The sequence below is a fragment of the Loxodonta africana genome, chromosome 25 (assembly GCF_030014295.1).
Source record: "Loxodonta africana isolate mLoxAfr1 chromosome 25, mLoxAfr1.hap2, whole genome shotgun sequence".
Lineage (NCBI taxonomy): Eukaryota > Metazoa > Chordata > Mammalia > Proboscidea > Elephantidae > Loxodonta > Loxodonta africana.
In genome coordinates this window covers 7862439-7934527 of record NC_087366.1, presented here as the reverse complement: position 1 = coordinate 7934527, position 72089 = coordinate 7862439, and the positions used below count along the sequence as shown (strand labels likewise).

At 38.2% G+C, this 72089-nt stretch overlaps 1 protein-coding gene across 1 annotated transcript; it reads left to right on the top strand.

Moving 5' to 3' along the window:
* The first annotated feature begins 36841 nt into the window (after positions 1-36841).
* RGS13 (regulator of G protein signaling 13) lies at positions 36842-62129 on the top strand. The gene is made up of 4 exons (XM_023549176.2): positions 36842-38193; positions 42384-42445; positions 59904-60070; positions 61340-62129. Exons 1-4 carry the CDS (start codon positions 38108-38110, stop codon positions 61520-61522), a joined length of 498 nt encoding a protein of 165 aa, XP_023404944.2. The 5' UTR covers positions 36842-38107; the 3' UTR covers positions 61523-62129.
* The last annotated feature ends 9960 nt before the right edge of the window (positions 62130-72089 follow it).

Genomic DNA, 72089 nt, shown 5'->3' with positions numbered 1-72089 from the left:
CACAGGCCCAAGCTTTCCAAGATCTGGCCTGGGATGAGAAGACACAGTCCCTGCTCTTCTCAGAATAAAAGTTTCTTGCTGCTACTCAAACATTCCTCTCCTTTAGTACCAAGAATCTTTATTTAATCAGGGGGCAGAGGGCACAGGATTTCTACTGTTTCTTCCAAATCTATATTTTCTACCCTGACTTAAGCATTTGAACTTCTAAAGCCAATAATTTGATTTTGTTGTTGCTGTTGTTCTCTATGAGTGGTGTATCATCCTTCCCTCAAATAATGAAGGCTGCAGGCTTGCTGTCCAAATGTAAAGACATTTCAAAAGAAAAGAAGTGATTTGCCTACTTTATCTACAAAGAAGACACAAGCCTTGAAAGTAATAAAAGTTGGTTTTAAACATGGGTTAAAACATTAGTTTGAACCATATTGAAGCTAACATGAGTAAAGGTATTAGCTTGCTACCGTTTTTTTTAATCATTTACCATTTGCCTACACGAAGGCAATTTCATATGGTTTGGCTTGATATCTTCTATTTCTTCATCTAAGGTGTGCCTGACCCAGGCCATGGAATTTTCAATCGCATCATATGCATGTGAAAGCTGGACAATGAATAACAAAGGCTGAAGAAGAATTGATGCCTTTGAATTGTGGTGTTGGCAAAGAATATTGAATATACCATGGACTGCCAAAAGAACTAACAAATCTGTCTTGGAAGAAGTGTAACCAGAATACTCTTTAGAAGGAAGAATGGCGAGACTGTGTCTTACATACTTTGGACATGTCAGGAGGGATCAGTCCCTGGAGAAAGACATCATGCCTGGCAAAGTACAGGGTCAGTGGAAAAGAGGAACACCCTCAATGAGGCGGATTGACACAGTAGTTGCAACAATGGGCTCAAGCATAAGAACGATTGTAAGGATGGAGCAGGACTGGGCAGTGTTTCCTTCTGTTGTGCACAGAGTCACTATAAATCGGAACTGACTCAACAGCACCTAACAACAACAACAACTTAATATAGGTGTATAAATGTTATGAGTCAGTTCATCTAACCTAATGTATTTCTCCTTAACAAGGAAATCAAGGACCATTCTGAATCTATATTCCTCTGTAAAAAAAAAAAAAAGGAGGAATATAATTTCCTTCATAATGCCATCCTAAGATATTAGGGTTATAAACTCTCCATCATCAATGAGTTTTTGTAATGTAAAAGCCATTTGGATAGGTTGTGAGTACCTAGGAGGTGGTATAGTGCACTTTGCAGTGTAAGATTACAGGCACTGAAGCCAGATGGCCTGGGTTCTAACACACGATCCTCTACTTGCTAGTTGTATGACCTCTCTGGCCTCACTTTTCTTTTTCTTATCTAGAAAGTAGGAATACTAATAGCAGCTATCCCATAGGGTTATTATGAGAATTAAACGAGTTAATATCTGTAAGGCTCATAAAACAGCATTTGGCACATTCTGTTAATTGAGTATTAATTATTATTATATTAGATAAAGCATGCCTACCTGGACACCTGACATAGCAGTCTAAAAATAAATCAACTTCCTCTAAAAAGAAGACCCCCATTTTCTTGGAAACAGAGTGCAGTTTGACATAGAGTAGCTTCCCCAAATACTAGGCACACCTCAGAAGACTGGGGACCTGGAGGCGCACTGGTTAAGAGTTCGGCTGCTAACCAAAAGGTTGGTAGTTCGAATCCACCAGCCTTTTCTTGGAGACCCTATGGGGCAGTTTTACTCTGTCCTATAGGGCCGCTATGAGTCAAAACTGACTTGACGGCAATAGGTTTGGTAGGAAGAAGACTGGTCATGTTCTGCACAGCTGACATAGGGTGTGATATGACATTGGCAATTCCCAATACTAGCTTTCTGTTCTCACACAGAAAACCAGGATAGGTTTCTATACGATCTGTGTTACGTATTCTTCCAGCTCAGAAAAACTTTGTTGACATGTCCAAAGCTTAAGGAAACTACAACTCAGACTGACCTAAAATTACCCTGATAAATATTTAACTCCTCTTTGAAAAGTAAGAACTAGCGGGAGTATCATATTATTCACTCAAATGTTTTCATGTAAATGAATTGAGCATTTCAGGTGAAATGTCATAGTGTCTAATTTACTTGATTCATTTCTTCATCTCTCCATATGTATAGCTTCTGCTTTTTTTTTTTAAGGTTTTATACCTGTGGTTGCTAGGCTACAGAATTTAATATTTAATTCTTTAGTTCTGAAAGAACAATGTTAATCTCACCTTAGCAATTTATTTGTTAGATTTTTAGGAGCAGGAAACATGTGATTCACACTTTTTAAATAGATATTCCCCATAGCCACTAACTCATAGAAATCATGACCATCCTCACATTTGATTATGTTTTACAATCTTCATCTGAGGAAAAGCTAGTTGATTCCACAACAGAGCTGATTACCTAATATCCAGATAGCATCCACTATATTTTACGCTCAGGATATTGCTATTTGAGAAGGGATTATTTGCTGTGACAAATCTTAAATGGGAAATGAAGTAAAATTTAACTAGAAAAACATTTTTGGTACCAGAGTCGTATGTGCATTGTGAGAGGGAAACACAAACTTCCCTTTAGAGTGCTTTTAATTATTCAGTCTCTGACGTGCTTATAATATAATCCAACACAAATGCTGCCTGATTCTTCTTTGCCAGTGCTTATGCGTATTACAGCAGTACACTCTACTCTTCAGAGAAAAATCCTCTGCTTTCCAGACTTTGTGGATTCCATACTCAAAGCATTTTCACTCCCTATGAGAACTGAGTCACTGAAGTGGAGCCTCTGTTAAGTTAATGGAGGCAGTTTCTTGCATGTCTCTGAAAAAGATCTCTTCTTGGAACAAAGATTTAAGGGCCAAATCAGCTCAGTCTAAAAACCCCAGGCTCATGGACTGCTGGTCACTCATATGTGAAGTCTTTACTATCCCCTAAGAATAGTAAGGCACCAAGTCCCACATCATCTTTTCAGTATCATCCTGTTTAATTATTTCTTAGTTGGTTTCTCTAGCCCACTGTTTTCTGCCATATCAATATTCGCTCTGTGCTTATTTCTACCAAGGAGTCTTGGCTATTCTTGAAGACAGAGACCATGTCTTTATTCACCTTCAAATGTCTATGCCTGAAACTGCTAAACTCTGCCCATTTTCCTAAAGCCATCTCAAGACTACTCCTTCCCTACTATATTTCTGATATCTCAAGCAAGATGCAACCTTACTCCTTTATATATTCTACAGATTGTATCACTTTTACTACATTTAATATGGTCTCTTTTATTATATAATTATTTGATTTTCTTTCTTCTTCTTCGTTATACTATAAGCTTGTGAAAATAAGAGGTAAATCGTACTCATTTTGTGTTCCCCATTCTGTGCCTCAATATCTAATCTCACCCAGTATCATTCTCCAAGTTAGAAAGTACTCAATAATATCAGTTGAATCAAATAGTAATGGCTAAATTCAAATGGAACAATGAACAAACATGCCTTATCTGGTTTGGTTGTCTAATGAGCAAGAAATACATGTATTCAATGAAAATGACTTTTGTGTGAAATTTTTGAAGGGTATACATCCCTTTGCCAATGCCTCTTTGCCAATGTAGCTACAAGCCTCCTCATCTTTCATGTTTTCTGTCCCCTTCAACATATGGGGTGATTTTTATATCGCTCTACATCCTGATATACAAAGCAATGTGGTACAGCAGAAAGAGTGTATATTTTGCAGTCACGTAGGCCCAGTTCCAAATGACATAACTCAGCTGGAAGACCTCAAGCATGCTGCCTACCATAGGTGAGTTTCAGCTTCTCTCAAACGGTTATTGGGAGAATTATATGAAAAAATGTATTTAAGGCACTCTTTAAAATGCCTGAGATGTTGTTGTTGTGTACCATCAAGTCGATTCCAACTCACAGTGACCCTATATGACAGAGTAGAACTGCTCCACACGGCTTCCTAGGCTCCTCAGCAGAAAAGATTCGGTGAGCGAAAAAAGACCTGGTGATTTGCTCCCATATAGACTATAGCCTGGGACATTAAAAAGCCAAACCCCTTGCCATTGAGTGGATTCCAACTCATAGCAACCCTATAGGACAGGGTAGAACTGCCCCATAGAGTTTTCAAGGAGCAGCTGGTAGATTCAAACTACCGGCCCTTTGGTTAGCAGACAAATGCTTAACCACTGTGCCAGAGGGCCCCCCAAAATGTAATTCCAACTCAGTTAAACAAATATTTATCAAAAGTCTGCTGAGGCACATGCAATAATTTGTTCTGAGGACCCAGTGATGAACAAGACAGACACAGGTCCTAGTCTCGAAAAGCTTAGAGTTTAGTGAAGGAGACAGACAATTGAACATGCAAATGAATTACCTTGGAATGAACGCAGTAAGGCAGAAGAAAGTATCAAGGGTTTTTAGGGCCTAAATGAGGTGACCTGAAGAGATTTTTTTCGCTCTTCCAATATCTTCAAATTGCAGTGAAAACTTAGTACCTGAAAATTATGGTTATTATTAACAATAAAATCTATTTGATGGTTCAGTGCTAGAATCTACAAGTAGGGTCTCATGGAGAAACATGAATAAAATCTACACACAAATATCTATCCCTTAGATATACAGAAGAACCTTCAGATAAAAAAAAAGTTAATCCACATGTCTTATATTTGCATATTTTCCTCTTTTGGTAATAATTTAAAACTCCAGTGTGAAGAGACAGGGACTGATTAGTGGTTGCTGCAAAACAGATGCCCTTGTTATGCTTCTAAAGTCTGTTTTCTTTGTTTTCTAAAATAGCATGCTAATTTTAAAAGGCAAAATAATAAAAGACATACAGGGTTGTGAATGTAAAAGTTTCAAAGCTCACTAGGCCAATTGCTCATTATAAGTGGCCCCTGGGGAGCAATGAGAAACCGACACTCCACTTGTCAAACAGGAACCTGTGTGCTATTTTACACACTGCTTTGCCTACAGCAACCTTAGCAAACCTAGTATGTCGTGGGGGTGGAGGTGAAGGCAACAGGAGTTTAGGTAAATGAAGGATAATGGCTTCACTGTTTAACCTGAATGACAGCAGTGACAAAAGGGCCTTGAGTTCATTCCTAGGGGCAGTGCCCTTCTGTCTCTGCAAAGAGTTGGCAGAGTGCTACAGAATGGAGGGCACACTAAGTCTACAACCTCTTCCCCAGACTGGCATCTACTGTTATTGTTGTTGTGTGCCGTCGAGTTCATTCCAACTATGGCAAACCTATTGACAGAGTAGAACTTCCCCATAGGGTTTCCTAGGCTGTAATCTTTACAGGAGCACATTGCCAGGTCTTTTGTTCCATGGATCCACTGGCAGATTTGAATCCCTGACCCTGTGGTTAGCAGCCGAGAGCTTAACCATTTTGTTACCATTATTACATTCCCCTCAATTCTGCTTTGCTCCTCTCTGCTTAAATTCTAAAAATGCCTTGGGCAAGTATATCCTAAAAAAAGACTTTTTTCCCTTCCATTTCTAGTCAGCTGTAGCTGCATTTTCTTATGTTGTCTTTGCTTGACTATGTCTTCCAGATGGTTGTAAATATACCCAATTTACTTGGTAGCTCTCATTCATTCCCATTTTTCTTTCCTAGATTCTTTGTATGAGTGAATATACTCTCCACCTGAGAGATTTGACCTGAGGAGTAAATTAAGTCTTCTAGGTCACAAAATAGAAAAAAATAATCAAAATATAACAAATATAATTAATTTGTTCCTTTTCCTCAGCTTATTCACCCCTATAATTTCCACAGACAGTGTTATAAATTACCTCTGAGGTGTCAACACAGGACAAGCTATAATCAGGTTTATATTGACTGCATATAACAAAATACTAAATGTTGCAAGATAAATATCCTTGTAATTAGTACTTCAGTTCTTGCTCAGTCCTGAAGGATAAAACTGAAGAACCCCCAATAAATACACTGGGCTCTACTCAGAGATGAGATAAATAAAAAAAAAAATAGCTGCCAAAATTCCATTAGATTGAAGAAGCCCTAAAGTCTATGTAATTAAAAGCTATGTGATATTGAGGAAGTTGTTTAACTTCTCTGAGTCTCAATTTCATAACAACCCTATAGGACAGAGTAGAACCGCCCCATAGAGTTCCCAAGGAGCACCTGATAGATTTAAACTGCCGACTTTTTGGTTAGCAGCCATAGCTCTTAACCACTATACCACCAGGGTTTCCATCTAATTAAAAGCTATGTGATATTGAGGAAAGTATTTAACTTCTCTGAGTCTCAATTTCCTCCTTGGAAAAGTGAGGATTAATACCTACCTTTCAAGGTTGTTGGAAGGATTAGGTAAACTTCCTAGTTCGCTGTGCCCATTGCAGACTCTTTATAAATGTAGTTATTATTATTATTACTACTACTCTGATTAATAAACACTTCATAAAAACCTTGGTACGTCTATGGAAAAGGTACAAAACGTAATGGAACTCCTCAAATATTGCCCAGAATGAGCCTGACTGCTTAGAAGACATGTGTGATGTAAGGGAAAAGCCCTGAACTAATAGGCCTGGTCTCTAGGCATGGCTGTACACATTTAGCTGTGAGTCCTGGGCCATTTGCTACCCTTTTCTCTTTCAATTTTGTCATTTGAAAATGGAGTCGACCTAAATTACTTGTAATGGCCCTGAGAGCTCAGAGACTATCATTTTTATGAATCATCTGGATTACATAAAGCCCATCTGTAATATCTGAGAGATCTAATGTCTTGGGTCTGACCCTATACTTCACTTTGGTGAGGAAATACAACTAGATAACACACTGGAACTTTTTTTTGAGGGGGGGAGAAAAGAGGAGTGGTGTTATTGCATAGAATATATTTCCCTAGAGAACTGGCGATTAGAACACTTCAGCTACTAAACCACACCAAATCACCTCTTCCCAGGCAACTTCACTAGACCCCAAATTCACTTATTTCAGTTGAAAGGAGCAGGCTACTGTATGGATTGATAGTCTATCTCTTAGGGGCTCAGAGCACTTGATAGATATTATCACATTAAGACTGTTAGTTGCTGGAGAGTAGCTAGTATGAAAAATCATTCTACTGATAAGGAATCGAAACACTGGAAGTCAAGTGACTTTCCCTTGATCTAGCACCAAAATGTTCTGAGGATTATTTAAATACCTTTCCTTTAAACCCTGTTACATAGAAGAGAATTTTGCTCAGCCCAAATTAAAATGTCTTCTAATGTCTATCCCCTGACCTTTTTGTCTCCTTCCAACAGGAACCAGCTAAATAGCTTGTGGGACCCAGTGCAAAATGAAAATGAAAGGCCCTTTGTTAAAAAAAAAAAAAAAATTATTATTAAGAATTTTAAGACAATGACAGCAAAAAATTAAACCAAGCTAGGAGCCCTTCTAAGCACGGGTCCCTGTGCAATTGTACAGGTCACAGGCCCGTGAAGCTGGACCTGTCTTCCCATGTCTCTTCCTCTCGCGTTCTAAACACCTCTAAAGGTGTACACTCTGGTATCCTTATCAACCCTGAGACACTTTCTCTCCCCACAGCAACCGCCGGGGATTTTTTTTGCTCAGGGCTTGGCTCCACAGATTTATCTTGTGCTCCATTGACAATTGTTAGTCTTTCACTTCATCTCCTCAGAAACCAAGCTATCAGCTCTTTAATTTACTGAATAATTGTGCCATGTGTTACCTGGGAAGTCTTCTAATCCTCACATTCCCATTTCAAGGATGACCTCTGTAGTCCTGGTTTCATTTTTGTAGACTAATCCATCAGTAATTGGCCAGGGAAATTCCATAACGGTAGAGAGTGTGAATCATAGTATCTGTCAAGTAACCTTTCTTGCGGACCACCTAGGAACAGAGCTGGACTCTGGAGGAAGTATGCTCAGCTGAGTAGTTGTTTTTTGTTTCTGTTTTTCTTCCAGAAAGGCAGAGAAACATTTACTTTCTCATTATCTAGAACCAGTAAAAATCTGTAGACTAAGACCAGCTCCGCTAATTAGCAGAGGCCGCAGCCTGAATCAATAAACTGCAGCCTAAAAATAAAGCCACATGGTCCCTTTGGAACACTGCTTGACTGAAAACAGACCTAAATGGAATATTTCTTAATAACAGCTGTTTTGTAATACTTTTTTTGACCCCCTTTTTTTCAGGCATGTTTGATTCTCCGGTGTATTTCCAGGCATTGCCTTTAGCAATTTAAATCTGTTTCTAATCTACAGATAGTATTGACAGCACTGGGTTGGGACAGTATCGTTCATCCTACCCAACAACCCTGTGCCTTGTCATAAAGTAAAAATAAAATTTTAAGAAATACATTATCAAGTATATTACTGTTTATAGTGTTAGATATATACTAGTGTTTTGCGTTGCTGGAGTTGTTTGGAGAAGTTTGGTGTTTCCGTTTGCCATCAAATTCTAAAAAACTGTTTTATGTTATGTTCTTGAAGCATTGTGCACAAACTGAATTTCAAAAAATTTAAATCATAGTTAAGAATGCATGACAGGAGCTCACTACTTAAGGGGATCCTTATAGAAGTCCTTTGTAAAATGTATCATTATTTTCAAAATGAGTAATCATCCTGTTAATATTTTTCTGATAGTAGGCAGCATATATTGAGTTTCCTTAAAGAATCATATCCAGACTGCAACATTTGAGGTAGATAAATTAGATTTAGAAGCATAGTATTTCACTCATTCAACCCAATAGAGGCCACATCAATAACACTCAAGTGGAGAAACCAAGGTCTCAGTATGAAACTAATTGCAATGAATATATTACAGCAAGAACAGGGCAGAATGAATGTAGCCGCAGCATATGCGTCATATGTTTTTCTGGTAAAAGTGAAAGGGAGGAGGTAGATATATAGACATATATGCCTAAAAACTCCAGGCTGCTTCACGAAACGAAATGAGAATGTAAAAGATGGAAAACTCTTCCTGGTTTTCAACCTGGAGTAAATCAGAGAATGAAAGACTTTGTAGTTAAAATAAAAAGATCATGAAACTTGGGGGCTAGAAGACCTGGGTCTTAGCCTCAACTATATGGCTGCTGAAATCCTGGTGGGTGGCTGCTAACCAAAAGGTCGGCAATTCGAATCCATCAGGCACTCCTTGGAAATTCTACAGGGCAGTTCTACTCTGTCCTGTAGGGTTGCTGAGAGTCAGAAGCGACTCAACAGCAATGGGTTTGGTTTTTGTTTTTCATATTACAAGTAATGAGCCCTGGTGGTGCAGTGGTTAAAGCGCTAGGCTGCTAACCAAATGGCCGGAGGTTTGAACCCACTAGTCACTCCATGGGAGAAAGATGCAGCAGTCTGCGTCTTTAAAAATTAACAGTTTGGAAACCCTATGGGGCAGTTCTACTCTCTCCTATAAGGTCACTATGAGTCAGAATCGACTCGATGGCAACGGGTTTTTGGTTTGATATAATAAATGTGATTTGGGGCAATATACAAGATTTCAGTTTCTGTCAATAAAATTTCTTTAAGCTCTAAATTTTTGTGATAAAACCCACAACCAAACCCGTTACCATCAAGTCAGTCTGATTCATGGAGAACCCATGTGTTACAGATTAGAGCTGCTCCATATGGTTTTCTTGGCTATAATCTTCACAAAAGCAGATCGTCAGACCTTTCTTCTCAGGCAACGCTGGGTGGGTTCAAACCACCAACCTTTAGTAGTTAAGCACAAACTGTGCCACCCAAGGATCAGAGAAGTAGTCTTTGATACAAAGTCTTCAACTTCCTGCGTAGACTACCAAGATTTAAATATAAAAGCATCCCTTTTTTTTATATCTCCTTTATTTTGAAAGTCTTTCTTTCACAATGCTGTTCAGCAAAGGTACAAATAAAGCAATGAATTGATGTAAATTTCACATTTCTCTTTACCATCTGTCTATTCATGTGGGAAAGCAAAATAGTGGGGAAAAATGCACCTGCACACACAGGCACACAAACACAGACACATACACATGGAAAAAAAAAGTATATATATAAAAAAAATATATATATATATAAAAAACCAAAACGTCATTCTTTTCTAAATTACTGTTTGGAATTTTTCAATAAGGTTTAACAAATTTTGTGTTTTATTAAATATCATTTTTTGCAGGATTTGAAAATGTATTTGGAAAAAATAGATGGTTGTGACTACTAACCAGCATTTTTTCTTCTTCAAGCAAAAGTCATACTTACTGTGTCTCGGTCTCTCGTGTTCTACTTTCCATTCTACCCCTTTCCTCAGCCTCATCTATGAAATCACTCAGATAATCTCCGTTGGCCTGATTCCTACATTCAAAACACCTTACATTGTTCTAGGCCCCCAGGTTACACCTTTTAAAACAGCAATTACATTTCATTTTTCTTTGGCTGTAATTTTCTTTAGACGAAATAACTTTTCCTTCATATAAAAAAAGTCTTAAAAATACATCTTCTTTATCTGAAAAGAGTATTTATCTGACGAACTTGTTTAAGGTTGTAAAAGCAGCTCCCCAGTTATTCAAACTTGAGTAGGAAAAAATGAATTTTTTTTTTTGTATTCGGAGAAGCACAGTAGATTCCTGAAGCTTCTGATAGGTCTTTTTTTTTTTTTTTTTTTTAATTCTTTGCCTTTCCTAAAAACTAAATTTGTTTTATCTAGTCATTTTTGCTTTGTGCCCTTCCACGAGTTTTAGGATATAGTTTCATTATGTTATTTTCAGATTCTAAAGAGAAACCTTTGCTTTGTGTTTATTCTAGTTCCTTATTTGACAGACGTACAAGGAGTCCATTGTTCAAATTTGCATGCTTCATAAAAATACGTATTTGTGTAAATTATACTTACAAAGCTTAACATTTCCAGATATGTGTCATTAACTAGTACATTAATTGTAGGTTACAAAAAGGTTATGGCAGAGAGACAGGACTGTGTCCATGGAAGGTATGAGGCACAGGAAAAATTATACAATATAATCCTCCTTCCCAAACTCGACCCCACAACGTTTTTATATAAGTGAAAATTGCTGAAATGAATATTAAGGACAGCTGCTATTGGATGATTCAGGTTAAAAAAGGAATATATTCATTAATTCTTCAAATATACAGAGAGCATCTACTATACCAATTGTGATATTATATACGCATACACAGTTGAAGCATGTGTGAGAAAAGTGGAAGATCCCTTTGGCCATGGACAGAAGAGGCAAGCAGGCTAATACTTTTAGGTACCACTTACCAGCTAATGCAGGTACCTAGTTCTAAAATCACCTTTGTCTCTGTATCACTACGCAGTCATCTGCTTCCCTGAATCGCTGGACACCACAAAGGGCCTGTATGAATGGGTGAGATCTGGGGCATTCATCACCATTTGCTATTGCCCTGGAGACAGCTGGGTTTCAAAGTTAAGTCAAGTTTTTAAAATAGTGATCACCTGCAGACGAGCCATTTTAATCCCTGTGATGGAAAAAAAAAAAAAAACAGGAAATGTGGCACAGATGTGTTTGTTTTCACCCTACTACAGCAGAAAATTCATATGCCTTACACATGGCAGACAGGGAATGCCCACCTACCCATTTCATTATTCTCCACTCCAGTCTTACATAAAGAACACCAAACCAAAAAAATCTAAACCAATTGACATCAAGTCAATTTCAACTCATGGCATCCCCACGTGCTGCAGAGTAGAACTGCACTTCGTAGGGTTTTCATGGCTATGACTTTCAGAAGCAGATCACCAGGCCTTTTTTCCAAGGTGCATCTGGGTGGACTGGAACTCCAATCTTTCAGTTAGCAATTAAACATTTCCCCACCCAAGGAACCTATAAAAAGAATGAGGGCAGTGAATTGATTAGGTAGTGAGAATCCAGATGAGGATCAACTTGGCAACCATGCATCACTGGACCCTGAATGTATAAGGCATTCTTCACATAAAGAAGCAACTTATAGTGCTTTCTATTTGTGATGACAAGGAAATGACATCCCAGTTTTGTTGACATTTCATTGAATTTGATTTTATTAAAAAATAGATCCCCAGAAAACTACTGAAACTAATAGAAGAGTTCAGCAGAGTCTCAGGTTACAAGATAAACATACAAAAATCACTTGGATTCCTCTACATCTACAAAAAGAACATCAAAGAGGAAATCACCAAATCAATACCATTCACAGTAGCCACCAAGAAGATAAAATACTTAGGAATAAATCTTACCAAAGATGTAAAAGACCTATACAAAGAAAACTACAAAGTACTACTGCAAGAAACTAAAAGGGACCTACATAAGTGGAAAAACATACCTTGCTCATGGATACGAAGACTTAACATAGTAAAATGTCTATTCTACCAAAAGCCATCTACACATACAATGCAAACTCCAATGACATTTTTTGATGTGATGGAGAAACAAATCACCGATTTCATATGGAAGGGAAAGAAGCCTCGGATAAGTAAAGCATTACTGAAAAAGAAGAAGAAAGTGGGAGGCCTCACTCTACCTGATTTTAGAACATATTATACAGCCACAGTAGTCAAAACAGCCTGGTACTGGTACAACAACAGGCACATAGACCAATAGAACAGAATTGAGAACCCAGACATAAATCCATCTACATATGAGCAGCTGATATTTGACAAAGGCCCAGTGTCAGTTGATTGGGGAAAAGATAGTCTTTTTAACAAATGGTGCTGGCATAACTGGATATCCATTTGCAAAAAAATGAACCAGGACCCATACCTCACACCATGCACAAAAACTAACTCCAAGTGGATCAAAGACCTAAACATAAAGACTAAAACGATAAAGATCATGGAAGAAAAAATAGGGACAATGTTAGGAGCCCTAATACAAGGCATAAACAGAATACAAAACATTACTAAAAATGATGAAGAGAAACCAGATAACTGGGAGCTCCTAAAAATCAAACACCTGTGCTTATCTAAAGACTTTACCAAAAGAGTAAAAAGACCACCTACAGATTGGGAAAAAATTTTCAGCTATGACATCTCCGACCAGTGCCTGATCTCTAAAATCTATATGATTCTGTTAAAACTCAACCACAAAAAGACAAACAAAGGATATGAACACGCACTTCACTAAAGACGATATTCAGGCAGCTAACAGATACATGAGAAAATGCTCTCGATCACTAGCTATTAGAGAAATGCAAATTAAAACTACGATGAGATTCCATCTCACTCCAACAAGGCTGGCATTAATCCAAAAAACACAAAATAACAAATGTTGGAGAGGCTGCGGAGAGATTGGAACTCTTATACACTGCTGGTGGGAATGTAAAATGGTACAACCACTTTGGAAATCTATCTGGCGTTTTCTTAAAAAGTTAGAAATAGAACTACCATACAACCCAGAAATCCCACTCCTCGGAATATACCCAAGAGAAATAAGAGCCTTTGCACCAACAGATACATGCATACCCATGTTTATTACAGTACTGTTTACGATAGCAAAAAGCTGGAAGTAACCAAGGTGTCCATCAATGGATGAATGGATAAATAAATTATGGTATATTCACACAGTGGAATACTACACATCGATGAAGAACAGTGACAAATCTGTGAAACATTTCATAACATGGAGGAACCTGGAAGGCATTATGCTGAGTGAAATTAGTCAGATGCAAAAGGACAAATATTGTATAAGACCACTATTATAAGAGCTTGAGAAATAGTATAAACTGAGAACACATTCTTTTGTGGTTACGAGAGGGGGCAGGAAGTGAGGGTGGGAGAGGGTTATTTACTGGTTAGTTAGTAGATAAGAACTACTTTAGGTGAAGGGAAGGGCAATACTCAATACAGGGAAGGTCAGCTCATTTGGACTGGACCAAAAGCAAAGAAGCTTCTGGGATAAACTGAATGCTTCGAAGGTCAGTGGAACAAGGGCGGGGGTTTGGGGACTATGGCTTAAGGGGACTTCTAAGTCAATTGGCAAAATAAATTCTATTATGAAAACATTCTGCATCCCACTTTGGAGTGTGGTGTCTGGGGTCTTAAATGCTAACACGTGGCCATCTAAGATGCATCAATTTGCCTCAACCCACCAGGATCAAAGGAGAATGAAGAACACCAAGGTCACACGATAACTATGAGCCCAAGAGACAGAAAGGGCCACATGAACTAGAGACTTACATCATCCTGAGACCAGAAGAACTAGGTGGTGCCCGGCCACAACCGTTGACTACCCTGACAGGGAGCACAACAGAGAACCCCTGAGGGAGCAGGAGAACAGTGGGATGCAGACCCCAAATTCCCATAAAAAGACCAGACTTAATGGTCTGACTGAGACTAGAAGAATCCCAGCAGTCATGGTCCCCAAACCTTCTGTTGGCCCAAGACAGGAACCATTCCCGAAGACAACTCATCAGACATGGAAGGGACTGGACAATGCGTTGGAGAGAGATGCTGATGAAGAGTGAGCTACTTGTATCAGGTGGACACTTGAGACTGTGTTGGCATCTCCTGTCTGGAGGGGAGATGGGAGGGTAGAGAGAGTTAGAAACTGGCAAAACGGTCACAAAAGGAGAGACTGGAGGGAGGGAACGGGCTGACTCATTAGGGGGAGAGTAAATGGGAGTATGTAGTAAGGTGTATATAAGCTTATATGTGACAGACTGACTTGATTTGTAAACTTTCACTTAAAGCACAGTAAAAATTATTTTTAAAATATAGATCTTTATTGTATTACATTATCTGATAGAAAAGAAAATATCAAATATGGTAGACCAGACAGATATCTTAAAAAATCTTACTGTCAGACACCTAGCAATGCTAGAAATAAATACAACAAATAGCCCCCTTTAAATGCATAGTCAAGTTTGAAAAAAGGAAGGGAAATCCCAAGGATCAAAAGTAGATACAGTCCAAAATCAGAGTGTTTAACTAGCATTTAATGTACAGCTGTGTTTAGAGTTCACTAATGTCTCTTACCTAGAGGTCTGGCTTTTAAGAGTCTGTTTAGAGCAAGTAAATGAGATGTGAAGATATATTAGGTGAGGAATTGATCCAAGGACCCTCAAAGTGCTACATCTTTAGTGAAAGGTTTGACAAGAAAATCCACTTACCTAAAAAGAGTGATGACAAGGAAACATGTCAAATTTAGCACAATAACAGGGCCGTGCTACTCTGGGCTTATAATTTAAATGCACCCTACTTATGTGGTCCAGGAACCTGAAAGCCAGGAAAATAACAGAGCAGCCCTCCATTGGAAGTACTTGGGTTGCCTGACAGAGCCAATGCAAATCTTGTTCAGAGGAATGCGCCCTCAGAGAAGTCCACAGATTAAACAATGCAAATATAAGAAAAAGCTAAGAGACACATTTTAGTCTAAATTAAACAACGGTGGGTTGTCATTTTTCTTTCCCCCAAGAAAAGAACATTGCTTTCCTAGCTGTGTTAACGTTGCCTTAAATACTTGAGGGTGGGGAGAAGAGAATTTAACTGATTCCGTGGAATCCAGTAGAGAAGGACAGGATGTGTCCACTAAGTGCTCAAGGGAAAGTAGGAGACACACAGTGGTGCCGTTCCTTTTAATGTCAAGTTGGGGATCGGGAAAACACTATTGACTTTCTAGGAAGGCCAAGGGAGCTTGGTGGTGCAGTGGTTAAGAGTTCGGCTGCTAACCAAAAGGTCAGCAGTTCGAGTCCACTAGCCACTCCTCGAAAACCCTATGGGGCAGTTCTACTCTGTCCTGTAGGGTCGCTGGGAGTTGGCAACGGGTTTGGTTTTGGTTAGGAAGGCCAAGAGAATAGACTGAGAGCAGCTGCCAAGTGGAAATTAAGACTGACTGGGAATTGGCGACTGGAATTTATAGACTGGCAGGACTGTGGTTGTAATTAAAGACATCCTCAAAGTAAGTTATTTGAATAAATGAGTACAAAATTAGTAGCTAGTTTTAATTGTTATGTAAGTGGATTATGTGCTGGAAATAGTTTTGGGTACTCAGTAGTCTGTTTCTAATTTATGTTGTCATTACGTTTCTGGTTCAGAAGCCAAAGTTAGGTTGTTTCTAGTAAGCCAAAAGGAACAAGACAAGAAGATGAGTCAAGTTGGAGTTACAGAATTTTAGGCCATACCAAAAGACGTGGACATCAAGTCTATGAAGACAGACTGAAGTTGCTCTGCCAAGCAGCAACATGGGAAGGAAATGCAGTCAGAGAGGACAGAGTGGAAAGGCTAAGGTAGTCAGACCCAGGATCCAAGGAAAGCAGGAGCAGGCTCCAATCATCCTAACACAGGTTCAGGTTGCACATGGAAAATCAACACAGAAGCTGAAATAAGCCTCTCAGGATCTAGAAAACGCAAGTAAGCCCAGACAAACAAGCCGCGTATTGTCTTTGACAGCTTGTTCCAAAATATCACATGTTTGTTTGTTTTTATACAGCCCCTAAGTGGTAGGCACCATAGTAAATGTTTTCACAATGTATTATTTAACTACTTTTTTAACCATTTAACTTTCAGCTTAGTTAAAGGAAAGGAAAGCATATTCTAAATTATTTACTTAGGTAACAGATGGGCATGGCTAGAAATAACTGCTGAATATGATTTTAAAGTCTGACTTAAAATATATATATACTCTTCAGCATGGTAGAAGATAAAACTATAAAGTTTGTGTTTTTGATCTAAATAGAAAACTCTCCATATCAGTAAGTGTAGTAATTGTTCCACAGGGTCTCAAAGCTGGGTGATTATATTTGTGGACATGTTAGAGAATTTCTCCTACATGGGAAGGAAAACATTGGCACAAACTGCAGCCTGCTAAACAAATTTCACTGAAGAATTCACCAGTGTCTAAGAATTTATTTTGCTTCTAGAATATATTGAAAAATGCCACCCTGTGAAAAAATGGCAACAACTACATAATAGAAGTAAGACGCACTGGAAATAATAGGGCATATTTCATAAACCTCCACCACCAATAGCCAAGTAGAACTGCTTTTTCTCCCTTCTTCATAGAGGTATAAATAGCAAATCCTGGGGGTTTGGGGGGTTTTTTAATATTAAAGAAATTATAATTTAATTAATTCTTGTAAAGAAGCTCATTTGGATGTTAACCATACCAAAATATTAAATCTTTTAATTTCTGCATTTCAACTTCTGTTACTTTGGACTTACTTTGGTGGACAAAGAAATAGAAAAGAGTAAAAGTGCTCGGTAGTAAGCAGGTCACAAGTCCATCAGAATGACATGGCCTCTCAAAGGGAGGAATATTCCCGAATGTCACTGACAAAAAGGAAAACCATCCTATTACCTGCCCTGACCCGATACCTTTAAATCAGGCTGATCCACCTATGTAGGAAGCATTACATTTCTTTGACCCCGTGAAATACACATGGCCCTCCCTTTTCCAGCGAATCTCAAAATGCTTAGAGATCTGCCACAGGCATCTACGCCTTGCTCTGGAATTCCTCCACGGCCACCTTCCATCTGTTACCTCCCATTCTGTTACTCTTCAGTGATTGTTTTGTTTCTCAGCCCCTATTGGATCAATGGAAATGCTGGTGGCCTCGTGGTTAAGTGCTACGGCTGCTAACCAAAGGGTCGGCAGTTCAAATCCACGAGGCGCTCCTTGGAAACTCTATGGGGCAGTTCTACTCTATCCTATAGGGTTGCTATGAGTCGGAATCGACTCGACGGCACTGGGTTTGGTTTTTTTGGTTTTATTGGATCGATACCTTTGTACCCAATTTTCACTCCCTAGGAAGATGTTCGTGTTTGGTTCTGCTAAGCAGTTTTTGAAATGCGCACTTCTACAACATATTTCTTCCATAATCTCCCTGCCAGATCCTTGCATCCAAACCCTCAGAAAGAGGGCTCAGCCCTGAAACATTACCAAATCCAAGACAATGAATCCAAGACACAATGCCTGGAAAGACCCAGCGTCCCAAATGTCCTGATGTGGAAAGGAGATTAAACAGCTAGCAACCAATTAAAATGAGTGCTCTCAGTAAACAACCTGGGCTCTTTAAACTACTCCAACCCATACTCTCTATCTACTTCCTGCATCATTGCTACATCTACTCAGGTTTTTACTTGAAGTTTGTCTGCCTTTTCTAGTCCCAAACTTATCCCTTAGGCTTGATACATTCAATTTCCCAAGATTATTAAATACAAGTAGATATAATCTTCTTCCTGATTGGGCTCCTTAATATTTCATTAGCCACACCATGAAACACACTCCATCAGCCACACTCTGATCTTTGCTATTGTCATATGCCAGCATCTCCCCAACCCCCATGTCTGCCTGTCTTTGTCTCTCTCTAGCTCTCGCACATACACACACACACTGGAATTAGATATTAGGCAAGGGCATTAATAATATCACCATAGTTTGCACATCTGGAACTCTGTAGCAAATTCAGTCTTTAACAGGTATATAGACAAACAGAGGAATGATGGAGAGTCTAGAATTTCTACTCTGTGGTGGCCAGTTGAAGGAATTAGAAAGGTTTTACTAGAAAAGAGACCTGTTTAGGCCCTCCAGTTGTTACAAGAGTATCTAATTAATTTGGCAATTCCAAAGAGAACAACTTTAGTTCTCAATAATTTGATAACAAGTGTTTGCAGTGATAAGCTACTTATTCACACTCAGTTCTTTGCGTTTTTTAAAAGGGTATTTTACTTTAGGCCATTTATTTTCTAAAACTAGAAAAAATGAATTGTAATTTTAAAAATTTTTAATATTTCATTGAAGATTTTGTAGGGCTAAGGCTTGTAACCATCTGATCACTTCAGATAGTCTGATAATGTTAGATAAAACCTCTTTATCAGCAATGCATCAGAGGCCCACAGCCCTACTTTCCATATTCAACAAAACCTCTCTTTGCATAGATACAGCCGGGTAAAAACAGAACATAGGGTACAGAGGCCAGAGTGCCATAGAAAATAATTATAGAGAGAGCAAAGTCTTTTTACACCAAGAAAAATAAAATGCTGGGTGTCTCATGGAATTTCAGAATCTGAGTCCAAAAGGATCGTCACAAAGAGGAAATAAAATTTAGCATGGTGGATTGCTGTACAGGATATATTTGTAAGTATGAGATTCTATAAAATAGTTGATAAATATAAGAATGTCAGCTTGATAAATGGCTAGTGGGTACTGATTTCAACAGCAAGACTCTAGAATTTTGCCTGGTTTCTTCTAAGGCAAAAAACAAAAAAGGTAGTAAACATACGTCTTTGCCTGCCCGAGGCTTTCTTAAAATAAAACTTATATTCACTCCACATATTCATGAAGCTTCTAAATTAAGCAGTAGAGGAAATATTTCAGTCTTCAGGTACAGTACATTCTTGTACTTTCTGTGTTTTTGTGTGTATATGTGTGTATGTGTTTAGATAATGTGTCACTATAAAATCACATATTCCAGAATTACTTGTTTCAAAAATCATGCGCAGTGAAACTTGCAAAAGCCAGAACATGTGTAAAGCTGTCAGGGAAGGAAAACTCAAATATTTTACACTAATAAAGAGCAACAGAGAAGTGGTAAGCTGTACTCTGTCAAAGGCAGAAACTTGTAAGACCCAGGGAAACAAGACAGTTCTGTCTCTCACAGGTTTCACTGTATTACCAAACGGTTTCTTCCACCATTCTATTAGCCGTGTTGTTGCTAGGTATGGATAGCTGAAGGGTTTATCTGAAGCTGTGCTGGCCTTGACTTTACAGAACTTCGTATTCCTTCATGTTATACCTAAGCACAAATACACACAAATTACTTGTTTTTTAAAAAGACAAGAATTTTGTGTATTTTATGGCAAATAAAATCTCACTGCAATATAAATTGCTCGGGGTTTCTCTAAATTTTATTTGACTTGTCACACCATAAAATAAACACACTTAAATGCAACATGTTATATTTGTAATGAGTCATAATATACGGACAGAAATAATTTATTGATTGTCTATCTAGATAATAAACATTTAAATATGTAAAAATGCTTGATTTAATAAAATTCCTTTATTTTTGTATCACCTTGAGGAAGATTAAATTTAAATGCTGGAGGAAACTTGACTCTATTCTGACATAATACTTATGCATCTTAATTCATAACTAAATTCATAACTTAATTCATAACTCATGCACTAAATTCATCTAAACCACTCTAAATGTGATAGATGAAATGTATTCTTTCAAATAATTATCATGAGAAAACAGTGGAGGTAAAACTCAGATGGAGAACTAAACTTGTTTTAAATGCTCTATGTTTAGATTTTTAAAAATGCATATTAGTTTTGCCAGAAGGATGTTGAAAAAATAAAAAGGATAAGTGAGTTAATAGGTAATGTTAAAATAAGCATAAAACATTTAAAGAAAAAGTAATGGAAAAGTACAAATAAAAAGTACAGGAATTTTTACATCAGTCCACAAAACTAACAAAATTCTAGATAAGGAGTTAATACATCAAAAATAAGGATAAGAATAATTCAGCATTTATGGAGCAGAAAAATTATTTACTTAAAACTTAAAGCAGGGCATTTGTAGAAAATTTTGCCAAATATGTGTTCTCCAGGAAGCACACAATAATCTTTTTGTTTTTGTTATTATTTTATTTTTAGGTCAACGGAATGTTTCCACATATACCACCAATATGAGAAAAAAATGATTATTGTTGATTTGAAGCTTGGTAAGTTTCTCTATAATTTAAACCAGTTCTACATTACATACATTTAGGTCATTCGTTCACCAAGAACTCTCTTTTTGCCAAAATAGAATTCTATTTCTATGAAATATTTGAACACTTGGGCTCTAATTTTTGAAGGAAATAATTTAACTGAAGAAGCCCTTAGTTGGATTTAGTTACAAACAGGAACATTTGCATTCATCAGTAGGATATTTTAATCAAATCCTAATCCTGAAAAACTACACTTCGAAAAATTTTTTAGGATTTATCCCTTTAGGAAAGGAGCCCTGGTAGCACAGTGGTTAAGGTGCTCTACTACCAACTGAAAGGTCGGTGGGTTGAAACCACCGGCAGCTCTTTGGGAGAAAGACGTGGCAATCTGCTTCCATAGAGATTTACAGCCTTGGAAACCCTATGGGGTCACTATGAGTCAGAATTGACTCAATGGCAATGGGTTTAGGTTTTTGGTATCCGTTTAGGAATTACCGAAATATTTCTTGAAAACTCTCAATTATAAATGTGAAAGGGTTTCTCTCTGCCTTTCTGTATTTTGGTATTATTAAACTGTAAATACAGGTCCATTACTTAATGATAAATATTGTTGAATGCAGAACTGTAGGTATTTCTTTTTAAACCACTGGTTATTTAGGAAGTTCTTTGTTCTCAGACTTTGAATTGTATTTTCCTCATTTTGTCAAATGATATTCCAATGGCTGCTTTTTCTCATTTTAGAGGTATGAGAATCTTAATTTCTACCCCATCTGCTTTTTGTCTTCCAAATTGCTTTGAATCTTTTGATGTCTTTTGTTGACTTGTTTATTTTCCTTTTTCTCTCAAGTTTAAATCTTATATATTCCTGTATTACGATTTTAGCAGTGTTTTGGTTGGAGGGGGTGATAAAGTCAGGTGGTCAATCTGATCTTTTCTTTATCCGAAGGTGGGTTAAGTATTCGCGGATCCGTCTCTTTGTCTCAATGTAGACAGCATTATAAGGACATGCAGAGTGTTCTGTGATACTCACACAAAGTAGTAGTGCACCACAATACTAAATCCAGTAGTAATCAATAGAAAGAAGCATGGGCATGTGGGTAGAGACTTGGTTTTCAAAGGAAAGCAGACAACAAGGGGCCAGGCACTGGGCAGTGGCATGGGATCAGAATTTCAATCACTGGCTCAGTGCCCAACAAGTCCCACCTCTTAGGAGGCTGGAAAACCAGAAAATTGTATAAAAAAAGGACTGTTTTGGGATCCATTTATTTTACACATAATACAATCTAATTGTCAATGCTTAAAAAAAAAAAAATTGTCAATGCTTATATGGCATTATAACCTACTGCTATTCCATAATTTCATAAGTCTGTAAATGTTTGACTTAGAATACTAAGCAATGTCTAAACTACTCACAAATGATTATCAAATGACATTTGAACGTAATCTTCAGGGAATTTATAGTCTAGTAGAGTAGATAAGTCAGAAATACAAAAAGCATTACGTTTACATTTCACTCCTTTGCCAGTGTCACCCAATCTGGGCCAGACAATCTCCCTCTGAATAAGTCACGTAGCTGAGCACAGAACCACCCCTGGTCTAGAAACACTTTTTGCTGGAATTAGAAAAAGCTGGCCTTTGCACCACATAGATGAAGCCCTAATGGGGGCCCACAGTTTGGTAAGCAGCATGTGTTTAGATATCAGCTTCCTCTCTCCCTCTGGACCAGGCATCTTTTGCAGAGGGGAAAACCTGCATAATCACACTAAGGGGAAGCTTGATTAGGCTTTCCTCATCCCCTTCCCCTCTAACACTCAAGCATTTTCAGAGCCCTTCTGGCCAGAAGACTCCCTCCTGGCAGTCACACCTCTTTAGTGTGACCGATGTGCCCAGATGTGTCTGAGTCCTTGTAGCAGACTCAGCTAATTCTAAAGCCAGGACTCCAGCTACTAATTTAATGCATGAGCAATAAAAATATAGGAATACAGGATCAATAAAAATAAACGGAAGGATTTGCTGGAAATATCTGACATGTTGGAGAATGGGTACAATTAATTGGGGAAAATTCGTAAGGTCTGAGCTGAAATGTAAGAGTCAGGAATGCAGTCTATCAGGATGTCTGTCTGTTTCCTGTACATACAAACAGCTTAGGAAATATTTCCTGAGTGACAGAGGGCAAGAAGCTGAAGGGAGATCAGATAAATTAGAAGAGAAAGTTTTTCCATACATGCATCTCTCTAATCTTTACAGTTCCATTTTAGAGAAGAAGGAATTTGAGATTCTGAGGATTTAATTACTATGCCCCAGGTCACATAGCTGTTTAACTTCAAAGCCCAGAACTATTTTAATATACTCTGTTACCTCTCAGGAGCTTTGGGAATCCCCTAAACTCTAGTGAATCCAGAAATTACTTTACCTTCACTCTGCCTCTGACCTCAAGTGGGTGTTCCATACTACAATGGGACGGTTCTGCTTTTGCCAAATAATTCATTAAAGTTATAAAAGAAAATATGATACCCATAAATAGACAGCCACTTGAGTTACAAAATTTACCAGAAAAAGAGGGTGGAGATGAAAATGGGTACATAGAGCCCCAGTAGATCAAGTGGGGAGGCAATGATATGTAAAAACTATTGGCAAAGTTAAAGGGGAGGGGAGAAGTCAAGCCCAGTAGAAGCCAGGGATGACTAGCCACAGCGACAGAAAAGACATATGAAGGAAGTGTGTTCTTTAACACACTTCTACTAAGAAGATAACACAGTCATTGGGTAACCTGCATCTTATAGGTGATCTCGGAGATGAGGAAACTTGAAACTTGAACTCTACTAACACAGTTCAGGGTCCTGTTATAAACAGGATTAGTATGGATAGCCAGCCAACAGAACAGTTTTCTCAGCATCAGTTATTTTAGTGTTAACCATCTTAAGTCAGATTTATTATTCTAGACCAAGGCTCTTATTTTCATCACACTACAATTTAAAGGCCTGGATGAATTATTACTAACAGAATAGAGTACGAGATTTTCAGCCTTGCATTTAAGGCCATCTAGAATCTAACCTCACACACAAACATATCCTTAGAATGAATTTCCCTTTTGCTTAAAGGTGAGCCCTGGTGGCTCAGTGGTTAAAAGCTCGGCTGCTAACCAAAAAGTTGGCAGTTCGAATCCACCAGCCCTCCTTTGAAACCCTATGGAGCAGTTCTACTCTGTCCTATAGGGTCATTATGAGTCAGAATCGACTCAACAATAAAGGGTTTTGCATAAACTAGTTTAGACCTATATTTACAATCAAAGGAGTCCTACTTAAATTAATCTAGTTGTGTTACATTTTATTCCTTTTTTTGTAGATACATTTAGCCCTGGTGGCACAGTGGTTAAGAGCTCAGCTGCTAACCAAAAAAGTCGGCAGTTCGAATCCACCAGCCACTCCTTGGAAAACCCTATAAGGCAGTTCTAGTCCGTCCTATAGGATCGCTATGAGTTGGAATCAACTCGAAAACAAAGAGTTTGATTTTGGTTTGATAGATATATTTAACTTCCTTGCTGCTTGGTCCTAATCACTTACAGTAAAGGCTCACACCAAAAATGAAGTCCATCAGACCACAACTCCCATAAGTTCTTATGCATAAATCTGCAAATGAACTTAAATCTGCACCTATACTTTCCTTGTTCCTCTGAATGACAAAGGAACTGTAACTTCTTCCTGTACTCCTACACCCCCAATGTCCTAGCCCCTATATTCTGAATTCCATCCCCTCCTTATTTTTCAGAATCTCATTCTATTATTGATTTTCCATGTTTCCCCCTCTGTGACAGTTAAGGCTATGTGTCAACTTGGCTAGGCCATGTTTCTCAGTGGTTTGGCAGATATTATGTAAATATTCTCCACTTTGTGATCTGATGTGAGCAGCCAATCAGGTGAAAAGGGAGTCCCCTGGGGGTGTGGCATACATCCAGTATATATGTCAATGTTCTAGCAAAGCTCGCTCTCCCTTAATCCTGCATCCTACACGTCATCCTCTGATCTCGAGTTCTTCGGACAGATCTGACCTATCGATTGTGGGATTCACCAGCTCCAGCAGCCACATGAGCCAGCAGCCTGCCAACTGACATGCTGATTTTGGGTTCCTCAGCCACGTGAATCAGCAGAAGCCTTCAGCCTGTCGTCTCACCCAAGGAATTGGGACTTGCAGCCTCCATAATTGCGTGAGCCATTTCCTTGAAATTAATTTTTTCTCTTTCGCTCTGACTCTCTCTCTCTATATATACATATATATATTCACTCTCTCTGACTCTCTGTATATATATTCTCTTTCTGTCTCTCTCTCTATATGTATATATATAAAAAAAACCAGTGCCGTCGAGTCGATTCCGACTCATAGCCACCCTATAGTGTATATATGTATGTATGTATATATTGTTATTGTTGTTTGGTGCTGTCAGATCGGTTCCAACTCGTAGCGACCCTACGTACAACAGAAGGAAACACTGCCCGGTCCTGCACCATCCTCATGATGGTTGTTATGCTTGAACCCATTGTTGCAGCCACAATGTCAATCCATCTGGTTGAAGGTCTTCCTCTTTTTCACTGACCCTCTGCTTTACCAAGCATGATATCTTTCTCCAGGGACTGATCCCTCCTGATAACATATCGAAAGAAAGTCTGATAAAGTCTTGCCATCCTTGCTTCTAAGGAGTATTTTGGCTGTACTTCTTACAAGACAGATTTGTTCGTTCTTTTGGCAGTCCATGGTATATTCGACATTCTTTGCCAATACCATAATTCAAAGGCATCAATTCTTCTTTGCTCTTCCTTATTCATGGTCCAGCTTTCATATGCATATAAGGCAATTGAAAGCACCAGGCCTTGGGTCAGGCACACCTTAGTCCCTAAAGTGACATCTTTGTTTTTTAACACTTTAAAGATCTTTTGCAGCAGATTTTGTCAATGCAATGCGTCATTTGATTTCTTGACGGCTATTTCCGTGGATGTTGATTGTGGATCCAAGTAAAACAAAATCCGTGATAACTTCAATCTTTTCTCCATTTGTTATTGATCCAGTTGTGAGGATTTTTGTTTTCTTTATGTTGAGGTGTATTCCATACTTAAGGCTGTACTCTTTGATCTTCATCAGCAAGTACCTCAAGTCCTCTTCACTTTCAGCAAGCAAGGTTTCATCATCTGCATAATACAGGTTGTTAACAAGTCTCCCTCCAATCCCGATGCCCTGTTCTTCTTCATATAGTCCAGCTTCTCGGATTATTTGCTCAGCATACAGATTGAATAAGTATGGTGAAAGGATACGACCCTGACACTCACCTCTCCTGATTTTAAACCACGCAGTATTCCCTTGTTCTGTTCAAATGACTGCTTCTTGATCTATGTACAGGTTCCTCATGAGCCCAATTCTGGAATTCCCATTCTTTGCAATGTTATCCATAATTTGTTATGATCCACACAGTCAAATGTCTTTGCACAGTCAATAAAACACAGGTAAACATCTTTCTGGTATTCTCTGCTTTCAGCCAAGATTCATCTGACATCAGCAAGGACATCCCTCATTCCACAACCTCTTCTGAATCTGGCTTGAATTTCTGGCAATTCCCTGTCGATGTACTGCTGCAACCACTTTTGAATGATTTTCAGCAAAAGTTTACTTGCATGTGGTATTAATGATATTGTTTGATAATTTCTGTATTCTGTTGGATCACCTTTCTTTGAAATAGGCATACATATGGATCTCTTCCAGTAGGCTGGCCAGATAGCTGTCTTCCAAATTTCTTGACACTTCCAGTGCTGCATCCATTGGTTGAAACATCTCAATTGGTATTCCATCATTCCTAGAGCCTTGTTTTCACCAGTGTCTTCAGTGCAGCTTGGACTTCTTCCTTCAGTACCATCAGTTCCTGAGCATATGCTACCTCCTGAAATAACTGAATGTTAACCAATTCTTTTTGGTACAGTGACTCTGTATATTCTTCCCATCTTCTTTTGATGCTTCCTGCATCTTTCAGTGTTTTGGCTGTAAAATTCTTCAGTATTGCAACTGAAGGCTTGAATGTTTTTGTCAGTTCTTTCAGCTTGAAAAATGCCTAGTGTGTTCTTCCCATTTGGTTTTCCATCTCCAGGTCTTTGCACATGTCATTATAATACTTTACTTCATCTTCTCGAGCTGCCCTTTGAAATCTTCTGTTCAGCTCTTTTACTTCATCATTTCTTCCATTTGCTTTAGCTACTCAATATTCAAGAGCAAGTTTCAGAGTCTCTTCTGACATTCATTTTGGTCTTTTTTTTCTTTCCTGCCTTTTTAATGACCTCTTGCTTTCTTCATGTATGATGCCCTTGATGTAATTCCACAGTTCATCAAATATATATATATATATGTATATGTTTTAGGTCTAGATCATGCATAAATATGTATGTATATTCTAGTTTTGCTTCTCTAGAGAACCCACCTAAGACATTTGGTACTGAAAGTGGTTCTAAAGGAACAAAATTATAAAGATAATATTTGTAAAATGGTTTTCAAGTCTGGCTAGTCTTAAAAGCGCTGATGACTCTGCCTCTGGTAGTAAAGAGGGCACTGCCAGTCCATGGCGTGTGGCAGCAATAGAAATGTGCAAAATATCAATGCTAATGGATCAAATATTTCTGAGAAACAAGGCTCTGGGTGGTTGCATGTTTGATACTTTCCCATAATTTTGTCAGAATGAGACGTAGAGAGAGGGTGATTGGTTGGTCCTGCTGTCACTAGAAAAACTAGTTAAAGAAAGAAATGAGTTCAGGGCTTCAGAGTCATAACTCAAGCACTTGAAATTTGTCACTTATCCCCTGAATGAAAGCCTTATTTCTTGTAGTAACAGAGCTAATATTGCCGAATGCCACATCCAGAGTCTTATTGTAAGAGTGGCTGAATTACAACACCAACCGAATCCCCAACCTCAAATGGTGTCTGAAGTGAAAGTAAAAGCATTGATTGGGAAGAAATGGGGTTCTGAAACTTGGCATGGGACCTATGGGCAGATAATCAGGAAGCTGGGAACATTGAGCCTCTAAATTCCACTGAATCACTCCTGTAATCAGAACCAGCCCCCTTAGTCTGTTCTGAGGCAATTATTCCACCTTTGTCTGCTAAGCCACCCTCCCCAGTTTTACTGTTATTCATCTCTTCCACTCTCATCTGATGAGATTAACCCAACTGTGCCTGAAGGGTCTTTGCCTAACACATCATTTGGGGTGATGCCTGGGGCTTTGCTGAGGTAAATACTTTATAAAATATTGCTAAATGTCCCCAGGATCCACCCTCACCACCCATGTTTGCTTTTAAACGTATAATTAGAGGAAAGTCCCAGCAAGCCCCAAAAGGTGAAGTAAAAAATATGACTCAGAGGAAGGTATACTACACTTCAAAAGAACTGCTTGATTTTTCTAAGATGTACAGACAAAAACCTGGGGAATATGTGTAGAATAGCTATTAAGGGAGTGGGATAACGGTGCAAGGAACATAAAGATGGATCAGCCTGAGTTTATTGACATGGGCCCACTAAGCACAGATTCTTCATTCAAAGTTTCAGCTTGAGAGGTTATAAAATAATTTATTAGTTTTTCTGGTTGATTCACTGAAGCATAGATTAAGCGGTAGCCTACACTAAATCAAGTTGAAATGCCACGCCTGCCTTGCAAAAGGTATCCTTGTAGAAGGTATCCAAAGGCGTAGGGAAATTGGCATGTTGGAGTGGGTTTATCAGGCTGGACTCACAGACCCACCCATTGAGTGCCCAGAGGACACACCTTTTATCACAATGGTGAGGAACAAATTTGTTAAGGGAGCCCCTGCATCCTTGAAGACTGCTGTGATTGCTATTTTATACGTCTGATTTGATAGTGGGAACTGTCCTAACTGAATTAAGACACCAAACTACAATGGGGATTGGACCCCGTGGTGGTAGGGGCCAAGTAGCACTTAATTGACAAAGACAAGATGGGTGTGGTTACCATAATGGACAGCAGAGTCAAAGCAGTAATCAAAATAATCTGACTCGTATGGAGTTAGGGTGTTGGTTACTTAGTCTTGGTATGCCCAGGAGTGAAATAGATTGGAAATCTGCTAAATATTTACTTGATCTGTATAAGCAAAAGAATTATAGATCAAGCGAACAGCAGCTAACTTAAATCACCAGAAGAGAGACTCATGGTCCCTCAATCAATTCCCAGTTTACGACCCACAACCACTTGAAAAAAGGGGACGCTAGGTCTTCTTGAAGAAGAACCCCACTACACTGACCAAGATTTATACTGTTAATCTCTCTCCCAGCCTTCCCCAAAGGGATCTACCACCTTTTACAAGAGTAAAAGTTCACTGGGGAAAAGAAAATAATTAGATTTTCTGGTATTACTGGATACTGGCTCTGAACTGACACTAATTCTAGATGACCCAAAACTTTCCTGTGGCCCACCAGTCACAGTAGAGGTGTACAGAGGTCAGGTTACTCATGGAGTTTTAGCTCAGGTCCATCTCACAGTGGGTCCAGGGGGTCCCGGAACCCATCCTGTAGTTTCTGCAGTTCCAGGATGCATAATTGGAATAGACACACACAGCAACTGGCAGAATGCTCACTGGATCTCTGACACATGGAATAAGGGCTACTATGGTATGAAAAACCAAGTGGAAGCCTTTAGAACTGCCCCTACATAGGAAAACAGTAAACCAAAAGCAATACCACATTCTTGGAGAGATTGCAGAGATTACTGCCACCATCAAGGACTTGAAGGATACATGGGTGGTGATTCCCACTACATCCCCATTCAACTCACCTATGCGGCCTGTGCAAAAAAACAGGTCTTGGAGAATAACAGTGGATTATTGTAAACTTAAACAGGTGGTTACTACAATTGCAGCTGCTGTGCCAGATGTGGTTTCATTTCTTGCTTGAGCAAATTAATACATCTCCTGGTACCTGGTGTGTAGCTATTGATCTGGCTAATGCCTTTTTCTCAATTTCAGTTTCAAGGGAACACCAGAAGTAGTTTGCCTTCAGTTGGCGAGGCCAGCAATACATCTTCACTGTCTTTTCTCAGGGGTATATCAACTCTTCAGCCCTACGTCATAATTTAGCCCACAGGGACCTTTGTTGCCTTTCCCTTCCATAAGATGCCACACTGGTCCATTACTCTGATGATATTATGCTGATTACTAGTAAGGAAAAAGTGTCAATGATTCTGGACTTATTGGCAAAATGTTTTAGTGCTAAAAAGTGGAAAATTAATCCAACAAAAATTCAGGTGCCTTACACAACAGTGAAATTTCTAGGGGTCCAGTGGTGTGGGGCATGTTGAAATATCTCTCTTAAAGTGAAGGATAAGTTATTATATCTGGATCTTCCTACAACTTTTAAAAAGGAGGCACAATGCCTGGTGGCCCTCTTTGGACTTTAGAGGCAACATATTCCTCATGTGGGTGTGTTATTCTGGCATATTTATCAAGTCACTTGAAAAGCTGCTAGTTTTGAGTGGGGCCCAGAACAAGAGAAGTCTCAGTAATGGGTTCAGATGCCATGCAAGCCACTCAGGCCACGTGGTCTCTCTGATCCAATGGTTCTTGAAGTGGCAGTGACAGAAAGAAATGCTGTTGTCTGGGTTTTTTTGGCAGGCTCCTATTGGTGAATCAAAGTGCATACCCTTAGGATTTTGGAGCAAAACTCTGCCTCCTCTGCATGTAACTACTGTCCTTTTGAGAACCAACTTTTGGCTTGTCACTGGGCCTTAATAGAGACTGAACACTTAACCGTGGGCCAACAAGTCACTATGCAGCCTGAGCTGCCCATTGTAAACTGGGTATGTCTGACCCACAGAGTCATAAAGTTGGACATACATTTCATCATTAAGTGGAAGTGGTATACACAATATCGGGCTCAAGGAGGACCTGAAGGCACAAGTAAGTTACATGAGGGAGTGGCCCAAATGTCCATGGTCCTCACTCCTGTCATATTATCTTCCTTCTCCCAGTCTGTACCAATGGTCTCATGGAGAATTCATTATAATCAGTTGACTGAGGAAGAGAAAACTTGTGCCTGATTTACAGTGGTGAAGGAAAATCCTCCTAGTGGGCAGTACTTTGAGCAATGCACCTGGTTGTTCATTTTGCTTGGAAGAAGAGATGGCCAGATGTGTGACTGTATACTGATTCATGGACTGTGGCCAATGGTGTGCTTGTATTGTCAGGGACTTGGAAGGAACACGATTGGAAAATTAGTGACAAGGAGGTATGGGGAAGAGGCTTGTGGATCAACATGTCTGAATGGGTTAAAGAAGTGAAGATATTTGTTTCTCACATGAAGGCTCACCAAAGGGTGACCTAGGCAGAGGTGAATTTTAACGATCAAGTGGATAGGATGACACATTCTATGGATGCTAGTCAGCCTCCTTCCCCAGCCACTCCTATCATTGCCCAACAGGCTAAGAACAAAGTGGCCATGGTAGTAGGGATGGAAATTATACATGGGCTCAACAACACAGATTTCCACTCACTAAGACAGACTTGGCTACAGCCACTGCTGAGTGCTCAATCTGCCAGCACCAGAGATTAACACTCAGTCCTCAATATTACACCATTCCCAGTGGCAATCAGCCAGCAACCTAGTGGCAAGTTGATTACATTGGACCACTTCCATCATAGAGAAGGCAGCATTTTGTTCTTGCTGGGATAGACATTTACTTCGAATACAAGTTTGCCTTCACAGGATGCAATGCTTCTGCCAAAACGACATCTATGGATGCCTTATCCACTGTCATGTATCTCAAGCAGCATTGCCTTGGATCACCGGACTCACTTCACAGCAAATGATGTGTGGCAATGGGCCCATGCTCATGGAATCATGGAATTCACTTGTCTTACCAAGTTCCCCATCATCCTGAAGCAGCTGTCTTGATAGAATGATGGAATGGCCTTCTAAAGACACAATTATGGTGCCAACTACATGGCAATACCTTGCAGGGTTGGGGCAATGCTCTCCAGGAGGCTGTATGTGCTTTAAACCAGTGTCCAATATATAGTGCTGTTTCTCCCATAGCCAGGATTCATGGGTCCAGGAATTAAGGGATGGCAATGGGTGTGGCACCACTCACTATTACCCCTAGTGACCCACTTGCAACATTTTTGCTTTCTGCATTCTATGCTCTGCTGGTCTAGAGGTCTTAGTTCCAAAAAGGGGAATGCTCCCACCAGTAGACATGACACTGATTCCATTGAACTGGAAGCTAAGAATGCCACCTGGCAACTTTGGGCTCCTCATGCCTCTGGATCAACAGGCAAAGGAGGGAGTTACCATATTGGCTGGTGTGACTGATCCTGATTACCAAGGGGAAATCGGATTGATATTACCTAATGGAGGTAAAGAAGGGTATGCCTGGAATACAAGAGATTCCTTAGGGCATCTCTTAGTACTACCATGATCTGTGATTAAAGTCAATGGAAAGCTACAGCAATCCAATTCTACATGACTGCTAATGGCCCAGACCCTTCAGGAATGAAGGTTTGAGTCACCCCATCAGGCAAAGAACCATGACCAGCTGAGGTGCTTGCTGAGGGCAAAAGGAATATGGAATGGGTGGTGGAAGTAGGTAGTTCTGAATATCAGCTACAGCCATTGACCAGCTGCAAAAGCGAGAACTGTCGTTTTTATTATTTCTTCTTTGTTTTCTTATACGTATATGAGTATATGTATATACTCATACACGTATAACAAAACAAATATCTTTGTTTTCTCCCATCCTTATTCCATTACTTATTATAAAATGTAAGATGCAAACAGGGCTAGTGCATTTTAGGTTGTATGCATATTAATTGTATCATGTTAGGTGCAAGTATGACTTTATACAGGTACAGCTCACTTTATTGCACTTCACAGATATTGCATTTTTACAAATTGAAGGTTTATGACAACCCTGCGTCGAGCAAGTCTATTGGCACCATTTTCTCAACAGTATGTGCTCACTTCATGACTCTGTCACATTTTGGTAATTCTTGTAATATTTCAAACTTCTTCCTTATTTTTATGTCTGTTATGGTGATCGCTGATCTTTAATGTTACTATTGTAATTGTTTTGGGGCACCACGAACTGTGGCCATATAAGATAAAAAACTTAATTGATAAATGTTGAGTATGTTCTGACTGTTCCACCAACTGGCTGTTCTCCCATCTCTCTCCCTCTCTTCTGGACTCTTTATTCCCTGAGACATGACAGTATTGAAATTCATAACTTTGCAATGACCTCTGAGTGTTCAAGTGAAAGGAAACATTGCATGTCTCTCACTTTAAATCAAAAGCTAGAAATGATTAAGCTTAGTGAGGAAGGTATGCCAAAAGCCCAGATAGATAGGCTGAAAGCTAGGCCTCTTGTGCCAAACAGTTAGCTAAGTTGTGAGTGCAAAGGAAAAGTTCTTGAAAGTAATTTAAAACATTACTCTGGTGAACACATGAATGATAAGAAAATGGAACATCTTTATTGCTGATATCTCAATATAAGACCAAACCAGCTATGACATTCCTGTAAGCCAAAGCTTAATCCAGAGCAAGGCCCTAACTCTTTTCAGTTCTGTGAAGGCTGAGAAAGTTGAGGAAGCTGCAGAAGAAAAGTTTGAAGCTAGCAGGGTTGGTTCATGAGATTTAAGGAAAGAAACAGTCTCCATAACATAAAAGTGCAAAGTGAAGCAGGAAGTGCTGACGTAGAAGCTGCAGCAAGTTATCTAGAAGATCTAGCTCAGATAATTGACAAAGGTGGCTACACTAAAGAACATATTTTCAATATAGATGAAATGGCCTTATCCTGGAAGAAGATGCCATCTAGGACTTCCGCAGCTACAGCGGAGGAGTCAATGCCTGGCTTCAAAGCTTCAGAGGACCGGCTGACTCTCCTGGTGGGGCTAACACAGCTGGTGACTTTAAGATGAAGCCAGTGCTCATTTACCATTCCCAAAATCCCAGGGCCCTTAAGTATTATGCTAAATCTACTCTGTCTGTGTTCTATAAATGGAGCTACAAAACCAGGATGACAGCACTTCTGTTTATGACATGGTTTACTGGATATCTTAAGCCCACTGTTGGGACTATTGCTTAGAAAAAAAAGATTCCTTTTTTTTTCCTTGTCAGTGCTGCTCACTGACAATGCACCTGGTCACCCAAGAGCTCTGATGAAGATGTACAAAGAGACGAACATTTTTTTTCATGCCTCCTAGCACAGTATCCATTCTGCAGCCTGGGATCAAGGAGTAGTTTTGACTTTCAAGTCTTGTTATTTAAGAAACACATTTTTCAAGGCTATAGCTGCCATAGATAATGATTCCTCTGATGATCTGAGCAAAATAAATTGAAAACCTTCCAGAAAGGATTCACCGTTCTAGATGCCATTAAGAACATTTGTGATTCATGGGAGAAGGTCAAAATATCAACATTAACAAGAGTTAGGAAGAAGTTGATTCCACTGTTCATGGATGACTTTGAGTGATTCAAGACTTCAGCAGAAGAAGTAACTGTAGGTGTGGTGGAAACAGCAAGAGAACTAGAATTAAAAGTGGAGCGTGAACATATGACTGCATTGCTCCAATCTCATGATAAAACTTTAACAGATGAGGAGTTACTTTTTATGGATAAGCAGAGACAGTGATTTCTTGAGGTGGAATCTACTCCTGGTGAAGATGCTGTGAACTTTGTTGAAATGACAATAAATGATAGAATATTACATAAACTTAGTTGATAAAGCAGTGGCAGGGTTTGAGAGGACTGACCCAATTTTGAATGAAGTTTCACTGTGGGTAAAATGCTATCAAACAGCATTACATGCTACAGAGAAATCTTTCATGAAAGAAGAGTCAATCAATGTGGCAAACTTCATTGTTGCCTTATCGTAAGAAGTTGCTACAGCCACCCCAGCCCTCAGCAACCACCACCCTGATCAGTCAGCAGCCATCAACACTGAAGCAAGACCCTGCACCAGCAAAATAATTACAACTCAATGAAGGCTGAGATGATGGCTAGCATTTTTTAGCAATAAAGTATTTTTTTAAATTAAGGTATGTACATTGTTTTTTTAGACACAATGCTATTGTACACTTAATAGGCTACAGTACAGTGTAAACATAACTTTTACATGCATTGGGAAACCAAATTTGTGTGATTCATTTATTGCAATATTTGCTTTGTTGCTGTGGTCTGGAACTGAACTGGGAATATCTCCGAGGTACGCCAGTAATGTCTTTATTTAGTGGTTATCTATGGTTTAAGGACATGTATACAGGTGCCAAGTTGACAAGGGGTGAGCTGTGATGGTTGAGATTATGTTTAAATTTGACTAGGGCATGACTCTCAGTGGTTTGGCATATATTATGTAATCATCCTCCATTTTGTGATCTGATGTAAAGCCTGCATCCAATATGTATATATGGTGTATATATATATTCTGGCAAAGTTCTTTCACTCCTGCATCAGACAGTCAGTGAAGGAAGTCTGAAGAAGAGGAAGATTTAGGAGATACACAGAGAAAGAAAATATAATGGTATCACAGAGACCAAGGAAAGAGTGGCCAATTAAGTGTTAAGTGTTAAGAGCTGGGAAGAGATTGAGAGAGCAAAGAAACATATCCTTCATATTTGTTAACAAGAAGGTTCATTAATGACCTTGGTGGCAGCGGTCTTCCTGGGCCATCCTATCTGCTCCTGTGGCTTCTCTTATACGTTCTCTGGAAACTGCCCACCTTTTCCTTGAGGTCAAACCTCTCACCTGAACTTGCTCTCTCTTTGCTCTCACCTTCCATATTCAGAATATTAGCAAGTTCTAATAACTCATCCTCCAAAATACTTAAAATATGTCTCCTTCGATTTGCCTTCACTTCCACCTTCTTAATCTAAACCACTAGGTTAGGTGCCTGAACTTCTGCAGTCACCTTCCAATGGGCTTCCCTGATTCCACTCTTGCCACATTATGTAATCCATTCATCTCAACGAAACCACAGTTTCAAACCTTAACATGCCCATTTCCTATTTTAAATCCTTCAAAGATTTTCCAGTTCATTAATATGAATTCATGGCCTATAAAGCCTAACATGCTTGCCCTCTGTCTGCTCTTATGACTTCATCTCCTTCTATTCTTTCCCTTATTCACTAAGATTCGCTGGCCTTATCTAATTTTTTCAAACACATCCAAGTTGTTCCTGACTCTGGGCCTTGGCATTGGCTGTACTCTCTACCTAAAACATTCCTCCCCCAACTCTTTTAAATTATTCTCCTCATCAGGTGTCAGCTCAGATACCAGTTCCTCAGGGAAGTGTTCGCTGACTACATACTTCAAGTCATCTTCCTCTCATTGCTACATTTCATTTTTTCTTATAATTTATTATTCACTAAAAGTTATCCTGTTTATTTGTTTATTGTCAAATTTCCTTCACTAGACTATAAGATCAACGAAAGCAGAAACCTTATCAAGCATGTTTCCTGCTGTATCCCCATTGCCTACAACAATACCTGGCAAATAGTTGATACTGAACAAATATTTAAATGAGATTTAGACAACATGTACAACTTTCTGCTGGACATCTCCACTTTGCTGTTCTATAGTCTCTTTAACCTCAGCTGCCATCACAAAATCACTTTCCTTCTGTTTGAATCTCAGTGGATGGCAGTACCACCCATCCAGCTGGACAAGCTAAAAAGATATTATTCACTACTCTTTCCTCTCCTCTGCCCACATCCAATTAATCACTTAGTCCTATCCACTCTACCTCCTATTACGTCTAAGGTTTGTCTACCTCGTTCTAGCTATACTGGCACTACTCAAGCCCAGGCCACTATCTTTTCTTGCCCAGACCATGGCAAACTTTTGCTAATATTCTCAAACTCACCTTCCTCCAAACTTCTTCCACATTACCTTTCGAAAACATGAATCCGATTATGTCAATTCTCTGCTTAAAATATTTTATTGGGTTCCTATTTTTTTTTTTTTTCCTATTGTTTTGAAGATTATATTCAAACTCCTTAAAATCACCTCTTTCCATCTGGTCCAAGTTTAACTCTATTATTAGTATTAGTAGTAGTAACAGCTCATATCTAATGTTTTGTGGATTTTTCAAACTTTATATAAAAAGTGTCATACTGTACATATCATTTGTTCATAATTTTTATTTTTTATTCAGTGCTATGTTTTTTAGTTAATTAGTGCCCATACATTTAGATCCAGTTCATTCATTTTACTTGTCATATTCTGTTATAAAGGTATATTACTTTTATCCATTTTCCTATCGATGAAAATATATACCCTTCCCATTTTTTTCTTATAAACAATTGCTATGATGAGCATTTTGAACATGATTATGGGCCTCTTCTTCACTCTTCAGCCTTTTCTTTCAGCTCTCTCCCGGTCACTCTAGATGCATGTCGTAACTAAATTCCTTTCATTTCCTCAACCGGGACGTGACTCACTGCCTCCTGACCTCCGTCTGCACAAGCCGCCCCCTCCCCTTCACTCACCACATTCCTGTACATCCTGTATGTTCCATCTCAGATGCTACTTCACTGAGATACCTTCTCTAATACCCCCAAGTCTGGTTAGGTTTTCCTCCTACGCGTATTCGTAGGCCCCTATACTTCCCGTATCAAAGTCCCCATCACATGTATTTTAATTGTTTGCTTAAAAGTCAGTGAGAGCAGGGAGACAGGAGAGAGGACCTACTTAGACAGAAAGCATCTAGCACAGAACTTGGCAAATAACAAGTGCTCAACGGATGTTTTGAATGAATCAATAAAGACTGATATAAAAACTCACTGTTTAGTCTTAAAAACCCATTGTATATCAATGTGTATATATGTTTAATAAACTATTTCCACTCTTACTATAAAGTGTGGATTTAATTATTCTTAATAAAAATTTTTAGTTGTTTTTTCTAAGTCCTGAATTTAAAAGCCTCTACACTGTGTTACTGTGAAGGTGCCTGGGCTCATTTTTGAGTCACGTTTTATAATACTCAGAGTAGGTAAAACCAGAAATGCTCTCACTCTTAATGAGGCTCATTTTTTATTTGGCTATTTGCACATTACAGAAACTGCAATGAGGCAAAATCTGTTCAATATATTGAAAGATCTTTCTAAAAATAAAAACCATCCAAAAAAGGGAAGCCTTGAGAGTTAGCAAATTCATTGCTAGTGGGTCTGAAATGGAAAAATTTTTTTTCAGAGATCTGTATTACTTGAAACCCCATGATTTGATGACTAAGTGGGCCAGATGAATTCCGAAGTCACTTATAATTCTCAGTGCCTATATTCTATAAAATATTTATGAGCCATGAGTCATTTTGTTCTCTCTCCTCCCCACTCCTGCCAGTGATTGTATCACATTAACTTCAAGAACTTATCCTTATTTTTTCATGATTTGTAATTTTCTATGTTCTTAAAAAAAAAAAAAACCTGACTCTAGCACACAATTATTTTAAATGACTAAATTCTACTAAGTATATGCTGTATTTCTTCAGAAAAATGAGCAGGCGGACTTGTTGGATGTGTAAGAAGTGCAGAGATGGATCTAAGAGGCCTCCTTCAAAGTAAGTAGCATTTACCTTCTACGGCCATTATAAAGCATATTTATCACATGGTAAATAAGTGTATCTGTATTCAACTGCTTTCTTCATATATTTTGTTCAGAAAGGAAAATTTGCATCTACACATGAATAATTCCATGAGAAGAGCAGTCATGCATTATGTACGATAAGATGGTAGGACCACTTTTAAAAATTTAGATCACTTGAACCCTTACTCTTCAGGCTTGGGCTTTTCATACATTATTACATTATTTTTTGTTATTCATGGCTCACACTCCAGAAATCAGCAAGTTAAATGTTTTTTGAGAGTTTATTATGAATAAAAATTCTTAGATTTTATATTGTTTATGTTAATGAGAGAAGATTCCTTGATCCAAAATATGTTCATCGTTCAAACTCTCCATGTAGAAACTGCTAGAGTCCTTCATCCGTAGATGGAGGAGGTGAGATTGGAGGGCTAACCAAAAGCTTACCAAGCTCCCAAGTTCTTTCAATATCCTGACATATCTGAAAATGTAGTCATTTGGATGGGAACACTAACTACTAAAATGCCTGCAAAAGGTTAACAAACAATTTAACTGAATTTGCTAACCTCGAAGAATTCCTAGAGCAAGAATTCCTGCAAGTTAATCGTGAGTCCCTAACCCTGGTGGCACAATAATTAAGAGCTTGGCTACAAAATGAAAGGTCAGCAGTTCAAATCCACCAGCTGCTCCCTGGAAACCCTACGGGATAGTTCTATTCTAAGGACACTATGAGTCAGAATTGACTCAACAGCAGTGGGTTTGGCTTATTTTTTGTTTGTTCGTTTGTCAACCTGATCCAAAGGAGCCCTGGTGGTGCAGTGTCGGGCTGATAACTGAAAGATCAATGGTTCAAACTCACCAGGCACTCTGTGGGAGAAAGACGTGGCAGTCTGCTTCTGTAAAGATTACAGCCTTGGAAAACCTATGGGGCAATGCTACTCTGTGCTATAGGGTCGCTGTGAGTCAGAATCGACTCCATGGCAATGGGTTAACCTGACCCAAAGGAGCCCTGGTGATGCAGTGGTTAAGTGCTAGGCTGCTAACAGAAAAGTCGGCAGCTCGAACCCACCAGCACTCTGCAGGAGAAAGATGTGGCAATCTGCTTTCATAAAGATTACAGCCTTGGAAGCCCTAAGGGAAGTTCTACTTTCTCCTGTACAGTCTCTATGAGTTGGAATTAACTTGACCACAACAGGCAGAGACCTCAGTTTCTGGACACATCGGCCTCCTACAGTCAAGAGCTGCTGGCATCCATGCAACTGCCATAGAACACAGAAATGCCGAGAAATGCTCCCAGGCAATGGAGAATACAGGAGAAAGTGAGACGCAAAACTCGGCATTTTAAATGACCAGTCAAGGCTGCTAAACAGCACAGTTGCATCCAAGGAGAAAGACACAACAGGTTGATTTAGGAGCAGTTTCTTTATGTTCTCCTGATCACTTCCCACAGAGTATCACATTTCCTGTAACCTGCCCCACAGACCTACTAGCAGGGAAGGGAAAAGACAAGCAAAGATTTCATATTCGCAGCATGCTGCTAGTTAACAGTCATTTTTTTGGTGGAATGGTTAAGAGCTACAGCTGCTAACCAAAAGGTCAGCAGTTCAAATCCACCAAGGGCTCCTTGGAAACCCTGTGGGGCAGTTCTACTTTGCCTTATAGGGTCAACTATGAGTTGGAATCGAATTGATAGCAATTGGCTTGGCTTTTTTTGTTTGTTTGTTTTATACTCACTACCTAATTTAATCTGCATGATAACTTTGTGAGATAGATATTATCATCCCCATTTTACAGATAATAAAACTGGGGTATGGAGGTTTTAATTAACACCCAAAGTTAGCAAGTACAGCACTGTGATTAGAACTCAAGGGCGTCAGACTCCAAATGCTCTTCATTCGACATCTCAAAACTCTCCCATTTCTGGTTTGTATCCACTGTCTAGAAGAAAGGAGCCAACACAAAACTGGAAAATTTTTATCAAGAAACAAAGCTGTTTAGAATAATTATGATAAATAATTTATCATAAATAATTATGATAAAAAATTTATGGGATACTCAGAAAAATTACAAGAAAAAATGGGTTAAGCCAAAAACAAATTGCAGTTCATAAGTCTACCCCTAAGCATGATTACTCCAATCGTGGTCTATCTCCATAAATCTCAGACATCTTAAAGGAATAGTCTTTTCGTTTTTGGAATAGTCTTACCAATAATTACCAACACTTAATTTTAAGATGGAGTATGTGGGTGGAGCAAATGGTTAACAAATTCAGCTAGTAACTGAAAGGTTGGAGATCCAAGTCTACCCTGAGGCATCTCAGAAGAAAGTCCTGGTGATTTTCTTCCAAAAAAAATCAGCCATCGAAAACTTTATGGAGCACAGCTCTACTCTGACACACGTGGGTACGCCATGAGTCAGAATCAACTCAGGCTCAACAGTTTTTTTAATCTCAGGATAACCCAAGACAGTGGTGACATCTTCACTTATCCTGTAGCCTTTTATCTTTTCCTAAATCATGGGAACGGGTGAAGTAGTTAGGCTTGCAATATACCTTGCCTAGTACTTTCCATTTCACTGGATTGAAAAGGTTATTTTAGGGTACTCTTTTTAAAGTTCTAATAAGAGAAGAGAACAATGAGTCAGATATCATTTCATGGAAATGTTTTTTGAAAGCAATCTAAACAGCAGTGCACTGTTAAGCCTCAGTACTGATGCAAACAATCCATTTAAAACTGGCAGGATCCAACGAAATTTTTAGAAAACAAAGGATAGTTGACCTTTTCAGGACTCTCAATATTTTTCCATGTTCTACATTTGTTTTTAACCTCTTTAACTAATCTTCTTTCATTGTGTTAAGGGCCTGCTAATGCTGATGGCTGTTCCTCAAACTAATTATTGGGCTAACCAATGGACAGGGCTTACTTATGTCTATATCTGTCTTTATTATATGCAGTTTTTGAAAACAGGAAAATTAAGAATCCTCCATAAACTGAATGACAATGAACACATTGACTGTTTCTTTTAAAAGAGAGAAAATAAAACTATTTATATGTGAGAATACATACTCAGTTGTTAATTCAGCTAACGAAGCGTACCAAAATGAACAGAGAAGAATCCTCAAAGACAGTGTCTTTCACAGATATTTTCTGCATGGTAAATGGTTTTGCTTATAGCATTTAGGTCAAATGCATTTTATTCACAGTAATAAAAATTAAAACCCTGAATATGTGAAAATAAATGAATAAAAAGAGCAAATAGTAGACTGAGGAAATATCTATACATATGGATATAGGATTTCTAACTTTATTATATGAGTGCATAAACGTAGATTTTGTGGATAAACTCTAAAGTCCCAGGAGCTAAGTGGGCAAACACATTACCGTTGCACACAATAGTACAACCTCTTTAAAGCAATTTTGCAATTTGTATCAAGAACCTTAAAAATGTGCATTTTTTGACCCACTTTGATTTTACTTCTGCTAATCTTCTAAGGAATTACCCTAACTCTGTGGACATGGCAAGCCTTAAAACAGCTCAGCTACATTTGGTTTTAACAGTGAGAAATGAGAAGTAACCAAAATGCTCATTCAGAATAATTATATTATAAAAAAACTAGTTAATATAATTATATACATGATAATTATATTATCTCATATATATATAATTATATTAACTATGGTATATCCCCTTGTAGAATACTTCATATTCACTATAAATGATAGTGACTAAAAATGATTTTAATTTATAACTATAAATCTTAACACTATAAATGATTTTTAAGATAATTGTAACAACCTATAAAATGCTTATAGAAAGGGAATGTGTGCGTGTGTGTATCTGATCACACACACAGCATGATCAATTCTTGGTTAAAAATAAACAAACACACATATTACAAAAAGACTAAAAGGAAATACATCAAAATATTGATAGTGGTAATTTTTTTATTATTTATTTTATTGTATTTTCCATTTTTCACTTAATAAGCATATATTTATTTTATAGTTTAAAAAATTTAGAAAGTAAAAATAAAATGTAGCCCAAAACCACACACAAATGCAGTGTAACTAGATTTGGCATTTTTCAGTACAATATGTCTCTATTTAGTTCAGCAAAACCTTGTGAATATTTTCAGTGCAATCAAGCACCATTTGTTTCTTTTCAAAGCCTTACTTTGGAAGAAGTGTTACAGTGGGCCCAGTCTTTTGAAAAGCTGATGGCTACAAAATGTGAGTATAATGTTTATATTATCTTTGGATTATTAGCAGCTTTGTTCTTAGCAGTAAGATGGGGACACTAGATGATGAATGCATGCTTCTAGATGACAACTGCCATAGTTAAAAAAAGAAAACCTGAAAATAGTTTGTCATGTCAACCACTATTATTTTCTCTGGTGTTAATTAAAACAAGATTAGTCACTGTGAATTTTTATCTTTCACAAGTGTATGTGTAAAATCCCTTTGGAAATATGCTTAAATAGTAACACATACTGAAATAGATTGTCCTACCATACACTTCTAGATTTAAGATGAGGAAAAATGAAAATAATTTGCCATTCTCAGTGCCTTTAAAATAATAAATTTGAGAAATGATGTTCTAAAACTCCTCTTCAAAGTTTGTTTCTAACTTTATCAGTGTCTGATTTAAGTGGGCTTACATGTGAGTTAATCGGTGGAACACCAGTTGAGATGTTTCAACTAATGGATGCAGTGCTGGAGGTGCTCACTCGTCTATGCCAAGAAATTTGCAAGACAGCTACCTGCTGAATCGCTGGAAAAGATCCATATTTGTGTCCATTCCAAAGAAAGGAGACCCAACAGGATGCAGAAATTATTGAACAATATCATTATTATCTTATGCAACTAAAATTTTACAGCAGTGCATGGACAGGGAACTGCCAGAAATTCAAACCAGACCCAGAAAAGGACACGGAACAAGGGATATCATCGCTGATGTCAGGTGGATCTTGGCTGAAAGCAGAGAATACCAGAAATATATTTACCTGTGTTATGCTGACTAAGCAAAGGCCTTCGACTGTGTGGATAATAACAAAGAAAGGGAATTGCAGAACACTTAATTGTGCTCATGAGGAACATGTACATGGACCAAGAGGCTTTAATTCAAATGGAACAAGGGGATACTGTGTGGTTTAAAATCAGGAAAGGTGTGTATCAGGGTTGTATCCTTTCACCATACTTATTCAATCTATATGCTGAGCAAATAATCTGAGAAGCTGGACTGTATGAAGAAGAATGTGGCATTAGGATTGGAGGGAGACTCATTAACAACTTGCTATATGCAGATGACGTAACTTTTCTTGCTGAAAGGGGAGAGGACTTGAAGCACTTACTGACGAAGATCAAAGACTACAGCCTTCAGTATGAATTACAACTCAATATAAAGAAAACAAAAATCCTCACAACTGGACCAATAAGGAACATCATGATAAATGAAGAAAATACTGAAGTTATCAAGGATTTCTTCTTACTTGCATCCACAATCAAAGTCCATGGAAGCAGTAGTCAAGAAATCAAACAACATATTGCATTGGGCAAATCTGCTGCAAAAGACCTCTTCAAAGTGTTCAAAAGCAAAGACGTCACTTTGAGGACTAAGGTGCACCTGACCCAAGCCATGTATTTTCAATTGCCTCATATGCATGCGAAAGCTGGACAATGAACAAGAAGACCAAAGAAGAATTGATGCCTTTTAATCATGGTGTCGGTGAAAAACATTGAATATGCCATGGACTGCCAAAAGAATGAGAAGTGCTGGTGGAACAACGGTTAAAGCACTCAAGGGCTAACCGAAAAGTCTGTGGTTCTAACCCACCAGCCACTGAGCAGGAGAAAGATGTGGCAGTTTGTTTCCATAAAGATTACAGCCTTTGAAATCCAATGGGCAGTTCTACTCTGTCCTACAGAGTTGCTATTGGTCAGATTTGACTTGACAGCAGTGGGTTTTTGGGTTTTGACCAGAATAACAAAAAAATCTATCTTGGAAGAAATACAGCCAGAATGCTTCTTAGAAACAAAGATGGCAACACTTCATCTTATTTACTTTGAACATGTTATCAGGAAGGACCAATCCCTGGAGAAGGACATCATGGTTGGTAAAGTAGAGGGTCAGTGAAAGAGATGAAGACCCTCAGCAAGATGGATTGACACAGTGGCTGTAATGATGGACTTAAACATAGTAGTGATTGTGAGGGTGGCTCAGAACCAGGCAATGTTTCATTCTGTTGTACTTAGTGTCACTACAAGCCAGAACTGACTCAATGGCACCTAACAACAACAATGACACATATGAGTTAGTGTATAATTGCATGTAAGTGTTAACATGCAGATGGTATACATGAAAGATGGTAGAAATGAATGTGAGGGAGATAAAACCATCGACTCAATGCTGGAAATATGAAGAAGGTAGTATATTCATATGAGTAGTCAACTGAGTTTGGGGTAGGAAATGGGAGACTGTGCCTGCTATATAATTGTCTCTCAGTAAATAGTAGTTATTACTTTAATATACCTTAGAATTTACAGGTTAGCATGTCCATATAAAAGTAAAACACAAAGTAGAAAAATAACAAATACTCGAAGACAGACAGAAAAATATGTGGTGGATACAGAAAGTTCTCTGTTTGCTGAGTTTGGCACTTTTACTTTTTTAATGAAGTTTGTTTCCTTCAAATATTTGGTAATTTTGGGGGTATACACCTATCTTTTTGGGATCCTCTGTTAGCCTCTGTGCATGTTTAACCTGTTTATAGCTGATGATTGTGGAAGGGGATCTAATGTTTTAATTAGTGGGGTATGTTGGTGGTTATTCTAGACAGGTACCTTCATTCCTCCTGAGGGTTGCTTGCTATACCCCTGAGGCACTATCTGCTTTGCCTAGCTCAAGGGCCTGTAGTCACTGCACCTTTTTTGATAGTTATTACTGCCTGACCCAGAGGGCAATGGTAGGAGGTATTGACGTCTGACTATGCCCAGTGAAACACCTTAATGAGTTATTCTGACAGTTGCTTCCTGGCCCCTCCCCTACTGCTGGGACCCACACCTCCAGGCCAGGGTCACCACCTAAGCTCCCACCTTTTGTAGTAGGCTATAGTTCCTTTCTTCCGTCAAATCATTACTGCCTTTCACTTTTCAGGAATTTCTCATAGGGTGAGATCCAATTTACCAGTGTGATTGCGAATTTTAAAATACACATCCTTTTTGGTCAATTTTAGGACACTGGAATGGGAGAAAGAGACAAAAACGTATGTTGCACGGCTAGATTGATTCTTTGCTAATAGTGTGAATTTAGGTCTCAACCCTCTGTAATCCATGTTTTGCAATGTTGCCAAATTAATCTCCCTCTTGAAGTTTCATATTCTTCATCTGTAAAATGGGAGTAATATCATCTGTATCTTCAGCATTGTTGTACAGGTTAGATATAAAACATTCTAGTTCAATCACTGACACGCACAGAAAAATTGATAGTTATTAGTAATAAAGTACATGTCTCTAAATAGTGTGCCTTTTTGTCTGCTGCTTACCAAAAAAAAAAATCTAAAATTTCTGATTTGGTCTTCACAGCTCTTTATACCTTAATCCCAGTATGTTTTAAAAAAATTCATCTCTAGCTGTGCTTCTCCATAACCTGCTTTTCTGCCAACATGACTCTTGCTCTATTTTCTACTAATACATCTATGACTTTTATACTCCAGGCTTTTTCTAAAGATTCTCTCCTTCTCCTCTACCTATTCTGCCTACTCAACCGTGGAAGTGATATTTAAGTTCCCCATGGAAATATTTTTCCTCCCTCTTCTATTTTATTAGTATTATTCTTCATTCTTACACTGTTACTCAAATTTACGAACAAACCACTAAGGCCAAAAATGAAGAAATCAATGCCAGAGATCACATGACAGAATTCTGCAAGAACAATGACTTTTTCATTGCAAATACCTTTTTTCACCAACATAGTGACTACACACTTGGACCTCCCCAGATGGAATACAATGGCATCAAATCGACTACATGTGTGGAAAGGGACAATGAAAAAGCTCAATATCATCAGTCAGAACAAGGCCAGAGGCCAGTTGCAGAACAGACCATCAATTGCTCCTATGCCAGTTCGAGTTGAAACTGGAGAAAATTAGAATAAGTCCATGAGAGCCAAAATATGACCTTGCCAATATCCCACTTGAATTTAGAGACCATCTAAAGAATAGATCTGATGTGTTGAACACTAATGGCTGAAGACCAGATGAGTTGTGGAATGACATCATGGACATCATATATAAAGAAAGCAAGAGGTCTTTAAAAAGACAGCAGAGAAAAAGAAGACCAAAACGGATGTCAGAAAAGACTCTGAAACTTGTTCTTGAACATCAAGTAGCTAAAGTGAAAGGAAGAAATGATGAAGTAAAAGAGTTAAAGAGAAGATTTCAAAGGGTAGCTCAAGAACACAAAGTAAAGTATTATAATGACATGTTCAAAGACCTGGAGGTGGAAAACCAAAAAGGAAGAACATGCTTGGCACTTCTCAAGCTGAAAGAACTGAAGAAAAAATTCAAGCCTTGAGTTGCAATACTAAAGGACTCTATGGGGAAAATATCAAACTACTCGGGAAGCATCAAAAGAAGATGGAAGGAATACACAGAGTCACTATACTAAAAAGAATTGGTCAATGTTCAACCATTTCAGGAGGTACCATACGAGCAGGAACACGTGGTACTGAAGGAAGAAGTCCAAGATGCAATGAAAGCATTGACGTAAAACAAGGCTCCAGGAATGAAAGCAATACCAATTGAGATGTTTCAACAAACAGATGCAGCGCTGGAAGTACTCCCATGTCTATGCCAAGAAATTTGGAAGACAGCTACCTGGCCAACTGGCTGGAAGAAATCTATATTTATGCCTATTCCCAAGAAACATGATCCCACCAAATGCAGAAATTATCAAATAATATCATTAGTATCACATGCAAGTAAAATTTTGCTGCAGCTGCAGCAGTATATTGACAGGGAACTGCCAGAAATTCAAGCTGGATTCAGAAGAGGATCCAGAACCAGGAATAACATTGCTGATGTCAGATGGATCCTGGCTGAAAGCAGAGAATACCAGAAAGATGTTTACCTGTGTTTTATTGACTAGGGAAAGGCATTTGACTGTTTGGATCATAACAAATTATGGATAACATTGCGAAGAAAGGGAATTCCAGAACACTTGATTGTGCTCGTGAGAAACCTGTATATAGATCAAGAGGCAGTTGTTCTAACAGAACAAGGGGATACTGTGTGGTTTAAAGTCAGGAAAGGTATGTGTCAGGGTTGTATCCTTTCACCATACCCATTCAATCTGTATGCTGAGCATATAATCCAAGAAGCTGGACTATATAAAGAAGAATGTGGCATCAGGATTGGAGGAAGATTCGTTAACAACCTGCATTATGCAGATGACACAACTTTGCTTGCTGAAAGCGAAGAGGACTTGAAACACTTACTGGTGAAGATCAAAGACCACAGCTTTCAGTATGGATTGCACCTCAACATAAAGAAAACAAAAATCCTCACAACTGGGCCAACAAGCAATGCCATAATAACAGGGAGAATGTTGAAGTTGTCAAGGATTTCATTTTCCTTGGATCCACAATCAACACCCATGGAAGCAGCAGTCAAGAAATCAAAAGACACATTGCATTGGGCAAATCTGCTAAAAAAAAAAAAAAAAAAAAAGACCTCTTTAAAGTGTTGAAAAGCAAAGATGTCACCTTGAAGACTAGGGTGCACCTGACCCAAGCCATAGTGTTTTAAAATTGTCTCCTATACATGTGAAAGCCAGCCGATGAATAAAGAAGACTGGAAAAGAATTGATGCCTTTGAATTGTGGTGTTGGAGAAGAATATTGAATATACCATGGACTGCCAAAAGAACAAACAAATCTGTCTTTGAAGAAGTACAAGTAGAATGCTTCTTAGAAGCAAGGATGGCGAAATTACGTCTCACCTACTTTGAACGTGTCAGGAGGGATCGGTCCCTGGAGAATGACATCATGCTTGGTAAAGCAGACAGTCAGCAAAAAAGAGAAAGACCCCCAATGAAATGGATTGACACAGTGGCTGCAACAATGGGTTTAAGCATATCAACAATAGTGAGGACAGCTCAGAACCGGGCAGTGTTTCGTTCTGTTGTACATAGGGGTGCTATGACTGACAACCAACTCGATGGCACCTAATAACAACATTCTTCATTCTGCTTTTGATTATAACTATTCTGTATATTAGGATTTCTCCACAACCACTCTCTCATTAGATTATGCACTCCTTAAGAGCACAAATTGACTCTCATTCACCTTTAATTCCCAGAGAGACTAAAAATGTCCTTTGATCCTAGTGGGCATGCAATAAATATTCAATGGGTAATATATAAGACAAATATTAGCATGAAAAGATCAAAACATCATGCCACATTATGTAATCCATCCTTAACAAAATGAATAAAGTTATTTGGCAAGGATAGTAAATGGGAATCTAGCTAGAATTAGCATTTTAGAGATCTAGTGTCAGGAGAATAAGCAAAATCTATGGAAAAGTTGGGGACAGAAAGACAGCATACTGTTCTTTATAAAAAACAGTAAAAAAACAAGGTAAGAATGGAACTCCTGTAAAATCTATGTAAAAATTCAGTAATCACATAATAAAAAGCTGATGAAACAAATTATTCTATGGATCATCTGACCAAAATAATAAAACTAAGGATACAAACATTAAACGTGCCAACAATAAAAGCATGTTTATATTAGCCAAGGACACTAGTAAAATGCTTCCTTGAGATAAGATATGGAGGTGCCTATTTTTATATAGACTAAAAGACTGTTTCTAAGAACATGTAGTCCCAAAACTGATATGGGAAGGAAATATCTCAATAAGTCAACAGGAATTGGCTTGGGAGATGTTTTCTGGTGAGCCATTAAGTAATAGTCATCATAATGCAATTAAATTCAACTTCCTTCTGGCAAAAGGGAATCCAAGAAAACCATCAATTTGAGAACAGAACTATGACAAAATTCAGAATTAGTGAATTTAAATTTAAAAATAATAATATGGTTTAAAATGGACCAGGAGAAAATTTTTTGAACTATTAGTTATCTCCTGATAAAAATTCTAAGAATTAGCAAAGATATTTCCTTGAATGATGTTGACCTAAAATATGGTACTGAACCCCCAAAAGCTCATCAAATTGGACAATCTCTTCAAACTGGAAAGGTGAAGACTAAGAAATAATTGAAATCTAAAATTCCAGAAAAATATATGCAGAAGGCTCATGCTTTATAAGACTTTTATAAAAAAAAAAAATTCAGACATTAGTAAGAAATTAAAAATGTTAGATGCATTCTATATGTTAGTAACCTAGATACATTATTGACAAACAAGTTTTAAAATGTGGGTCAAAGATACTTTTAAAAAATAGTGTGTGCCTTTGTTCAATATTTATTCAATAAATATTTATTAAGCACTTATTAGGTACCAGGCACTATGCTTAAAAAAAAAAAAAAAATCCCATGTGGTCATATTTCAAAAACTGAAAATCCCCTGGAAGAAAACAGGAGAGCCTGCCCTTTATGGCATTTAGTTACCTAGTGGTCCTGTAACAGAAATACCGTCAATGGGTAGCTTTAAAGAATAGAAATTTATCTTCTCACAGTTTTGGAAGTTAGGAGTCCAAATCAGGATCTCGGCAGTGTAGATTCCTTCTGTGAGCTTCTCTCCCAGTTTCTAGTGTGTGCCCAAAATTCTTGGCCTTCTTGGCATTACTTGGCATCCATTTTCGCCCCTTGTGTGTATCCCCATGCTTATTCTGCTCTTTTTATAACTCAGAAGTGATTAGGTTTAGGATCCACTCTACACTGGTATGGCCTCATTAATACAACAAAAGGAAAACTCTATTTCCAAACACGGTCACATTTACAGGTACAGGGATTAGGATCTCGACACATATTTAGGGGCAGTGGAACACAATTAAATCCGTAACAGGGACTATGCGGTAAAGTAGAAAATATTGATCAAAACATCTGCTAGTAACACCAGGAAGGAATTCCAAAGGCAAGACAAACACAAAAGGCTGTGTAAGGGCCTGACTGGAAATACTTTAATTGATAGGAAACTGTTTTGGAAGAAACAAGCATCAAACCCATTGCCATGGAGTCAATTATGATTCATAGTGACCCTATAGGACAGAGAAGAACTGCTCCATAAGACTTCCAAGACTTTAATTTTTATGGTAGCAGGCTGCCACATCTTTCTCCCGAGGAGCCTCTAGTGGATTTGAACCACTGACCTTTCAGTCAGCAACTGAGTGCTTAACCAATGCATCAGCAGAGCTCCATAGAAGAAAGCATGGTAGAGATAAATAGGTGATTCTGTCAATGAAGAAGGTAGAGTGTAGGATTCCTCAGGATTTGGTATGAAAACTACTGTCATTAAAAATTTCTACGATGAGTTAAGCAGAAGTTCACAGCAAAATTTCCCAATCTACAAATGGTAGAACACTCTCCAAATTCCCAAACATCCAAATTTTTAGGAAAGAAACAGGAATATTTTTTAAATTCTTTTCAAATGGACATAAAAGTAGTAACATGCTTTTAAACTGACCAGGAAAATAATTTTTTGAACTATTAGTTATCTCCTGATAAAAAATACCTGAGAATTACCAAAAATTTTTCCTTAAATGATGTTGACATAAAATATGGCACTGTACCCCAAAAAGATCATCATTGTTAGGCATCACCAAGATGAAAATTGAAAACAAAATAATGTGGCTATTTATATTAGCTAAACCTTAATAGAGAGACAGTAGAACTAGAAGATATATAGAAAATGCATTTACAATGAACAAGGGTCCAACAATCACCTAAAACCTAAGAACTCTTCAAATTGGAAAGGTCAGGACTTAGAAATAATCGAAATCTAAAATTCCAGAAAAATAGATGCAGAAGGCGCATACTTTATAAATAAAAAAGTTTTACAACAAACCTTTATACTTAGGTTTGAGGCCTTGGTGGCACAATGGTTAAGAGCTTGGCTGCTAAACAAAAGGTTAGCAGTTCAAATCCACCAGCCACTTGCTGGAAACCCTAAGGGGCAGTTCTGCTCTGTCCTGTAGGGTTGCTATGAGTCAGAATCGTCTCGACAGCAAAGGGTTTGGTTTTTTGGTTTTATACTTAGGTTTATTGGCCAAATCTCAAAAGTTGAGGATAGTGGATATTCATAGATATTTGAGCAAAGTAAGTTTAAAGTAAATAAGGAGTGTAGTAAGACTGAAACTATCTACCTCCCTTGGATAATTCATTGAATACTCCATGGACGTAGCAGATGTTGTAATCACTGGGGATGCTGTGGTGAAAGAGACAGACAAGGTCACTGTGCTCATATGCTCCCTCTAGAGGGAAGAGAAAAAAAACAAGCAAGTAAATTCATGATTAGTTCCAGAAAGTGGTAAGTGCTTTGAAGAAAATAAAATAAGGTGATATGACAAAGAGGCAGATGCAAGAGTGCATGGATGGTTAAAGAAGAACTGTCAGAGAGGGTAAAATTTAAGCTAAGAGCCGGCAGAGCAGCTCAGGCAGAAGAAAAGCAAATAACTCCAAGAAGTCCAACATGATAGGAGCACTGGGACTTATAAAAAAAAAAAATAGGTCCCATGAAAGATCTTAAACTACCTCGTAACAGGATTCAATGTGTTTTTAAAAAATCTCTCTGGTTCTTTGTGAAGAACAGAGAAGCCAGTTGCAATAAACCAAGTGAGACTGCAACTTAGTGGGGAAACCAGGACTGGGAGTAGCCAGCGCTTACAAAATCACTTAGCGGGAGAGTGCAGATAGACAACAACAGAGACCCAGAGATGAAGCCTAGGAAAAAAACTAGGAGCACTCTGGTATTTCCAAGTCCAGAAAAAGAAGAAGAGTCAGAGAAGGAGTTGGAAAAGGAGCTTCCAGTAAGTTAAGGATGACCAAAGCAGTATATTATCATGGAAGCCAAAGAAGAGCGTGTTTCAGGAAGGGAACAGTGTACTGTGTCAAATGCTGCTGAGACATCAGGTATGATGAGGAAAAAGCAGTGACCACTGGATGTGGCAATATGGAAGTCAACAGTGCCTTGACAAGAGCAGTCAGGGGTGTGGTGGTGATGTATGGGACAAGAGGGAGTGAGACAAATAATATAGGTATGGGATGTATGGGATGTATGGGACAAGAGGGAGTGAGACAAATAATATAGGTAATTATTCATATAAATTTTGCTATGAAGATCAGAGAAAAAAGCAGTAGTTAAAAGGAGCATAAAGTCAAAGCTAGAGGTGTGGAGTCAATTGTTACTGTTTTTAATCAAGAAACATGGTGGCATATTTGCACGATGATGCCAATGAACAATTAGAGAGGAGGAGACCAGTAACGTAGACGAAAGTGGGAATAATTGTAAAAGCAATGGAGACAGCAGAATTAGGTGGGAGCCAGAAAAATCATTTGGCTAGCCCAAAAAGAAACAGAGACACTTCTCCACTCCATCAGGAAGGAAGTTAGAGAGGGCAGTTACAGATGCTGGTAGGTTGGTTGACTTGGTGAAAGAAATATGAGGTAATCTCTATCTGACTGAAGTCTGTGTTAGTGAAGTTTGAGGCAAAGTCGTCAGAGAGATTTGAGGAGAGGGTGTGCTGGTATTTTAAAGAGGGGTAGGTAGGAGTCCCTGAATAGCACAAACAGTTAAGTGCTCAGCTCTTAACTGAAAGGCTGGCAGTTCAAACCCACCCAGAGGTGCCTCAGAAGAAAAGCCTGAAAATCTTCTCTCCAAAGGTCATAGCTGTGGAGCAGTTCTACTCTGCAGCACATGGGATTGCCATGAGTCAGAACTGACTTGATGCCAACTGGTATGGGTATGAAATGGTTTCTGAGATTTGGAGGCCATGATAGCTTGTGGAGGGTAGTAGGAAGACTAGTCAAAGTTGTCTGCTCATTTAAAATTTGCAATGATGATTTCAAGTGAGATACCATGTTTCTCTCTGGGCTGTTCACATTGCTCCAGCACAGACGCAGAGCAGACATATAGTTAAGTCATTCTGGATAAGCAAATGTTCTGAATCACACAGCATTTGCAATAATTTAAAACAATCTTGAAATGTACCGTAGACTCTCCTTCCTTTCTCAATTACCAAAATTATTTCAGTCTTGATAATTCCAAGGTGAGTAATGCCATACTACTGAAGGTGCTGAAAGCTGCTCCATGCTGATGAACTATCTAGGCTGGTTGGTCCATCTTCACCTTCACCAGGGCACAGAGTGGCCATTAGATGTTGCTGGTACGCATTGCTGATCCGTCGTGTGCATCCTGATCCCAGAGGCAGAGCTAATCCCTTCTGTGACAGATTCTTTCCTGCTCACTGTAGATTGACAGATTCCTACACTATCATTTCTTCTAATCTTTGCCAACCACTGCTGTTGCTACAGTTTCCTTATATCACCTACTCTGCCTTGCCTCAGCCTTTCCCACTTAGCATTTTTGTCTCCTCTTACTTCATATACACGTCTTGATGTTTCCAGAAAAAAAAAATTTTTTTTTTTAAAAAGCTGGCCTTTCATAGACATCACTGTTCAGTAAGTACATTTCTTATCTTCCTCTCAGAAAACCAAGCAGTAATAACACAGCAGGTATAATCCTCTAGTCTTTAGTGCTTCCTGAACGCTGAATAATTGTCATTGTTGTTAGGTGCTGTTGAGTTGATTCCGACTCATAGCGATCTTTTTGGCTTCTTAAGATCTATGAAGAGCCGCTTCAAAATGTAGAAACATGAGAGACCCAAAAGCCTGGATTGGCAAACGTTTATTCAGTACCTGTTATATATATCAGGCAGTGCGTAGGCACTGGGCATTTAAAGATGAGTAAGTTGCAGACCTAATCCTCAAAGTATTCATAGGCAAGTGACAGAATAAGAGAAGTAAAGCAATAAATACAATAAGTGTGGTATATAGAGAGATTGAGTTATAATTAAAATAGGTGTGTACTAGGTGCTACTAAGCAACTGACAGGAAGCAATTATCTAACCTAGGGGAATCAGAGAAATTCTTCCAGAAATTAAGACACCCGAGCTGAGTCTTGGAGATCAGGATACATAGCTTGCCAGATAGAAGGAACTGCATGTACAATAGCATGGGGGTAACACACTGCTTGTCCAGGAACAGTACAGCTCAAATAAAGACTGTATGTCCAGGAGTGACCAAGGAGAGGCTAGAGAAGAATATGGCTCCTGCAGGTGCCACCAAGAGGCCTAGACTTCATCATAATGGCAACGGGAAAATGTTGAAAGATTATAAGTAGAGTTATGACCAGATTTTTGTTTTAGAGATTTTTCTGTTTTAAAAGTGTAATCTTTCAACCAAAAGATTGAAAGAAGGATCACAGAGATGAATTGAGTTTTTTTCAGGTTAGATGGTTTACAAATAAATACCAAAAAATCATAAACAAAAATAATATGCTAAAAGAAAATAGAAGTTATTGAATAAGTATGACAAAAAGGTAATGTCTTTGATATATAAAGAGATCTAAAAAATTCAAGAAAACATTGACACTGCAAGAGAAAAATGGACAAGAAATTTGAAATTCACAGAAAAATTTGGAAATTATCGGTAGAAAGGAAAACATGTTTAAGCACTAGCATTTTAAAAATATAAATTTAAACAATTATAAGTCACTTTTTTTTTTTTTAGAAGTCTCACCCCATCAAATTCAAAAGAGTTTGAGTAGACCCTTCTACACTGTTGTTGGTTATGAAAAGTAATGAAATCTTTCTGAAATATGTATCAAAAGTAGAAAACAAAATACATCTTCAATCTAGTAATTTCACTCCATTGATTCAACTTTAAGTAAATAATTAGAGATGCATAGATTTATAAACCAAAATGTTCAATATAAACTAAAACCCGTTGCCATCGAGGCAATTCCGACTCATAGTGACCCTATAGGACAGAGTAGAACTGCCCATGGGGTTTCCAAGGAGTGGCTGGTGGACTCAAACTGCCAACCTTTTGAAGTAGCCAGGCTTTTAACCACTATGCCACCAGGGTTCCAAGTGTTCAATACAGGATAATTTATAACAAAAAAAGGAAAGAGTCTAAATGTTCAATAGTACGGTGGCTAAATATATTATGGCCTAGCCCTGCAATGGACTACTACGTAATCATTAAAATTAACAAGGAGAAAGTGTTTGCTAAATGATATTAAGTACATTTTAAAATTCTTTCTTCTGTGTTTGTGTAGATCAATGAATGCTAGTTAGATAGGCAGTTACATGAACAAAAGATTGAAAGAATAAAAGAAAATATATCCAAATATTAACAATAGTCATTATTATCATGAGGAATTTTCTGTATTTAAAACCAATCCAAAGGACTTACAACTGTTTTTATAATAATGCAATAAAGAGTAGTTAGAAGAAAAATAAAAAATGATTAATATTCACCAAAATCCAGTGCTGTAGTGATTCATATTATAGAGGCCAAACCAGAGAATTTTAATAAAAACAGAAAATTTACTACAAAACCTTATCAGAGGGTGGTAAAAATACAGAATTCATTAAACCCAGTGGTACAGATTGAAAATAAAATGGATTTGAAATTTGGTTAGACACACTGTAATGGAAGACTGGGCCATAAATCACATTTAAGATTTAACACATGCTGCCTTGAGGATTACATTATCCTGGAATAGACGGCCCACTGTTCCAACTCAACCAAGAAAAATTCCACATTTTACTTCTACATCAAGAATATTGGCCTATGTCACCTCTTGTGTCACGGAAATACTAATTTCAGGAACTCTTTTAAAAAGAACAAGCTAGAGAGTCCCAAACTTGCCATTCTCATTCTTCCGGGAAAAGGCGTATACTATGTATGACAATAACCTATTTACTCTAACCTCTCAACAGAAATGAGAAATTTGTTATTTATTCCTTATTCACTCTGCTCAAGTCGAATCACGATCTCTTGAGCATAATGCTCAGAAATGAGGATCATTTAAAACTTCAAAATGGGCTACATTGCCTGATTTGGAAAAAGGCTTCTCAGCCTTATGATTCACTTGTTCTGTGAGTCAACAGAAATTCTAACCTGAGCAATTTAGTTCTGACTTTAATAATTACTAAGATTTCTGGAACACTTTTACACAAATGTACTTTCAGCTGCTTGCTTGGCATACTCAGACAGAAATTAACCTTTTGGGGGCAGAATTCCATAAAAGGTACCAATCACAGCAGAATCATATCTTAAACATCACACAGGCTCAAGCAGTCCAGGTCAGTTTTCTCGAGGTTATGATGCAGTAACAAAATCTCTGTGGTTTACGTTAAGAAAAGTAGTTTCTCTTTCATGTTACATGACAGCTGGGCTCAGCTCCAGCTCCATTCCATATGTCTTCATTCTGGCCTTCAGACTAATGCAGTAGCTCTTTTCTGGAATGTATTGTTCTCATAGCAAGTGGCAGAGCAGGGGTACAGCACTGGCAGAACCGTATGTGATTCTTAAACCTTCTGTTTGGACCTACATTTAGCACTTTTGCATGTATTTCGTTGGCTAAAGCAAGTCTAATGGCCATGCCAAGGTCGAGATGTCATGGAAGTATAATCCTCCTACAAAAAGGGCAGGGAATAACTGAGAACAATACTGCAATCTACCACATCAAATATCTATATACAAACATATATAGCAACACATAGATGGCTTCTTTAGCAAAGGATTTGGGCATGCCAAGAATTGAACCAGCATCTGGAGTGAGAAACTATAAACATTTTACTACAGTAGTCCCCCTTTACCGACAGAGGATATGTTTCAAGACTCCCAGTGGATGCCTGAAACCTCAGATAGTATCAAACCCTACAAATGCTATCTTATTTTCTTAAACATACATACTTGTGATAAAGTTTATAAATTAGGTACAGTAAGAGGTTAACCACAATAACTAATAATAAAATAGAAGCACTTTACGGCTTCTCTTTGGCACATGTAAATACCAGCATCACTACTCTTGTACTTAGGGTCATTATTAACTAAAATAAGGGTTACTTGAACACAAGTGCTGTAGACTGTGGTTGACAGCAGGTAACTGAAACCATGGAAAGCGAAACCGTGGATAAAGGGGGGCTACAGTATAATTAAGCTAAACATAAACACAAATTCTGAATACTATACCTTGTAATCTAATATTGATTTCCAGATTCCCTCCCTACCCCTACCCACCCATCCACTCAACTCATCCAAGAAGTTGGTGAAAATGAAATGCTGGCTGACTCTCAACCTCAATCTGTAGATTTTTATCTAACATCTCATCCTTTTTCTTTTCCATAGCTCATTTCTTTATCTCAGGGTCCTTCTCAATTCTTACTAAAGCATTCAATCAAAATTCCTCTAAGTACAAACTATATTAATTGCCTTTTTTAAAAGAACTCTGTTTCTTTCAATACCCACTGCAAAATGTGAGCTTCCCCTTGTTAAATCAGAAATGGATTTTTGTTGTATTTATTTTGTTTGCTTGCCTACCCATTCAGCTATTTCTCTTAGAGGAGCACCCACTGCTACATCTGTATTCTCTGCTGCCATCTTTCTGTACCTATGATGAGGTGAGGCACATATTGAAATCATTTCAGTGTGAAAAAAAACTTCTTGATTGAAATCTAAGTTAAATCGTACTAATCCATGAGGTAGGAATGCTCCTAATCCATAGCATTTCCATACATCCCCTACCTCCGTTCTAGTCTTCCCGACAGATGTTCCTGATGAACCATCTCCCATGCAGTGCCATGAAGGCTTGCTCACATGAAAACAGTAGGCCATGCTCTGATGTTGCGTATTCCTAGAATGGCATATTCCTTGCAGATTGTCAGCTTTCCCCGACTCTAGTGCCTCCTTAGGCAGATGCTGCCTTCATTTGAGTTCTTTTTCTTGAACATAAAATACCTTAATTGTTTCCTACTATTCCTGTATCATTGATGATAGAGCCAGTGGAAGCAAGGAGTCAAGGAGCCTGGCTTTCTAGTGATCAGAAACATAATCTAAACTTTTATGTGAAGATCCAGGAAAATGTGACTTACTTGCTATTGCCATCCTATATGATTATCATCATTTCTAGTAAAGATAATGATACTGACCAAGATACTGTTCATCAAAACTCTGCTAACAGTCTCTAAAAGTCTCTAGGTGGTCACAAATTCAGTGTGCCTACATGCATGTTTGCATTAACATCAATTCAAAGTTGCATTGTTGTTTTATCATTTAGTCATTCAGTTTCTCAGATATGACAAGAGACTTCCTAGTGACTAAAAGAAGTTTAATATTTCTCTCAAAGGACTCATTTTGAACCTTGAGAATTTTAGTTCTCCTCAAGATTCTGGTGAATATTTTAGATTTGTGAGAGCTATCCTAACTCTCTTCCACAAACACTAAACCAAACCAGTTGCCAGCAAGTGGATTCTAACACATGGTCAACGTGTAGGCAGAGTAGAACGGCCCCATAGGGCTTCCAAGGTTGTAATCTTAATGGAAGCAGTCTGCTGCATCTTTCTCCTGCAGAGCTGCTGGTGAGTTCCAACCGCCAACCTTTCAGTTAGCAGCCCAGTGCTTAACTACCACACCACCAGGGCTCCTTCCACAAACACTAAAAAAAAAAACCACTAGTGCCTACAAAATAATGCCTCAATAGGAAAAGCTCCTCCTACATGTTTTCCCTTACCTACTCACTCCAGAAAGGCAGTTTAAGATCAGAGCTGAAGATAACCATCTCCGGCATCAAGTATTATTTGATATGTATGCTGAGCATATCCACTGCCATATTCCAGTTTCTGAGATAGTTTCTAACGTCCCATCTGAATTCCACTTGTTGCCTGGTCCCTTATTTCTAGTTTCAACCATAAACCATGAATATGAAGTTGAATTTTGTAACTATCTGTGTTCTCTTGCTCCCATTGGATATTGAGAAAACACTCCGGGTTGTACAAACTGATCAATTTATCACTTTTTTACCTGACTTGGGTATTTTACTTCCAACTTTGACCTGCCTGTTTAGATTATAAACCCCTCTCTTACTGCAATTTAGCTTGAGGTCTTAGATTTTTCATGTCAGCTTCATGCCCAGAGCTTCATCCATCTGTTGTAGGAGCATCCATGTTGTTGTTGTTGTTGTCGTCATATTCCGTCGAGTCGGTTCTAACTCAAAGCGGCCCTATGCACAACAGAACAAAACACTGCCCAGTCCTGTGCCATCCTTACAGTCGTTATGCTTGAGCTCATTGTTGCAGGCACTGTGTCAGTCCATCTCGTTGAGGGTCTTCCTCTTTTCCGCTGACCCTGTACTTTGCCAAGCATGATGTCCTTCTCCACGGACTGATCCCTCCTGACAACATGTTCAAAGGAGCATCCATACTGGTGGATATATTGCTCTACATTACTCAGAATAAAGAGATGACCTCACCATTGGCTGGCATTATCAAAACATGCTTCAGATGTATGCACCTAAGTGTTATATATAATATTATTATAAAATACTCACTTATTAAATAACTTAGGAGCTTTGATTCAGACTTTTCATTTAAACTTCATTAAATATTGCTTTTTTAAAAAATCATTTTGACCCATGAAAATAAACTGATTTCTTCACTCCTTTTAGATGGCCCAGTGTTATATGCAGCATACTTAAAAATGGAGCACAGTGATGAGAATATTAAATTTTGGATGGCATGTGAAACCTATAAGAAAATTGCCTCACAGAGGAGCAGAATTTCTATGGCAAAGAAGCTTCATAAGATTTACATCCAGCCGCAGTCCCCTAAAGAGGTAACTAATACCCAAAAATCATGGCAAGTGGAAATCAGTGCATCCCTGGGAGGGCACTAATATGTCAAGTATCCATTATATACCAGGCAAGTGTCCATTATATACCAGGCACTTCACATCCATTATCTCCCGTAATACTCTAAAAGCAGTATAGTTGAACTTATTTTACAGATCAGAAACCTGTGAAACTGAGAAATTAACTAATTTGTCCGTATCACACAGCAGTTAACTCTGACACCTTATTAATACTAAAAGTTAGTATTAAAACATAGACTGTCTGACTCCAAAGCCTCTCCCCATTATCTTAATTCTCTGGAGAGGTTGAAAAAAAGAAGTCCTTAGAAAAAGAACTGGCCTTGCCTGAAGAAACTACAAATACCATAAATAAGCATGTTGACATCCCCAGTGGGGTTGAGTAAAGTTCACTCCACCATGTTGTTGTTAGGTGCCATTGAGTCGGTTCTGACTCATAGTGACCCCATGTACAACAGAACAAAATACTTCCCAGTCTTGTGCCATCCTCATGATAGTTATTCCACCATACCAACATTCACTGTTCACCTTAATTTAAAACTAGCCAAACCAACAGACACTCACATTGATATTACCACCAATCATTTCCAACAGCCTAAAGAAAATAGTCATGAGTCAAACAGATGCACTGAGACTCTTCATGGTGGAGAGAGAATGAGAATAAAAGTTCTTTTTAAGGGGATAAGGATAGAGGATGGCCCATGAGATCCCTATCACTCAGGACAGTCCTACACGATCGACTTGTTTCCCAAAACTCTTGCCTGGAAAAAATTTGGTTTATTTGAATAACCACTTCTCTTCTCTTTTTCTCTAGTCCTCCTCACTTTCTTCCCATTTCAGGAGATATTCAATTAAATCAACATTCATGACTATTAAGGAAGATAAATTTTAAAATAGCGCCAACTTCCCTTTTCCTTAAAAGAGACCTTCATCTCATAAACTTCCTTGTTTGTAGATGCTGCTAACAAACCATTTATATTCTGTTAAATAAGCAATGGTCTCTGAGAGTTCCATCATCCTGAGGCTAGTGTCTTCCCCCCTCCCCGCCTCCACACATGGAGGTAGATGTTTACTTTTTAGAAAAGCAGAAATTTTATCACTTATAAATCTTTTTAGACACCTTTGAAACTGCAGACAAAATTACCCAGTTCCGAGAGGGGGGATAAATTAGGCCTTTCTATAATTTTTATCTTCATTTATACCTACTTATGTTCTACATGTAATTTCACTTTTCAGATTAACATTGACAGCTCTACAAGAGAAACCATCATCAAGAATATTCAAGAACCCACTCAAACATGTTTTGAAGAGGCTCAAAAAATAGTGTATATGCATATGGAAAGGGATTCCTACCCCAGGTTTCTGAAGTCACAAATGTACCAACAACTTTTGAAGACTATTCAGTCTAACAATTCCTGATTACCACTGGAAAGTTTAAATTGAAGATGATATATTGAAACTACTGGCCTTGGTCTTTTAGTTTAGAAAAATCAGAAGTAGGAATAAAATAGAAGAAATCAAACTATCAACTGATCTTTATTCCCAAAGAGACATAGGTCTCAAAGGGGATGGACTCTAGAACTCTTATACTATGGGGATAACACAATTTAAGGCATACATATATAATCAGTTAATGTATAAGGAAAAAGATCTTTCTTAAAGGCAACATTATGAAGCTTTTACTATACCAGTCAACTAATGGATGCTTTCTTATTAACAGAACTTTGCTCTCATGACATACTGATCATTTCTTTTAAAAATTCTAGTTATCTGAATTATGTCACTAGCATGAATGTATTCTATAAAAAAAAATTTTATAGATAGGGTTAATAACTTTAATTAATAGACAAACTTAGTCTCATAGTACAATCAAATTGTATTATGTCATGAGCAATATCAAAAAGATGTGTTCCTGAGAAATATTTTATCTGTAAAATTTTCCCACTATTATGCTTATAACTGAACTTCTATATCACATATATAGACCATGCGAGAAAAGTTCCTTATGATTCCAGGCAACTAAAAATGTGTGAATTTTCTCATTTATTGCTATACTTTTATGGCTTTAAGGGTAGAAAAAATTTGTTCCTATGTTTTGATTTTTTTTTCTCACAATATGAATTCATCATGGTCCTGATAATCAATAAATCCAAATGTGAACTAAAAACTTATACATGGGTTTTTCAAAGACACAATAAAAAAGAATATTTTTCCAGTAGAAAATTCTGAGGGCTTAAAGTTAACATCATAACAAATGATGGATAACATTGCAAGGAATGGGAACTCTAGAACACTTAATTGTGCACATGAGGGACTGGTACATAGCTCAAGAGGCAGTCCTTCATACAGAACAAGGGGATACTGCATGGTTTAAAGTCAGGAAAGGTGTGCATCAGGGTTGTATCCTTTCGCCATACTTATTCAACCTGTATGCTGAGCAAATACTCTGAGAAGCTGGACTATATGAAGAAGACTGGGGCATCAGGATTGGAGGAAAACTCAGTAACAACTTGCATTATGCAGATGACACAACCTTGCTTGCTGAAAGTGAAGAGGACTTGAAGCACTTACTAATGAAGATCAAACACCACAGCCTTCAGTATGGATTACACCTCAAAGTAAAGAAAACAAAAATCCTCACAACTGGACCAATAAGCAACATTATGATAAACAGAGAAAAGATTGAAGTTGTCAAGGATTTCATTTTACTTGGATCCACAATCAACAGCCATGGAAGCAGCAGTCAGGAAATCAGACGACAAATTGCATTGGTCAAATCTGCTGCAAAGGATCTCTTTAAAGTTTTAAAAAGTAAAGATGTCACCTTGAAGACTAAGGTGCACCTGACCCAAGCCATGGTGCTTTCAAACACCTCATATGCATGTGAAAGCTGGACAATGAATAAGGAAGACTGAAGAAGAATAGATGCCTTTGAATTATGGTGTTGGCGAAGAATATCGAATATCCATGGATTGTACAAAGAATGAACAAATTTGTCTTGCAAGAAGTACAGCCAGAATGTTCCTTAGAAGCAAGGATGGTGAGACTTTGTCTCACACACTTTGGACATGTTATCAGGAGAGATCAGTCCCTGGAGAAAGACATCATGCTTGGTAAAGTAGAGGGCCAGTGTAAAAAAGGAAGATCCTCAAGGAGATGGATTGACACAGGGGCTGAAACAATGGGCTCAAGCATAACAACAATTATAAGGATGGCGCAGGACCAAGTAGTGTTTCATTCTGTCACTATGAGTCAGAACTGGCTTGACTGCACCTAACAACAACGAAGTTGGCATCTCGCGGTAGTGAGAATATATAATATTTTTACTTTCCATAGTTTTTATGAAAAGTGTAGGCAATTTAACACATTTATTCAATGCTAAGTTACTGTCACTTTAAAACCACATTAAAAGAATCCAAGGTTCAACACCTGTATTTGAAAGTTCAACATAATATTTACAAGTGACTTGCTGTCTTTTACACTTACAAGATTTTAGAAAGTACAACGTACCTAGTATTGTATTCCTGAAGAAAGAAAAACTTCACACACGTATTTTTTTCTTAGAATCATTTTTAAATATTCATATTAATATTTTAAATATTCAGACTCAAAAAGTGGTTTAAAATAGATTTCCCTATTCTTTTGAAACAGAGCTTTCCCTCTTGTCCTGAGCATGAGTTAATTCTCAGACTACTGCATTCTTTATTCCATGAGCTTAGGTATCCTGGTGGCATAGTGGTTAAGTGCTACGGCTGCTAACCAAAGGGTCAGCAGTTTGAATCCGCCAGGCGCTCCTTGGAAACTCTATCGGGCAGTTCTACTCCATCCTATAGGGTCGCTATGAGTTGGAATCAACTCGACGGCACTGGGTTTTAGGTACTTTATTAGTACCTGGAAGAGTCAGATGCCTCTATGGTTCACACCATCCCATGCTTTTTGTCAGTAGTGTTTTCCCCTTTTTAAAGATGAGTGACATGAGTAAATACATAGCCAGTCAATACGTTCAGGTGCTAAGAAGGGCCTATGGTGGTAAACCACACTGCCTCCAAGTCTGAAACTAAGGAAGCCCAACAGATGATAGAAAAATAAAGAAACATTAGTGATTTAATAAAAACCACTATGATTGAGTAAGGTGCATGGTGAAAAGAATAATGAATTCATTGTCAAGATACTTGGGTTTTAGTTCTGGACTTCCCAGATTAGTTATATAAATTTATATATTTCTGAATTAGCTATAGAAAATTACATAAATGACTTATTGTCTCTGTTTCTCAGTTTCCTCATCTATGAAATGAGGTGATTAGAATGGATAATACCTTAGTTCCTTTCCAGCTCTAAAAATTCTGATTACCTTGAGTACTTTTAAATTACTGAATTCTTCAGCATCTGAAGGTTTTGTTTATTTTTGTTTTTGGTATGGTGTTCTATTGCCTGTCCTCTGATTTTGTATATTTAATGTTGTTGTTAGATGCCTTCAAGTTGGTTCTGACTCATAGCAACCCTGTGTACAACAGAAGGAAACACTGCCCCGTTCTGCACCATCCTAACAATCATTACTGTTTGAGCCCATTGTTCCAGCCACTGTGTCAATCCATCTCATCGAGGGCCTTCCTCTTTTTCACTGACCCTCTACCTTACCAAGCATGATGTTCTTCTTCAGGGACTGGTCCCTCCTCATAACACATCCAAAGTACATGAGACAAAGCCTCACCATTCTTACTTCTAAGGAGCACTGTAGCTGTGCTTCTTCCAGGATAGACTCATTTGTTCTTCTGGCAGTCCATCACGTATTTAGCATTCTTCACCAACGCCATAATTCAAAAGCATCAATTCTTATTTGGTCTTCCTTATTCATTATCCAGTTTTCATATGCATATGAGGCGATTGAAAATATCATTTAATACCCATTACTGTTGTCCTCGAGTCGATTCCAACTGATAGGTATGCTATAGGAGAGACTAGAACTGCCTCAAAGGGTTTCCAAGGAGGGACTGATGGATTTGAACTGCTCACCTTTTGGTTAGCAGCTGAGCTCTTAACCACTGCACCACTAGGACTCCATAATATATTTCAAAAAAAAATTTTGCCCCATAGGCATTCTTCTAAAAATCACACATATTCAGGTGCTTGTAAACTGTCAACAAGCCCCATCCCACTCCCATCCCCATGTCATTCACTGCTGAAATCTGTGTTCCAGCTTCAAGGAAAGCCCTCATAGATTGCTCTTTCTACCAAGTTATAAGACACAGAAGTTTCAGAAGAATAAAACATCATTTTCTTTACATTATTCATTGTATTTAAATTTTGGTGATGATGTGTATAAAGTGATAAAAAATGCATGGTTTATACTGGATGGGGGAAGGTGGAGTATTATTAAGATTCTTGGAACAATGAGTAATATTGTTCATTGACCCAGAGGACAGAAGTAATAGAAGAACATAAGTTTATTGAGGCAGAAGCCATATCACATTTTACATTACGCACTAACCGCTAGGCAGAGTTGCTGGAACATAGCACATACTCAAAAAAGTGCGTAAATGAATGAGTGAATGAATAAATAAATGAAAGCATCAGTTTTTTGGAAAATCATGAGAAATTAATAAATTTAGTGTCAGATCTCTTCTTTACACCCTAACTGAGCGCTACCAACTTTTAAAAAGCAATACCTATTGCGATCTGTATGCCGAGCAAATAATTCAAGAAGATGGACTATTTGAAGAAGAATGGGGCATCAGGATTGGAGGAAGACTCATTAACAACCTGCTATATGTAGACAACACAATCTTGCTTGCTGAAAGCGAAGAATATTTGAAGCATTTACTGATGAAGATCAAATACTATAGCCTTCAGTATGAATTGCACCTCAACATAAAGAAAACAAAAATCCTTACAACTGGACCAACAAACAACATCATGAAGTTATCAAGGATTTCATTTTACATGGATCCACAATCAACAGCAGTCAGGAAATCAGACGACGCACTGCATTGGTCAAATCTGCTGCAAAAGACCTCTTTAAAGTGTTGAAAAGCAAAGATGTCACTTTAAGGACTAAGGTGCACCTGACCCAAGCCTTGGTATTTTCAATTGCCTCATATACATGTGAAACTTGGGCAAAGAATAAAGAAGACAGAAGAAGAATTGATACCTTTGAATTATGGTGGTGGCAAACAATATTGAATATACCATGGGCTGCCAGAAGAAAGAACAAATCTGTCTTGGAGGAAGAGCAACCAAAATGCTCCTTAGAAATGAGGATGGCAAGACTTCGTCTCACATACTTTGGACATGTTATCAGGAGGGACAAGTCCATGAAGAAAGACGTGGTGCTTGGTAAGGTAGAGGGTCAGTGAAGAAGAGGAAGACTCTCAGTGAGATGGACTGACACAGTGACTGTAACAACTGGCGCAAGCACAGCACCGATTGTGAAGATTGCACAGGACTGGGCAGGGTTTCGTTCTGTTGTATACATAACAATGAGAGCATCAGGGCCTGAACTTAAGCCCTATGTCTGATGCATAGAAAGGCTGGGTAAACAAAAGTACCAATCTACAAAATATTGATGATACAAGACAGTGTGAACCAACTAGGGACAGAAAAATTTATAAATGCACGAGTGTTAATAGCCTGGTGGTGGGAGAATATGCTTAAAGCAGTGCTCTGGTCATTCCATCGGTGAAACAGTAATAATCTGGTCGATTGCTTTAACTATTAGCATGTATATCAAATTTTCTCTTGAATTATTTTTTTTAACCACTTGTAATTCTTATTTCAACTTTTTCAATGTCAGCAAAGTAAACTGAATGAGTGTGTGAGCGAATGTATTTGAGCTTTTCTTTCAAAATAATTTCTAAAAACAGAGCTTCTAAATGTTTAACTGACTTCCATTTAATATTTCTATCAGTCACGGAAAGATTGTTTTTAGCTTTCCTGTTATAGCAGCTTCTTAGCTTTTGTCAGAAGACTCCAGGAAAAAAAGAATATAGTACTTAAAATATTTAATAGTATTTTTCCAAAGAATTAAATACAGAAAAATTTATTCAAGAATTTTAGTTTTACTATGAAAAAACGATTCTCAGGTCTCAAAATGGACTGAAAAGGCATTATAACACAGAATATTTGAGAAATTCATTTCTGAAGGAGAAAATCAGCTGTACAAAGAAATATTTTCCTTAAAAAGTACACGTTTAATTAAAGCTGACTAGTTGGAGCCCTGGTGGCTACCTGGTTAAGAGCTCAGCTGCTAATCAACAGGTCAGCAGTTTGAAGCCACCAGCCATTCCTTGAAAATTCTATGGGGCATTTCTACTCTGTCTTACAGCGTTGCTATGAGTTTGAACCGACTTGATGGCAATGGTTTTGGTTTTAGTTAGTTGAAGTTGCTATGAGTTGGGGGTGACTCTATGGCAGCTAACAACAACAAAGCTGAGGAAACTGTTCACACAGTAGTCCAATTTTATCTAAGCCTCTGTTTTTTTTCTTGTTAAAAATACCAACGTAAGAATAAAGGTTGAAGCCTTAGGTTCCTGAACTTGAGGGTGATCCCCAACCACTCTAAGTCACAAAAAAATATGTTTCCACATGTTTCAAATAGTCTCCTCATTTGACACCCCCAGCAAACGAATATATTTATGGACAAGGAGCCCTGGTGGCGCAGTGGTTACATGCTGGGCTGCTAAACAAAAGGTCAGTGGTTTGAACTCACCAGCTGCTCCATAGGAGAAAGATATGACAGTCCGCTTCCGTAAAGATTACAGCTTAGGAAACTCCATGGGGCAGCTCTACTCTGTCCTTACAGGATCGCTATGAGCCAGAATCGACCTGACAGCAACAGGTTTTTAGGCAAAATTGTACTTGCATGACCGTAACACACATGCTTTGAGCAGTTTCAGAACGTTTCAGGCCATTCTCAGCCACACTGTACTAAAGCAGCCAAACACTGACATATTAATAAATGGAATCAGAATAACGAGCATTCTTATTTCTACCTTGAGTGGGTGGATACTTTGTACTCCAAACAGGATTAGTCTAGTTTTCAGTTTTACTTGTTGTTGTTGTTGTGTGCTGTCAAGTCGATTCTGACCCATAATGATCTCATGTTACAGAGTAGACTCATCCCACAGGGTTTCCAAGTCTGTAATCTTTCTGGGAGCAGATTACCAGGTCTTTTCTCCTGCAGAACAGCTGGTGGGTTCAAATCACTGACTTTTAAGTTAGCAGCTAAGTGCTTAACCATGCGCCAGCCACCAGGGCTTCTTTCGGTTTTGCTTATTCACTGATTTTACCTCCTAAATACAATCCCTGTTCTCAGCAACCTCAGCACCTTCACGTCACATTGTGTGTCATGAAATAAAAACCTTTGGACTGAGAGACAAAGCAATTATATTAGAACTGGTTCACTCACCTAATAATGCCCTTGTCCTTTTGTGACCACGAGGCTTCAGTCTCCTTCTCTATTAAATAAAGAGGTGGGATTAGGTGATGGAGGGAGCCCCATGTTGAGAGTGTTTGTTACATCCCATACTAATGTATTCATTCCCCGTCACTAGCTTCGACTCACTTCGAAGAGTGAAAAAAAGCCCTCCAAAAGCCAGACCTTTCATGAGGAGATGGATAACAAATTATTCACTTTTCATGAAGCACTGTCTAAGAGAGTTCTTTTGAAATTTTGGACTTAGGAGAAGACAATTTAAATTAAAGCACTGCCTGTCCAAGAATTTTACATGGAAGTTATGTATTTCATTTTACTAAAAAGTAAAAAAGTTTGAGATCATTTGAGCTAGAGTATTCTAAATCTTGTTCATTTTTTCTCAGATCTTTTTAAGTTAATTATTTATTTTATTAAAATTATTCAAGAATTGATACCTATCAAATGATTACAAAAATATATCCATATGAACACAATTTTGACATGATATTTAGTTTACCCTTAAACGGAGCCTTGGTGGTGCAGTGGTTAAGAGATCGGCTGCTAACCAAAAGGCCGGCAGTTCAAATCCATCATCCACTCCTTGGAAACCCTATGGAGTAGTTTTACTCTGTCCCACAGGGTCAAAAATAACCAAAGTACAAACAAATTAAAACATATAGAGTTTATTTGTGTAGTTCATTTGTATGCCTATGAGGAAAACCTCCTGTTCAGTGAAATGGAGCATTCCATCTTAGGTCAGTTACACGGAGCCTTGGTGGTGTAGTGGTTACAAGCTATGACTGCTAACCAAAAGGTTTGCAGTTCAAATCCACCAGGCGCTCCTTGGAAACCCTATATGGGGCAGTTCTACTCTGTCCTGTAGGGTCAAAATTAACTCAACAGCAATGGTTCTTTTTTTTTTTTTTTCTAACTTTAACATAATCAAATCATGCTTCCTTTCCTTCCTGCAATGGGCCAGGCAGACTTTGTGACCTGGATAAGGTACCTCTCAATTACTCAGGAAACTCCAGAGCTGTCTTTTCAGGAAACAAGGGCAAAGACTAGTTTACTTTTTGGTGAAATTAAATTCTTTGCACAGAGGAGGTTTGCGATTTTATGATCACCGTGAACCCTGTCTCCTTGTTAGCAGCCTGGGTGCATTCCACATTGGTCAGTGACCTTTGTAAAATTTCCTATGAACTTGGAGGAATTCATCAATTTGAGGCCTCAGTTAACCTCATGATTAACAGTACTTTGAGATTCGAACATTAGAAACATATTGTTCAATTTACTTCTGAGATCAGAACCTGAACATATTTATAATTTTTTTTCTAATTTTATATATGCATTATCAAACACTGGAGGTGGGTGAGATAAGCCTTTGTTGTCTCTGAATAAAAATAAGGTCTTATCTTCTCCCAAAAAAGATAGCGACAGAGATTTGTACCATTCAGATTCAAGTATTTTGGCAGAGATGAACACTTTCCTATTTATAATTCATCAGTCTCACCATACTTTCAGCAACTGCATTATTTTAGTAGAAAAAATTAATAATTATAAAAATAAGAACAAGGATTAAATTTCTCAATAAATAGCATTTATAGACGTATAAAAATCTACCCAGTTCCTACTGAGTACAGATATTATATATCCAAAGATTAGTTCTGTAAGGTTTCTGCTCCCAAGAAACTCAGTCTAGCAGACAGATGTGTGAATTGATAATTAAAATGCAAAACAATAAAGGCCAAGGTAGCCCTGTGTACAGAGTGCCATGGGATTCCAGCAGAAGCATCCACCTCCCCCCCTCCCCCAAATCTGGAAAGAGTAGAAGTGATGTTTTAGATGAATCCTGAACAATAAGTAGATCCCTCAGAGGAAAGAGAAGGCCATGTGAATTGGAACAAAGACTGGAAAAGGAAGAATCTTGTGGTAATTAGGAAGATTTATAAGATAGTGTGGTAATTAGGAAGATTTAAAAGTTGGTCTGGAATCAGACAGATCTAAGTTCAGATCCTGGATGCAACATTCAGCAGCTGTGAGAATTTAAGAAACTGCTTAATCTTTCTAAATCTGGTGCTGTTGGTTTTTTCCATGTGTAAAATGATAGCATTAAACATTTGCTTCATAGAATTTTGTATATGTAAAGGGCATATAACTTCCTGACACTGTGTTCAATAAAATTTAACCATGTTGTCATTGTTGTGTCCCATCGAGTTGACTCTGATTCATAGCAACCCTATAGGACACAGTGGACGTGCCCTGCCCCATGGGGTTTCCAAGGCTGTAATCTTTATGGCAGCCGACTGCCAGGTCTTTCTCCTGAAAAGCCACTGGTAAGTTGGAACCGCCGACCTTTTGGTTAGCAGCTGAGCACTGTTGTACCACCAGGGCTCCTTAGCCATATTATCAGTTATTATAAAAACTCAAATGAGAAGCAATGATAATCTGAACTATGCAAATCAGGAAAGACATTTCTGAGGGAGAAATTTTGAACTGACCAGGTGTGGGAAAGGTCAAGGCTGGTCCAAAGTTGATAATTTGAACAGCAAGGTGAATTCAGGTGCCATCAAAGGAGGTAAGGAGCTCCAGAAGATGAGCAGGGCTGGGAGCACGTGTCAAGTGTGAGGTGCCTACATGCCCAAAATGAAACCTGAGAGAGAAACAATGAGCATGACTAAATCAGGGACCAGATGAGATCTTATAGGGCAACTGTGCCAAGCAGAGGGTACGAGCCCAGAGCACTCAGTGAAACCTCGGGAAATAACATGCTAATAACTCTTCAATTCTCATTACAAGCTCATCACCACATTTATAATAATGATAATGATTATTTACTGAGTTTTCCTATGATAGGTATTGTGCTAACTTTTGGGTGGGTTATAGATACATTATTCATTCATTCATTTGACAAAGATTTATTTGAGCTTCTCCTGGTTCTCAGAGAAATGAAATCTCCAGTAAACCAAGCATAAAGTGTGCTTGCCTTTATATAATTAAAAAGTAATCCAAAAAGTAAATAAAATCATGTTGGCTTATGGTAAGTGCTATAAAGAAAGAAAAATAAAATAATGACAGAGAGTAGCAGGGCAGGATGGAGGCGCACTGGAGAAGGTAGTCAGGGCATCCTCTCTATGTAATTCATATACCCCTATCCTGCCAACAAGCCTAATCAAGGTTGGGGAATCCTAGAATTTGAAAAGTTCAATAACTTTTTCAGTGTCTCTCATCAAGAAACAAGACATTTCTGAGTGTAATACCTTAATCGTTATAAGTACTACCTCCCACCAACAAGGTAAAGGGAAAGCAAATGCACAGTGTTCTAACAGATATAAATATGTACTCAAATTTAAAACGCCATTACCAAAACAGACTGTTTTAAATGGAAGGTTGCTATTATAGCTGTATCTAGTTGCTGCTGTTAATAAACTTTAAGAAATTGGTTAAAAACATCATTGATACTTAGGTCTTCATTAGAAAGAACTTGCCATTGAACTGATGCAATCATGCCCAGTTTCCATTAATATGATGAAACATTTTCTGTTTAATTGGCAGATATGCTGTGTAAGACAGGAATTG

Excerpts from the sequence above, each read along its gene's own strand:
- RGS13 (XM_023549176.2), top strand. The coding sequence starts at position 38,108 with ATGCTGTATTTCTTCAGAAAAATGAGCAGGCGGACTTGTTGGATGTGT. Across the intron at positions 38,194-42,383 it reads TCTAAGAGGCCTCCTTCAAA|CCTTACTTTGGAAGAAGTGT; the intron begins GTAAGTAGCATT and ends TTCTTTTCAAAG. Across the intron at positions 42,446-59,903 it reads AAAGCTGATGGCTACAAAAT|ATGGCCCAGTGTTATATGCA; the intron begins GTGAGTATAATG and ends CACTCCTTTTAG.